The sequence below is a fragment of the Haliotis cracherodii genome, unplaced genomic scaffold (genome assembly GCF_022045235.1).
Source record: "Haliotis cracherodii isolate W230 unplaced genomic scaffold, xgHalCrac1.p SCAF_15, whole genome shotgun sequence".
In the NCBI taxonomy this organism is placed as follows: Eukaryota; Metazoa; Mollusca; class Gastropoda; order Lepetellida; family Haliotidae; genus Haliotis; species Haliotis cracherodii.
The window spans coordinates 25,406,899-25,467,846 of record NW_027266270.1 but is presented as its reverse complement, the minus strand read 5'-3'; the positions used below and the strand labels follow the sequence as shown (position 1 = coordinate 25,467,846).

The 60,948-nt window shown below is 40.9% G+C and overlaps 3 protein-coding genes across 3 annotated transcripts in view; all 3 read right to left on the bottom strand.

Moving 5' to 3' along the window:
* Positions 1–4,188: 4,188 nt before the first annotated feature.
* Positions 4,189–26,380, bottom strand: LOC139461986 (uncharacterized). The gene is made up of 10 exons (XM_071243480.1): positions 26,325–26,380; positions 17,200–17,460; positions 16,767–16,781; positions 11,990–12,225; positions 10,005–10,188; positions 9,253–9,360; positions 7,803–7,938; positions 7,287–7,417; positions 6,092–6,353; positions 4,189–4,668 (listed from the first exon to the last, which is right to left on the bottom strand). Exons 1-10 carry the CDS (start codon positions 26,371–26,373, stop codon positions 4,401–4,403), a joined length of 1,650 nt encoding a protein of 549 aa, XP_071099581.1. The 5' UTR covers positions 26,374–26,380; the 3' UTR covers positions 4,189–4,400.
* Positions 26,381–33,253: 6,873 nt separating this feature from the next.
* On the bottom strand, positions 33,254–48,083 carry LOC139462120 (uncharacterized). Its single transcript, XM_071243627.1, has 10 exons — positions 48,038–48,083; positions 43,805–44,071; positions 42,587–42,601; positions 41,559–41,794; positions 40,401–40,584; positions 39,704–39,808; positions 38,175–38,310; positions 36,988–37,112; positions 34,223–34,484; positions 33,254–33,512 (listed from the first exon to the last, which is right to left on the bottom strand). Exons 1-10 carry the CDS (start codon positions 48,081–48,083, stop codon positions 33,254–33,256), a joined length of 1,635 nt encoding a protein of 544 aa, XP_071099728.1.
* A 4,636-nt stretch (positions 48,084–52,719) lies between these two features.
* The window catches only part of LOC139462414 (uncharacterized), a 10,688-nt gene continuing 2,459 nt past the window's right edge, over positions 52,720–60,948 (bottom strand). The window contains exons 2-9 of the mRNA XM_071244113.1: positions 60,628–60,897; positions 59,985–60,217; positions 58,500–58,680; positions 57,745–57,849; positions 56,740–56,875; positions 56,381–56,505; positions 55,730–55,988; positions 52,720–54,600 (exon numbers count right to left, since the gene is read on the bottom strand). Coding sequence (XP_071100214.1) covers positions 54,342–54,600; positions 55,730–55,988; positions 56,381–56,505; positions 56,740–56,875; positions 57,745–57,849; positions 58,500–58,680; positions 59,985–60,217; positions 60,628–60,897 — 1,568 coding nt within the window. The 3' untranslated portion in view covers positions 52,720–54,341. The remainder of the gene's footprint in view (positions 54,601–55,729; positions 55,989–56,380; positions 56,506–56,739; positions 56,876–57,744; positions 57,850–58,499; positions 58,681–59,984; positions 60,218–60,627; positions 60,898–60,948) is intronic.

Here is a 60,948-nt window from a genome sequence, read left to right as displayed (position 1 = left end):
CCTAAATAATAATAATTCAGACTGGTTGTCAAACAGCCGCGCTCCGAGAGAACTCGTGTAAGGTATTCTCACACTAGCAACACTCTAAACACCTGACAGAGACTCCGTGCAGGGAAGCAAAGTCCACTTGCGCAATACACATGCTCACACGTGAAAATGCTAACTCATATATGTTTATATAACAACTAAGACTGGTGTCAATTTACAGCGTGAACAAATAGGCGCCGTCCCTATTTGGCCAGCAAAGACAGAACCCCCTCGCGTGGAGAGTATTCGCAGGACGTCGACCCGTTGGCCCAAATTATTGTCACTTAATCTCAGTGGGTATAATTATTTTCACTTAATCTCAGTGGGTATCCTTTAGTAATTAATCCACTGAACGTTTTTTTTAAAGTCAAATTGTCATATAGACGTCTGGTTTAGACCTCTAATGTGCTTGTGTCATATGGTACTTCTACAATAATTAAACTGTAGCGACTACGACAACATACTACTACTACTACTACTACTACTACTACTAACGGGATCGGTCAGGCTCGCTGACTTGGTTGATCCATGTCATTGCATATCCCAATTACGTAGCTCGATGCGCATGATGTCAATCACTGGATTGTCTGGACCAGACTGGAATATGTACAGACCGTCGTCATATAGCTGGAATATTGCTGAGTACGATGTTAAACAACAAACAAATAAACACAAAGATGCGAGTTGACACAACCTCACTGATTGAAATACTGACACTCACTGATTTCTATCTGACAGTGATATTCTTTCAGCAGCATCGCTACTTAACGTATTCCCATTTTCTAGATTATTCTGTATATTATGAAAATTTATTTTCTATTCTATATAAGAGATTGTGTTTTAAACATGCTTGGTAGCATGGGGGTAAGACATTTAGTGAGTGAGTATGGTTTTACACCGCTTTTAGCAATATTCAAGCAATATCACGTCGGGGGACACCAGAGATGGGCTCCACACATTGTTCCCACATTGTCGGGAATCGAACCCGCGTCTTCGGCGTGAGGACCGAACGCTATCCGACCGCCCATTAAGACATATAGGTAAGAAGTAGGCATCCCCATGGGCACCAATTGCGCTCCCCTTCTTTCTGATCCTTTTCTTTATGCATATGAAGCATAATTACTGCTCGGCTTGGAGTGAGTGAGTGAGTTGGGTTTAACACCGCTTTTCACACTATTCCAGTTATATCACGGCGTGTCAGCTTAATGTGGGAGGAAAGCCCGAAGTGATGCAGGTCTCGGACGTTTATAACTTCGATGAAACCCACGAGCACGGGTATGGTGCTGACAAACCTAGAAACATAATCGGGACGAACAGGGATTCGAACCCACAATCATAGGTTTCTGGCGTGCCCAAGGGACGCAACTCTGCACAGCGAATTGCGGCGCCTTAGACGACTGGGCCACCCGTGCTCCCGCTCGGCTTGGAAAAGTCGAAACAAGATAATTTGGCCAAGAAGTTTAACAAAAGTTACAGGTATATCGATGATCTGATACCGTTTAAAAACCACCAAATAGCCAATTCCTTTCCACTGATTTACCCATCTGAGCTAGAAATAAAGGAGACCAGTGAGACCACTTCATCTGTTTCATATTTAGATCTCTGCATAAATATTCATTGACAAAACACTCTTCACAAGAGGGATGACTTCAACTTCAAAATAATCACATTTCCCTTCATGTCAAGCTACAGTCCTGCAGCTCCAGTCCTGGGTGTCTACATTTCACAACTTTTGAGTTACAATTTAACATACTCCTTCTACCAAGATTTCAAAGAGCGTCATACAACTCTTGCCCAGAAGGTGTTTGATCAAGGTTACACCAGCAAAGCTTTCAAAAATTGATATGTTAGACATGTGGAGTACATTTCTAAATTTGACGCATCTGTGACAAAAAGGATGTCCGCTGCAATTCCCTATTATGACTTGTACCACGTTTTACCGTGTTTTTTTTTTTTTGCCTTTGCATGTGTTTGTGACGGTTGCACCTGTGGGGCACATTTTGACCAACTTGTGTTATTCCGGGACAAGCCGAATAGCGACTCGTGCCCCTCTCATGGCCATTTTGCGACCGGGTTCAACTCGTTGCGTAATGGTTCACATATACATTCCCCATATATTATATATATATTTCAGATGCAATTTAAAGCACATCTGGACACGCGGAATTATACAGTATGATTGATCACATTTAACTGTGTCTTGGGTATATTTTTAAATGCAAGGCATATGTAAAATCAAAATTGTTTCTGAGGAATTCTTTGACGAAGAACTTGAAATCATATGCGCATTCTGATTGGTTTGGCGTATTTTCGCACATAACATTCATCGATAGGGGGACGAGACTTCTTGCAGGGTACTGAAAGGGGCGAGTGGTGACGAATGCTGTGCGGCAGACTACGCTCACCTTTTCGCGAACCCCTGATCTCGTCACTACTTGATGGTGATTTATAATCGCATGATCACGATATTGTCAGAATCGCACAGGATTTGGTAACCTTATATTGAGTTATTTACTCTTTGCTTTAGAGACGACCCCACTCTTAACCCGTATTAAACAAGACACCTGCGTGACTGATTTCCAGAAACATTTGCACGACGTCTCAGTAGGGGATTAATGAAAAATCAGTTGGTTACTTTCCTGCGAATGATCCGTAAAGAATATGTAAAGTTATACACAAGCTTACTAATCCACTTAATTATTCATTATGTCCTTTAGACATTAGGCAGTTATAGCTTTCATAATACTGGCAAATAAACATTTACATCGCACAGTACTTTAATCGGTGTACGATTAAAAGTGGCCAAATTTGCAGTTTTTCAGGCATAACAATAGTTCAGACAACACTCTGCGGCATGTTTTTCATCCAATGTGAGACTTCCAATTAGTTTTACACCCTCAAATATGTGTGGTAGTGAAATGGGGTTTAACGTCGTGTCCAAGATTATTGCACATATAAAGCGACGTGCATGCACTTGTGTGTGTGTGGCACACCGATTTATAGTGCTAGCCCACTGAGATACCCCATGTTTAACATGAATACCCCACTCAGATACAGTATACTGACTCCGAGCCGTTTGAGCCCCTTAATGCCGAGCGCCAGACAGGGTAACAACAAGTACCATCTTTTAACGTCTTTTGGTATGAGGCGGCCGGGGATCAAACCCCGGACCTTCCGCTCTCCGGGTGGACGCTCTACCATTAGACCACGGAGGCGGTCTCCCTCAAATATGAACTTTAACATTCATCTCTATGTAATTGTATATAGTCAGAGGTAGACCCAATGCTGCGCGACAGCAATTCTCACAACGTACATTTTTCAGTACTTATAAAATGTGCGTTAGAGTTATAACTCTGCATTCAGGCGGTAATACGTCTGAGTAGGGGAGGAGTGAGTGAGTGAGTGAGTTGGGTTTTAACGCCGCTTTTAACAGTATTCCAGTTATATCACGGCGTGTCAGCTTAATGTGGGAGGAAAGCCCGAAGTGATGCAGGTCTAAGACGTTTACCACTTCGGTGAAACCCACGAGCACGGGTATGGTGCTGACAAACCTAGAAACATAACTGGGGCGAACCGGGATTCGAACCCACAATCATAGGTTTCTGGCGTGCGCAAGGGACGCAACTCTCCACAGCGAATCGCGGCGCCTTAGACGACTGGGCCAACCGTGCCCCCGAGTAGGGGAGGACTTGACCATTACTGCGTTCAGTGCAAAGAACGCGGGCTGGTTCGATCATCAGGACAACTGTAGTGTATACCTTCTTTGTGATGAGATTCGGGGGCACGGGTGACACAGTCGTCTGAAGGGATGCAATTCGCCTTGCAGAGTTGCGTCCCTTTGGCTCGCCAGAAACCTTTGATTGTGGGTTCGAATCCCGATTCGACCCGATTATGTTTCTAGGTTTTTGTGAGCACAATACCACGTGGTAAACATCCGAGGCCCGCATCACTTCGGGATTTCCTCCCACATTAAGCAGACACGCCGTGCCATAACTGGAATACTGTTAAAAGCGGCGTTAAACCAATTCACTCACTCATGATTGGCACCAGTCTCTCAATAGCTGAAGCTGCCGATGCGACGTTAAATTGAAATTCGCTCGCGCCTCCTGTCCACAAAGACAACATGGTTAAATGATTTATCAAAAACGATTTAATGGGGAAATCAAATTAAAGGCACAATATCAGATTATCGAGAGTAACATGACAATTTACGTTCCTTGAAGGCGAGAGGAATAATCAAAAGATAAGAAGACGGATTATGTACATTTAGCTGAAGGGGTCACAAAAAGTATTGTTGTGGAAGTGTGTCTTTTATGTCATTAATCAATAATTGATTACCATCGTATTCAAGTATTCGGTACCATACACTATTATTAGTTTATCAAGGAGGTCAAGTACGTTGCCAATACAGTCAGAAATGATATAATGATGCCTATTGGGTTTGTCTGCTTCATTCCGGAACTGACTGGACATTGTGGACGTTCGCTGGCCTGTCCCCAACAGGCTTCCCCCTTGGTTTGGAACTTGGCCACGGTGTACGCCATGTACTGGCGGTAGGTGTCGGGGATCACCCTGAAGTATCTCAAACCGACGAGGGAGAGGCTGTTGTAGCGGATGAAGTCGCCAGCCCTGAACTTACATCTGCAATAAATTGAAGTCGGTCATTGACCTGTAAATAGGTACTAAGTGAATTTGAGTACTTACACACAGTGAATGGAATGTATTTTGAGGATCCAGTGAGCGTTTCCGGGACAAGTAGACAGTCATTTTTGGGTTACAACTTCAGGCACAATAATTTTCCAGCATTATCTTGGACAAATTATGTTCAATCGTGCGTCCCTTAACGGAGTATACGAGCACAGAGGAATTGTCTTAATGTGTAATTTAGGTAATTACATGGCCGGGCAAAACAAAGTATACACCTATGTTTGAAGCAGGCTAAAATGCAACAAACAAGTATTGTGTATTCGATGGTGAAGTATTTGAAACGGGTATCATAGTTGTGCTTTGTGCCTTTATTTATCAGTGTTTCGGCCTAATTACCTCTTAATGTTTGGGCCAAATCCATTTTCCCAGTGTATACTTTCTTTTGCCCGGCAGTGTAATTATTTTAATAAGAAAATGAGTCCTTTAAGGGTATTAACTGCTAGATTACTAGGTAACTAAAATGTGAGAAAGCATACAAGTAACTCTCCGCAGTAACATAACTATAAAGTAGTAATTCTTGATGCTGGTTTTCAACTTGACGAACATATTTATACTTGCAAAATGACACCCTTGTGTCCATAGCGGTTTCCGAGAAAATGTCTCCTATTTAAAAGTAAAAAGCAAAGGGACATAACTGTGAAATATATTTAAACGAAGACTTGATTTACATACGTATTCCTTGATGTTGTACACCCGTAATACCCACTGAAGTTAAGAGTGACGAGGCTTTATTGTAGCCTAATAACAAGGATCCTAGGAGGTTAGTTGAAATGGGGTTAAGCTTCGCGTTCAACACTATTGCACATATGTACATTGGGACTTATGTGTGTGCGTGCGTACGTGCGGGCTTGTATTATAATGAATTATGCCGGTGTTATACTGCCAGCAAGATATGCGGCAGTTGAACAGTATACCGCCTCCCAACCAACCAGTCGTTGTTCTGGCCCCTTAACGCTGAGCTCCAGGCAGAGTAACAACAAGTATCATATTTCGATGTATTTAGGTATAACTCGGCCGATTATCATACCACTGATCTTCCGCCCTACCAACAGACGGTCTATCAACTTGGCCACGGGGGCGAGCAAAAAGGTATTGTAATATATAAAAGTTATTGCAGCTAAACCTCTTTTTTAAGAGGTATTTTCAAATACTTCATCAGCCTCAAATAACATCTTTTTGCTGGAAATGTCCAAGACAACAATCCCAAGTATTCTTCTGTATACGTTGCATAAATGTCATGTGAAATTCATACCTTGAAATGTCAGTGTAGTGTGTATTTAAACGTTTTCTTTCCTTCAATCAATTCGGCCACTGAGGCGGTCAGCAAGTACATGAAATGTAATGGGATGATTTGTACCTCCTGGGTATAAATGGGAGACAATCTGTTGCCCCGTAGGATCCAGCTGTTGTGGTGCTGATAGATGTCGTCTGCTCGAACAAGGCAAACAGGTAGAGCTGATTCAATACTGGTGTCATGGGCAGTAGCCATTCATACACCACGTCACCGGAAGTGATGTCAGTACCCCGGATGTTGACCACCATCCAGTGGACGTAGGCGTCCTGTTCAGTTTTCCCCAGCTCCGGGGTGGGGTCGTACATCAACAGCGTGTACTGCTTATCTGAAAACAGAAGCAGATCTAAGAACGTGTGTATACTGAGGTAAGTAAGTAAGCCTTGGCTGCCTCACTGCATAATCATCCTAAGCGTTTGATAAATAGCAACCTCTAAGAAAAAATGTGACATATTCATAATTATCAGTTTGGGCGCATTAAGGCCTTGATACATTTATTATAAGATTTTCAGCCCCGTTCGCCCATATGTTCTGTTCAAAAGTGTCCACAGACTGAGAAAAGCGCTTGTGTTCCCTTCTCTTCTTCACTTCATGAAATAACCCCACTCATACCGACCATCCATGCTTCCTGTGAATCAAATTCGTCGATAGATCAGTTTGATACACTGCCGCACAAAAGAAAGTATACACCCATGTTTTATGGTGGCTAAAAATGAAACAAACAAGAAATTGTTATTCTATGGTTTGTTTGTTGTTTAACGCCGCACTCAGCAATATACCAAAATAATCGAGTCTGGACCAGATTGACAACATGAGCATCGACTCACGCAATAGGGATACGATGACATGCATGAACCATGTCAGCGAGCCTGACCACCCGATCCAATTAGTCGCCTCTTACGACAAGCATAGTCGCCTCTTACGGCAAGCATGGGTTGCTGATGACCTATTCTACCTCGGATCTTCACGGGTATTGGATGGTGATGTATTTGATACAAGTATCACAGTTGTGTTTTAGACCTTAAGTCTGCAGTGTTTCGGTGAGTGTTTGCAGCCAAATAACGTTTTTATAACGTTTGTTTGCTCAAATCCAATTTGAGGTGTATACTTTCTTTTGCCCGTTAGTATATATCCACTAATTGTTTTCGGTCACATGTGTGTGTGTGTGTGCAAAAGCTGAGGTTTAATTAACTTTCTTTCTGATACAATTAATATCATCCGAAACTTCCCTGTCCACCCCCAAATGGGTGAGTTCACTAACCTCTCAGTGTGAGTGCCGGGGGTTGACCTGAGAGCTGCTCGGGAACCAGACTGACTTCGGGGGACATCCGAGCCTCCACGGCGCCTAATAATAGATTCCTGCTCCGATAATCTACAGTGACGTTGACGGGGCTGGAACAGAGAAATTCGTCTTCTTCACCTCAAGGCAGAAAACCTTCCTTCACGCTATTTGGACTAGCATTGCAAACAGACAGGAACGTGAATGTGAACCTTATATAGCAGGGTCACTGCTTACACGCAGTTAAATCATTCATCAACGGAAAGATCGGAGTAGTACCTATCTCCTGTACCTAAATGCATGACCACACAAAAATACAAATGAGACGTAATGCGTCTTAAATTCCGCGATTTTGACATTGAATATAAATAATAATTTCACTGAGTTAAATTCACCTTCTATGACACACTATACCACAAAGCGAGGATATCAGTACCCATCTTCTTTGATACACGATTCCGCATAATATGCGTTATAACGGGACATGACAGTACCCACCTTCTCTGATACACAATGTCGCACGATGTGTACGTTATAGCGGGGGCCGTGAAGGTGACGTCAATGGATACAGTGAGATCAAAACGCGCCGGAAGTGACGGGAGCCCACCTCTTTTCTGAATGTAGCTGCTTAACCCTACGTAGTAAACATATTGTCATAATTTAATCATTTTATTTGTCAGTGAATTTATAATTTGTTTAAAAATGTGTGTCCATGTTTGATATTACAACCCGGGAGGATGATTGGATGGGATGGTGAGTGACTGTTAACCTTTTTGTACCGTAAAGGGAGCCTGAGTTATATGCAAATCTGGGAGCTGAGAATGAAATTCCAGTGCAATCTGATAACATGGCTGGGGTAGATATAATGTGGCGCCAAGAGAAATCAGTAAAATCCACCTCACAAAAGTCCCCCCTGTTGGGCTTGTTGTCTATCCCTCTGTCCGGTTATTAAACAATAGACAATTCTTGTTGCATTATGAAACTGACTCAACAGGCAAGATAAAATACAAAAACAAACACGAATTCCAATGATAATTCTAAAAGATTTTCCGTACTTGAAATAAAATCTGCAAATATGTAGATATATACAATCATACATAGCTTAAACGCTTAAACGTTGGAACACTATTCAGAACTTCAAACCGTCTTCAGAGATTGTTTAAACTTTGTTTTGGATAAATGATGAAGGAATTTCCCAACTGAGAACGTTACATAATCATTAAAAGCATGAAAATATAATCTTTAAATACTTATTGTTATCAAAAAGACTTGGACACTACTGTTGTAGAGCTACTGTCCCGTTATGGTGGGTTGCAGATTTCAGATATGTCATACATTGCTTATTGTTGGTTTGTTTGTCTGTTTGTTTAAGCCGCACTCAGCATTATTCCAGCTATATGACGGCGTACTGTAAATAATCGAGCGAATGAACCTAATCAGTGAGTCTGACAACCCGATCCCGTTAGTCGCCTCTTACGACAAGCATGGGTTGCAAATACCAATTCGAAACTGGGTGAGTGAGTTGGTATTTTAACAGTATTCCAGTTATATCACGGCGTGTCTGCTTAATGTGGGAGGAAAGCCCGAAGTGATGCAGGTCTCAGACGTTTACCACTGTGGTGAAACCCACGAGCACGGGTATGGTGCTGACAAACCTAGAAACATAATCGGTGTGAACCGGGATTCGAACCCACAATCATAGGTTTCTGGCGTGCCCAAGGGACGCAACTCTGCACAGCGAATCGTGGCGCCTTAGACGATTGGGCCACCCGTGTCCTCCAATTCCAACCTGGATCGTAAGGGTTACACTGTATGTAGTGTTCTATAATGAATCAACGTCTTTATTACAATTTATAAACATAAATATATAACATTAACATTTTACTATCTCGTGCAAATATGACCGTAATGCTAAATTAAACTAAGGAAAGATTGTTGTGCAACTTACACTGCCCATAAAAGGCTGGACACCTGTTAACAGATCCGATTGACCGGATGATTGCAGCGGCATACTCGTCCGTTCTGACCATGGCCACGTTGATGCCATACGACTGCGCTATAAGCAGGAACACAGAGTACTAACCTTTACAAAGTCAGGGTTGGTGCAACAATAGAGAGTTTATGTTTTCTGTATATTGTACACAAACAACTGAAAATCAGTTGGGTTATTGTGATTTATCGTGGATATTTTATGCAAACACAGTTCACCTGGAGCTCTGTATTGGTTATTTTCTTACTTGAGAACATTTCCAAATTTGACGCATCGGTGATAAAAATGATGTCCGATGCATTTCCCTATTTTGACCATGTGTTCTCGTGTTTTTTCTGATGTACAATTGACTTGCCTTTGCGTCTGTTTATGACGGGTGCAACCGGTGTGGCAGGGTATTAACACCTGGTATTTTTGACAGAGATTTCTTATGAATATAGGGTTTTGTCGCTTTTGTTTTCACTTCTCCTTTGAAGACAAAGAAAAATATAATGTCATTGAATCCAAATCAATGAAGATAATAATGGCTTTGGATCTTAAATTATTTCCTTATAACCATTTTCGCAATATTCGATAAGTGTAAAATCACCCACCTTCGTGTATCGACTAAAGACATGTGACTGTGACTCATGTTGACAGTTCAGCATGGTTCGTGATGTTAAAATGATATTTTATAAATAGTAAACAATCTTCCTAAATGTAATTCTTACTTGAGAGCCCCAGTGGCGATATGAAGTCATCCACGAAGACAACGAATTGGTTGCGGGAGCTCAGTGTCGTGTAAAGATTGTTGACAGTTGCGACGTCCAGTGATCTCTGTTGCTTAAACACGAGCCAGACGTAAGGGTTGACCCGGTCCACGGGGTTGCCAGGCCCAAAGTGGGGAACTATAGTCTGCAACAAAAGATGTCTACTTACGCAAAAGGAAGTCATCGAGCGATATCCAAGGCTAAAGACCTAAAATAACACGTGACCAAATGTCACAGTGTAAATCCTTTTTTGTGCACAGGACATTCTGACGGATTTAGGTTTTTCTAAGTAGCAGGATTCTCTTTGAGGGATTAAACAACGTTTGAAATGAACGCTTGATGACTACCTTTAGTCCCAATTATGTATTTTGTGATGACCTGATCATCGCGAAAAAGTCTTTAGAAATGTTTGGAGTTGTATTGTGACGCATACAGTCAGCTTTACCCAGTGGTTGAAGGTATGAAGAAAGATGAACGCGTTGGGGCACGATGAAACATCTCGACAGGTCACACATTGTTATGCCCCTGTACTCATTTGTAGGTACTAAAGACAAGCAAAGGATGACATATTCTGCCCCGAATTCCCACCATGATGTCTGAAACGGTACTCTAATTTTCACCACTTTGTAACACGAGGCTAATGATCTCTTTCTATTCTTACGCTACAACACTATCCGTTGTGGGTTAGAATAGGTGCCAGCAACCTGTATATGCTTCTAAAAGGCGATTTAAAGGTGGTTCGACTCGAGGACTGGTTGATTGTGTGTCATCGTACCCCCACCACTGACTTGGCTGGCCCAGACTCGACTACGTACAGGATACCGTGACATAGCAGGAACAAACACATTTCTACCGAAAAAGTAGACTAAATATGCTTTTTTTATCGGGCGTTCCCCGCGACAGGGATTAGATAGACATAGGACGTAGACATTTACAACTTTTGTGAAACCCACGGACATGGTGCAGACAAACCATGCGACATAATCGGGTCGAATATAGGATTCGAACCATGGATCAGCGGAGACTGGCACGACCAAGTGACGCAAGATGACTGGGCCATCCTCATCGATCAGAGAATGGATCTTTTTATTTACAAAAAATGAAGAAGAAATCATTTTAACGTCTTAAAACCCAAATGCATGTCATGGTTGGGCGATATCTCATCATTGGGGCTTTATTTTTAAAAAAAGAAGAAGAAATCATTATTACCGTTAAGATCGCCTGCGTGGTCTAGTGGTAGAGCTTCCGCCGGGAGAGTAGAAGGTCTGGGGTTCGATCTATAATCATCTTATATTTTGGCGATGTCTCATGACGTATTCTGGGTTTTTCAGTTAAATATATTGTTTGTTTGTTTGTTGTTTAACGCCGCACTCAGCAATACTCCAGCTATATGACGGCGGTCTGTAAATAATCGAGTCTGGACCAGAGAGTCCAGTGAATGATATTATGAGCATCGATCCACGCAATTGGGATACGATGACATACATCAACCAAGTCAGCGAGCCTGACCAACCGATCCCGTTATTCGCCTCTTGCGACAAGCATAGTCGCCTTTTACGACAAGCATAGTCGCCTTTTACGGCAAGCACAGTCGCCTTTTACGGCAAGCACATTCGCCTTTTACGGCAAGCATAGTCACCTTTTAGGGCAAGCATAGTAGCCTTTTACGGCAAGCATAGTCGCCTTTTACGACAAGCATAGTCGCCTCTTACGACAAGCATGTGTTTCTAAATATATTAACTGTCGGGCAAAAGGAAGTAGACACCCTTGTTTGATGGTGGTTAAATATGAAAACAAACAAATGGTTGTCCCATCATTGTGTTTCTGTGTTTCGGCGACTGTTTTCAGCCTAGCAACGTTTTAGTAACGTTGATATTCTTTTTGTCAAAACCAATTCACTTTCTTTTGCCCGGCAGCTTATCTTGTACGGAGGAAATGTCACCCACGTCTCCACCCTGCAGCCTGCCGCCGGCGACGTTGACGTACAACGCATGCATGTAGCACAGGCCGGCGTCATACATCATAACAGTGTAGAGGGCGTTATCCCCCGCAGGCCACGTCACTTCCGGCTGCTCGCGCACGTCGAAAGGGGGATATTCAGTGCTGCCGAGGGGGTCGATCAAGAAATTCTGGGGTCTTGTCAAGGGTACGTCCACTATCCTCCCACATCCGGGGTATGTTCCTGGTGATTATACAATAATTATATAAATATGACCGGATGATTTGTCAATTTAAGAAATGTTAAAGCCCAAATGTGAAATTCATCTTAGAGCTATAACTGAACGAGACTAAGCTCTATGTCACCATGACTTGCCCCATTTATAAAATTGTAATCATTTTCAGTATCTTCATATTTATAAGGTGCGATAGAGTAACCTCGTCACTTCGAAAACTGGCGTAAAACCATAATCACTCACATATCTCAAATTCGTTATCTAATGATATCACAAAACCAGTTCTAACATAACATTAAATTAATTATTGACATAACTCATTCGTATTTTTATATGACAAATTTGAGTTTTTATGTATTATATCACAATTTAATATTTGAATATCTCAAAATACATATTTCAGATATCATATTCATTCATTTACTGATATATTAAATGGAATTTGTGGCAGCAATAAATAGTTTATATAATAAAATTATATAAGTAATTTAATTTGTATAGTAAAACGTCGCCTCGCATATCACTGAATGAGTGTATATTTGAGTACCACATTCGTCACCACTCGCCCCTTTCCGTCCCGGAATACCACCAGTTGGTTAGGAATGGGAGTTCCCCGTCAGCATGAAGACATGGGGGCCTCGCTTTGGGGTTAGAGAGGGTCAGGTGAAGCAAACTGGTCAAGGGTTTCAGCAGCTGGGTTCCACATGGGTCTCAACCCCATGATTTATCGAGGTTGTCACGAGAAGGTGTATCATGTATAATTTAATAAACATAACTATATATATTGTATATATTGTACTTTGTATATTCCTTATACATATATTCCATACATATATTTATCATCTAACACACACAAATGGACAGGGCTTTTATCCAAAAAAGAATAAATTGTCCCCGAAAATTCTTGTAAACATTAAGTATGTTTCAGACTGTTGAAAAAAGGAAATTGTCTGTTTGTCTTTGACAAAATATCAGGCTTATAGTTTTCAAATAAAAAAAATCTGTTTTTTTGAGATATATAATATCAAATGGTCGGCCCCTTTTTGTCCAACTGAAACTTATTTTTAGGCAGTGTCGTATCGACCATTTAGGCAGAAATTAGGACTTATTACGTAATAATCCATCTACATCTTTATGGACACCCGATTCGGGCGATAATATTCAACTTGACGATCAGGAAGATTCGTTTCTTGGCCGGTACCGACCTGAGCTATAACCAGGAAGACAACATGTACAGCGGATCCTGCGTCAGAGGAACTACTAGTATCGAAAATCCTAGACAATATATTTGCCACGAAATTAAGTTTTAATTAAGAATGCAAATAACTTAATGAAATGTACAACAGGCTATCCTTAAAATTTGGAAGAAAGTGGAAAATATGAATGAAAGGAGAGAACTCCGATTTTGCAACATTCAGAGATCGGTAATTAAGGCTGGTATTTGTGTGACAAAATGTGCAGACGCTGCACTGAAAGCCAGAATTGACGGTACGACACCCAACCTGAAGTCGCTTAAGACTAAACTGGTTCCACTGCTGGTACGCGACGCAAGCTTGGCGCGATTTAACAAACTCGTGTCTGAGTGAAGTGGATATAAATAACAGTTTCATATGTCATGATCTCAACATGCCTTTCACTGATGACGAAGTTCTTATGAGTCTTCACATAAAACACAATTCATCTCCAGGACCTTAAGGTATTTTAAGTGAATTTATGAAATCAGAAGACATTATATTGCACCTATTTAAAAAAAAAACCCACACTGTTCAACAGAATCCTTCACACTGCCTTTTTCCCCGAGGAGTGGGGAAAGAGCGTAATATGTTCCATATTCAAGGGAGGTAATAAGGATGAGCCAGATAGTCTCTTTAATTTGTGTAAGGTATTGACTCTGGACCAACGCCTCCAGTCCTGGTGTGACACTAATAATATCCTAAGTGAAACACAAGCAGATTTCAAGCAACTGCACAGAAATACATCTCAAAGACCAAGGGTAGATTGTACTGCATCGTTATTGGCTTTTCGAAAATTTTCGACAGAGTAAATCACAACATTCTTTTTAAAAGTCGAGCTGGAATAAATGGGAACTTCTCATCATGTGTGCGAATGAAGGGTAATCTTTCTGATTATGTCACCTGTAATGTCGGCATCCGTCAGGGATGTGTTTTGAGCCCAAAATATTATCTTTTTTAATGAAGTCATAGTGATGTTTGAACAAAATGGTGGTCAAGGCATATCCATTTACGTTGTTTTGAGTGGACGATGTATTGTTGCGGACAGTGCCTACAGCTGCGAAAGAAAATACATGTTCTTGAAAATGTCTGTATCCACTGGTGTGGAAGCGAAGCTAAACAAACCTAATATTATTGTGCTAAAAGCTACGAAAAATGGTATTTCAAAGGAGAAAAAAATGAAGTTGTGAATTTTTATAAATATTTAGGAAAGGTTTTCACCCCCAAGCTATCGTGGAGTAAGACCTTCAGTAGCCTAACAGCTCAAGCAAACAAATCAAAATGGATACCTATCATTTCAAAATGCCTTTATAATATTTGAGTGTTACCGTTCCGTGTTATGATACGGAGCTGAAGTTTTGGGAACCAGGGGTGCAATTAGGAGGATTTTAAGTGTAAACAAAACCAATGTTTTAGGGGCATGGAATATTGCTAAAAGCGGCGTAAAACCACACTCACTCACTTCAAGACTTCGGAGAAGTACAATCATTCTTCAACTTCCAAGTTCGTTTACTTTAACAATTCCGTTACGAAATGTAGTCAGACGCTCCACACACAGACACTTTGACAAAAAGCAAGGTATGAATGCAGTCGAATAATTTGTAATCATCCTTGGTTTCATTGATTAGATGAAAATATGATAGAAAAGCCAAAAAGTCGAAATATGCATGACTGCTGTTTATGAAGGAACTCAAAAAACAAACAACCAAATCTGTTGTCTGTTCTTTATGCTAGTGTTAACTGTGGTCATGAATGGATTTTTTTTATATCAGAGTGGAAAACGGGGTGTTTATTTATCATTATTTTGATCAATATATATTCATAAATTCATAATAAATCATCTCATTTGTAACATACGGTGAAGTGTGATCATCTTGTTCACGTGCACAACTACTGGATAACCAGGATAAAGTTGCGTTGTGACCTGACAATAAACCCCGTACAATATGCATGGCGCGTGGCGCGTACCATTGTGAAGAAAGGGGTAGCGGGCGGTCTGCGGCAAGTGGTAGGATGGATACGCGTGTCCAGTCTCGGTTTTTGACAATGCTTGAAATTTATTTTTACATTCTTTCTCCATGCAATTTATGACATTATTGGCCATGCTTACCTATAACTATAACTTCTATCAAACTTTTAAGAGAATTCTGGTATCGACTTGTCATAGCGACCTCTTAATAGTCTTATGAGCAAAACATCTGTCTGATAGTCAATTTCATCGTCATGACCTGCTCGTGTACAACATGCGTACTGCCTGTAACAAATAAATATGTTTGCCTAAATTCTGTTCACGCCTACCCGTCTACTTGTCTCACACGTGAGACACTTGTCTTGTTTTGTGAATTCGGTTATCAATCCAGGATTACCTGTATATTGTTCATCTTAAAGATGGTATAAATGAGGCCGTTTTATTAGACAAGAGGATTGTATTGTATTGAATCAGTATTGTAATGTTGAATTTGAATCATAACAAGAGTTACTTATAAATAATTATTTTACTAACCCACGCAGTAATTACAGAATGTATTCAATCATGACAAGTACTCTTTTAATTCTTAGCATTCTTTAAGTATTATTTTTCGGGAAAATGCAATACGTATATCAATTAGTTGTGGAATATATACCTAACCAAAATATAAACATGTGAATATATGAGGTAGTGATACCCCAAAAGCATTCGTGACCAACTCGTGTTATTCCGGGAAAAGCCGAATAGCGACTCATGCCCCTCTCATGGCCATTTTTGCGACCGGGTTCCGTCTTAGCGCAGACGGGCATACCTAAAACAACTGTCAACTCGTTGCGTAATGGTTCACATATATTTCCCCTTATATTATATATATTTCAGATGCAATTAAAAGAACATCTGGACATGCGGAATTATACAGTATGATTGAACACATTTAACTGTGTCTTGGGTATATTTTTAAATGCAAGACATGTGTAAAATCAAAAATTATTTCTGAGGGATTCTTTGACGAAGAACTTGAAATCATACGCGCATTCTGATTAGTTTGTCGTATTTCCGCACATAACATTAATCGATAGGGGGACGAGTCTTCTTGCAGGTTACGGGGCGAGTGGTGACGAATGACCCCAAAAGGATTCCATTTAGAGCAAAAACACATAAACAGCTTCGCAGGCACAGTCCATCTGGGTCCCTTGTGGGCTAAAGATGTATGCATGCCTGGCCACGCAAGACCCAGTTAGAGCCTGTGGTCATATCCGAAAGGGCTACCCATTTAGGACCCATTTCCCAGCCCACGTGAACCCAAAACTGTTTCATTGCCTTGGTAAGGGAGGATGGATGTACTCACGGTTAGATCCATCAGCTGAAAATAAATCACATGATTTTTTTAATGAAGTTTAGTTGGTATATTGCGTGAAGCGTATTGAATATAAACTCCAATAAGCCTGCGCCACCTGTGTTAGGATGTGCCACTATATAAAAGAATACAGTCTTACTCTGCCTACAAGTTTTAGCGTTTATATGCAACCATCATAAGAGTTGCCTCCCTTTATCTAAGGTCAAGTAAAAGTTGGAATCAAACGGAATCGGATTCGCAAAGTCATAACGTAGCCGTATTGTCCCAATACGTGTCATAAAATATAATTATAAACAAATTATGAATTACCTTTACTTTTCTCAAAATATGCGATTAAAATCTGTATAAATAATTTTATATTTCTTCTTGAAATCGACAAATGAAAGGGAACAACGCCGTCACTGTTACTGAACATGTTGCTCACCCGGAAGAGTAATGGGGTAAGTGACGTTGATGACGAAGGTTAGACCGTTGGGGTCGTTGGCGTTGTCCCCCAGCAGTCGAGTGATGAGGGAGGTTCCTGTTGGTCTAGGATTTCTACACAAGACTCCCCCTCTGCCCGGTGGGCAGTCCGTCGCGAACCTCGTCCCAAACCAGTAGGCCGAGGTGTTGGTGTAGAGGGATCTCATCTCCGCCACACACGCCGCGTCATGCCGGACGCTGCAGGCAGTCTGGGCGTGAACGTCTGTAGGGCGTTGAAAAAGAAGAATGAGTTTTTTTTCAGTTCAGCAAACGAAATGAATAACAGCATCAACAACTCCAACACCACCGTTCTCTTACGTAGGTATCTGAATACAATAACAGTTTAAAATCAACGTTACCTTTTATGATATGACACAAAAACGCATGCCTTAATTTCTTGTGTATACGCGTATTATTACTATGTAGTTGAACATTGGAAGAACTTTTGTTAAAATTGATTGTCATTTTAACCATCACTCATTCCTGCAACAATTTGTAAAAAGTAATCTGTGGGCGGGTAATTTTGCGTAAAAATAAATTTGTTCAATGAAGACTGGGGTAAGAAATGAATTTGTCATTGCATGACCCCTGTTTGAAATGTTGTAAATTTGGGCCGAAAACATAAACATAAGATAAAAAATCAGATGTCTAAAGAACCTGTCACTAGTTGTGTATTGTGTTGTGTTGAATTGTTAAAAGCTTGAAATCAAATTATATGTAATCAATAAAACCATGTAAAAGTATTCTTTGAATGCTGACTAAGCACCGGTACAGTTAATGATTTTGAAAATAATATCGCTAACTTAATATATTTCAATTGAAGATCCAACATACTGATAAAATAAACAGACACATTAACGCACACTATTGGCTCATCTTCTAGTTTAATATTAGACTTATGCATTTTTATGTTCATATAATCCCTCCGGTTGCTTGAACGAACATGCGCCACTCTCATTTTGGCCAGCAAATACAAAACCTCTCACAAAGTACATGTATATAACGTGTTGCTATTACACATACGTATAACGTATTACTAGTACATACACGTATAACGTATTATCATATAATGGGTAGGTTTCTCGGCAGGATAAAGCCAACGGATAAGAACGATATCCGTTTGGGTCAAATCATGATAGAGATGCAAATATCAAACTCCAAGGTCAAGTAGGGACTACTTTCAGTGTTTATAAACAAACATGGCGTCGCCATTGTCATTCGGCCTCAGAATAAACCATCGGGAATCTGGATAAACTACAGACATAATTGCTATCATTATCAAAAGAACAGTCTAATATACTTAAAATCAGTGTCTAACTGTGACGTCGCTAAAGCATTTTGTAAGTTTTGGCAACTTTGGAGATATAAAGGGCGCTAGGCTAGGCCTAGCCAAACGGGATCAGTACCCATATCTGTGCTTTTAGACCTTTCCGGCTTGAAACCTTTTCCACAAATTAAAATAGTTGGATTTGGCCGAAATATGTTTGAATTGTTACCTTGTCGCTGTGTGTACATCTGACTACACTTCTTAACGTTATAACAGGACAGGCCGACTATCAACAACGTCTGAACGTGGCCGTTATGTCTCATAGACTAGGTTGAGAGTAGCTTCCCTTTGACAAAGGGCAGTTACACTAGCGGACAGACCAATAGATTGCCGCGAAATGCAAGTAAAAACAATTGTTGCATATATGTTGCTTCGCCACTGTATAAGAAACAGATTTCAGTTGGAACTATATTTGCTACTGTCACTGTCCGATTGACACATCACTTACCCTGTGACGTAATAAATATTAATGCGCGCATTCCAGGAAAACTCGCAATGTTTAGGTAATGTTTGTGAGAGAGGGAAAGCGATTTCCAAGCACAGAATTAAAGAATGACATTAAATGATAAAGAGGTTATCACGCTTGTGTGTTTGGGGATGGTAAATATCCTGTATGAGGAATAAACATTGTTCGCGTGATACATACATGTATGACGTATTGCTAGTACAAACACGTACAAGTAGAGATTGCTGCAGAGCATCAATAGCTCCCTGCAATATAATGTTATGTGCAGAGGAAGGAAGTGTAAGCTATGGGAGGAGAGAATTTGTGTTAAGTACAAATTGGTTGTCATTAATGTACTTACCTTTGGAAAGCACAATAAAAGAAACAGTGTCTTTAATTGGTCAGCACAAGGAAACCCAGGCAAGAAAACTGGGCCTGTCAGGCAAAACTTGATGTATACCCACTATTAGTACCAATAAAAAAAATCCTATATAGATAACACAAAAAAATGTCATTCTAAAGCATGCATGCAGCAAATATCAATATTTCTGGTCAAAATGTTGGTTGGGTTAAATAAAGCAAACTTTTAAAATGGTAAACACAAAAAATGTAATGAATCCACTCTAAATATAATTCAGTTCAAATGTAAAAATTCACGCAATCATTACAGTTGTTTCCGGGGCATGGTTGACCCAGTCGCCGAAGGCGCTGCAATTCGCTATGCAGAGTTGTGTCCCTTGGGCACGCCAGAAACCTATGACAGTGTGTTTGAATCTTGGTTCGCCCCGATTTTGTTGTCAGCACAAAACCCTTGCTCGTTGGTTTCACCAAAGTGGTGAACGTCTAAGACCTGCATCACTTCAGACTTTCCTCCCAAATCAAGCTGACACGGAATACTATTCCAGACGGCGTTAAACCCAACTACCTCACTCACTCTTGTGTATGGTTCCGTTTGGTTAGTTTGTGTTGTGATTGCTGTCGGCTTAGATTTGAAATTTGTATAGAAGAATGTTATCAACCCAAACATCGTGAAGATATCATGCAATTAACCGTATTATCTTTTTGATACAGACCAACCGGTTGATTTACTATGCATCCAGAAGCAAAGAACATATACGGGTGTATGATCTCTGCTGGAAGTTATTTTATTTTTTGTGTCTAAGCAATAAACCATGCAGAAACGTAAACCGCCGCATGAAACGGTATGTACCATACATTACATACAGTGAAGTATTTAAAACAATGCTGTGCTCAACTATGCACAGCAAGCGCCATACATGTGATTATGAAGACAACTAATAAAAAAAATTCTCATATCAAATCCGTTGTTTTACATGTGTTGTTTATTGAAGAAAGTCATACTTTATAGAAGCCTGTTATTTAATCGTGTTGAACAATATGTTGCAAAAGCAGTGTGAAAATTGAGTGCGCGTGACAGAGTTGGCCTAAATTCCTTCCCGGAACGTTTCTCGATGGCTGCCTGAATAACACACGATACATTGCAAAGGTAGTGCGCAATTGAGCTGTTCGGGTAAGGGAGATAATCACTCACTCTCAGTGATACAGCTTGAATAAGATACCATGTACAGCAACGCAAAGTGAGTGCATGATTTATCACTTCTATACTACGCCTATAGCTAAAGGAGATAATCGCTCAATGCGCAATAGTTTATTCTTACAAATTATAGACCGGTTAACTTTAGCGAAATGGGATCATTTTTAGCTCTTTTAAAAACAAAATGAACAAATTTCATGGGTTATCAGCATTACGAAAAGTGACTAAGTATCTGAATACCAAGACGATTTTTAAGTATCTCTTATTGCTGGAAAAGATAAACATCAACATTTCAAGCAGATTTCACATGATTTGTATGTTTCGTTTCGGTAACTGTGTGGCTTGAAATTTCAAAGAAACCAACATGTCGACTTACATGCTATAAAATTAACCTCTCCCGTATACTTCCCCGCCATAAGTATAACGTATTGCTAGTACATACACGTATAACGTATTGCCAGTACATACATGTGTAACGTATTGCTAGTACATACATGTATCATGTATTGCTAGTACATACACGTATAACGTATTGCTAGTACATACACTTATAACGTATTGCTAGTACATACACGTATAACGTATTGCTAGTACATACATGTATAACGTATTGCTAGTACACACACGTATACCGTATTGCTATTACATACACGTTTAAGGTATTGATAGTACAGACACGTTTAAGGTATTGCTATTACGTACACGTTTAAGGTATTGCTATTACATACACGTTTAAAGTATTGCTATTATATACACGTATAAGGTATTGCTATTACATACACGTTTAAGGTATTGCTATTACATACACGTTTAAGTTATTGCTAGTACATACACGTTTAAGGTATTGCTATTACATACACGTTTAAGGTACTGCTATTATATACACGTATAAGGTATTGCTATTACATACACGTTTAAGGTATTGCTAGTACATACACGTTTAAGGTATTGCTATTATATACACGTATAAGGTATTGCTATTACATACACGTTTAAGGTATTGCTAGTACATACACGTTTAAGGTATTGCTATTATATACACGTATAAGGTATTGCTATTACATACACGTTTAAGGTACTGCTATTACGTACACGTTTAAGGTATTGCTATTATATACACGTTTAAGGTATTGCTATTACATACACGTTTAAGGTATTGCTAGTACATACACGTGTAAGGTATTGCTATTACGTACACGTTGAAGGTATTGCTAGTACATAGTATTACACGTTTAAGGTATTGCTAGTACAAACACGTTTAAGGTATTGCTATTACGGGCACGTTTAAAGTATCCAATGAATCATCTGTGGTTAATCAACCAGTTATAGACTATAGTTTTGCTCTAAATCGAGAATGCATCGAGTTGATGAACTGATGAGCTTTTAATTACCTTTTTCATAATTGTTTCAAATTGCTGGTTAGTGATCAAACTGAAAATATACATAGAGTCAAGTGATGCACGACTTTTGTGTATAGTAATGAGAGTGAAGTCTTTAAAGTACGTCCGGCCATAGGAACCGAACTCTTGACAACAAACGTAAAACGTTCGTCACGATGAATTCGCACTTGTTTCGGAAGCGTGCAGATTTTGTGTACTGTTATATAAGAAAATTTACCGAATGGTGTTGCTCTAAACTCATTCACCCAAGTGACTGCACAAAGGTTTACGAGACCCTTTGCAGGTGCCTTTCATACGTAATTCTGCAGTCCCCGGTTCAAAGGAAATGTCGACAAAGTCTACAGGCTCTGTCTATTGAAAATCGCATGCAAAACATACCGTACCAATCCCGCTGGGTATTAGAAGAAAAGAAAACGTTTACATACATACAACACAGACATCTCAAGAGATAAGTTCATATGACATTTCTAAAACGTATTCAGAAGAATACGGCTCACTCGGGAGTATGTAATTTGAAGCTGTTTAATGTGTTTGTGTGTGTGTGTGTGTGTGTGTGTGTGTGTGTGTGTGTGTGTGTGTGTGTGTGTGTGTGTGTGTGTGTGTGTGTTTATGTTTGTTCCTTGAAAATGTGATACTAGTATATTACACATGTACAACATTACACATGTATATAATACTATATATCCTGGACCGTCTACGTAGTCTAGTGGATACAGCGTCTGCCCTTAGACGGAAGGTTTGGGGTTTGATCCCGGGCCGCGTCATACCAAAAGACGTTAAAAGATGGTACTTGTTAATGCCCTCCCTGGCGTTCGGCATAAAGGTGATAAAACAAGGACTGATCGGCTCCGAATCGGTGTACTGTGCCTGAGTGGGGTACCTGAGTGAGCCTGCGATATGGTATCTCAGTGGGCTAGCACTATAAAACCTATAATAAATCTGGACTACTACAAGCAGTCACAGTACTCCTCTGTGGTCTAGTGGATAGAGCGTCTGAGCGGGGAGCGAAAGGTCATGGGTTCGATCCCCGGCCGCTTCATACCAAGAGACGTCAACAGATGGTACTTGTTATTCTGCCTGGCGCTCGGCATAAAGGGGCTAAAACAAAGACTGGTCGGCTTGGAGTCAGTATACTGCTTCCGAATGGGGTATTCATGTTAAGCTGCGGCATGGTATCTCAGTGGGCTAGCACTATACAATCGGACTAGTACTTCTACGAAGTGGTTACCCGTGAAGATCCGGGTTAGTATTGGTCTTCAGTAACCCATGCTTGTCATAAGAGGCGACTAAGGGGATCGGGTGGTCAGGCTCGCTGACTTGATTGATGCATGTCGTCGAAACATGATTTACGTAGATAGATGCTCATGATGTCAATCTTGTCCAGACTTGATTATTTACATATATTTACGGCGGAGTGCGGCGTTAATCGGCAAAATTATGTGGTAAAGGACCGTCAGAAGTCTGGACGGCATCGTGTGATGTCACCACGCGAAGATCGTGATCTCATCTGGTTGGTAAGGCGATAAACCTTTGCCACAAACACATGTCTGAAGGAGAACTGGATGCCTCGCGGACATTGAGGAATCGGCTCAAATCAGCTGGTTTACGGTCAAGGAGGGTATTCAAGCGTCCGGTGCTGTCAGACCAACCTCACAGGGACCATTTGTCCTGGTGCTTCATGTGGCTGGAACATGGAGGAAGATCCACGGGATGAGAGCAGGTTCCTGTGTGTCTCGGACGAGCGTATTCAGTCGGGTCTGGCGGCGAGTCACACGACACACATGCGGACCGTCTATATACACGATATCGTGCAAATAGTGGACCAATGCCGTGCTATATACACGACTGGAAAACTCCCTTCTCCGCCGTGAGACGCGAACGCTGATTGGTCTATTAATTTCCTACACACAAACCTGGATCCCGGTCTCAGTTGCGCTACGCTACATTGTACATTACTCCCCAAAATGTTAACTCTACACTATAGTGCGGGTATCGTTTCTAAAGAAATATATCAAAGATAATAAAAATTCCATGAACCGCCGTCCCACAGTTTATTTTGGTGGATGATCTGTCATGATGGTTGCCTGTCCCATGACTGAAAGCTGGGCGTGGTCACTGGGGGGCACGGGGGGTCAAGGGGGTCCAGTAGGCTAAGGCGCTAGAATGGGCTGTGCAGGGTTGCGCCCCTTGGACACGCCTGAAACCTATGATTGTGGGTTAGAATCCCGATTCACCCCGATATGTTTCTAGGTTTGTTAGCAACATATCCGTGCTCGTGGGTTTCACCAACGTCGTAAACGTCTTCCTCCAACATCAAGCCGTCACGCCGTGATATAACTGGAATACTGTTCAAAGAGGCGATAAACCCAACTCACTCACATTCATGGATTGCAGGGCACAGAGGCCAATCTACAGAATGTGCGACAACCATTGCAGCGAGAGTGGCACAACCTACCAGCAGACATCTCACTGGAGGCCTGTGGAGGAATGAAAGGTCCACTTATATTGTGAATACCACTACTTGAATGTCATGATTGTTGTCCTTTTTTATCCGACAGATATAATGCTGACAGTAGTGAGTGAGTGAGTTAAAGCTTTACGTCACATCGGCAATAATTCAGCCATATCGGCTGACAGTAGTTGTAGTAGTAGTAGCAGCAGCAACAGCAGCAGCAGCAGCAGCAGTAGTAGTAGTAGTAGTAATAATAATAATAATGATAATAATAATAATAATAATGATAATAATAATAATAAAACAATAACGACAATAAATGGTTTCGTAACAATGGTTGTACTTTATAACTGATTATTTATTTATTATTATCATTTATTATTATTTACTACTACTACTACTGCCACCCTGGCGATACTAATAAGTGTCGTTTTCAATTGTATCGCATTGCAATTTGAAAAAAAAATAAATTAAGAAATCCTGCGATATTGTACTTTTACCTTCATTAAAGAGAAATAGTGTAATTCATATCAACCATAACATTGTTTAAGTGATTTCTCATGATTTCTCCATTGCATCCTTTAAATCAACGAACCATTATCACCCTAGTACCTTTTCCGTTTGGTTAATATCAAATATGCAAGATTAAAATGTCTCTTTGAATACAATATGTTTTCCTGAAATGAATATTTATTAACACGATACCAAAACACACTCAGCTAATATTCTCTATGGCCCTGCATTTAGAAGTTTAATTTATAACTTGATGTTACAAGGACTAGAACAGGTTGTACCAGCTGGAGGCAGGCGGCTCGTGACAGATGGGTGTATGTGGCTAAGTATGTATTTCGCTCTTCTCCGTCAATCATGACATTGCGGGTTTTTACAACCTATTCAGCCATCTCGTGACAGCCGCCTGAGTTGATAGATTGTGATTGATGACATTGGTCTGTATTTCGTTTTTTCATCGGATCTTATATTGTTCGTAATTTCGTATGGATGAAGGCATGTTGTAAACACTATCTTAACCACAATTATATTGCTGATACTACTACTATTACTACTACTACTACTACTACTACTAGTAGTAGTAGTTGTAGTAGTAGTAGTAGTAGTAGTAGTAGTAGTAAAACAACAACGACAATAATCGGTTTCGTAACAACAACAATATTTCCCTAACGATACTGATAGTTGAAGTGTCGTTTTGAATTGTATCTATAGGGCAATTTGCAAAAGGGAAAAAATATATAAGAAATCCTGCAATATTATACTTAGATTTTAGCAAACAAGCAAACCATATTTTTCAACGGTTACCTTTACTTAAAGAGAGATAAAATACGCAGTGAATATAAACAAATACATCCTATTTGGGTAAATATGATGTTTATAGCATCTTTTAACAAAGAAGTGGATATACGCTCGTACATCACGAAATTGAATAATATTTCTGTTGTCGTGGATACCACAATGGTGCAAGAGTTTTCCCGATATAGTAAACTACGGTTACAACGAACAAGCTTATAACGAACTAACGGATATAACGAACTAACTTTTTAGTCCCGACTATATGCTGTTGTTATGCTGTATATATGCTTATAACGAATTACGGTTATAACGAACTAAAATTAGTAGTCCCTTTGAGTTCGTTATAACCGTAGTTTATTGTATATAGCTGTAATAGTAGGTTTATTGTGACTGGTTTCGAATCCCAGATCCTCCCAGACAATGAATGACCCTTGGTTGGTAAAAACCATAACAGTGGTTACGGTTTTAAACGGAGTGGAAAATCTGCAATCTCACCTAATCATCTGCCCCTGTTATTATTGCAAAACAATTACATTCAACCCAATCATCCAATTAAGAAACAGCTGTGAATACATATAAATACATCACACTGAAAACACTTACAGGGTGTGGCCGTCAACAGCAGAGCCAGCAGGGTGAGTACGTGCGCCATGATCGTTTCTCGGTGTGAGTCAGATTTGATAATGTCAACTGTCTATAGTTGTAAATATGACCTACATATACCCCATTGAGTTAATGATGCTCCCCAGGATACCCTGACAAGTACTACAACAGTGAAATCCACGCCAAAGACGGTCGCTTCGAAAAGTACTGTTTGTTTCGCACACTGTCTGGCTGTCTAGCTGGCTGATTGATTGTGTATATAGGCTATTAACCTTTAGCCTGCTGAATTGTTGTCACACTTAATTCTTAGATCTGCCTGCTGGGTTAATTTTAGCATGAGGCACTGTAAAGAAGGTGGGGGATTTAAAAAACAGTCGAGGCTCCATTAAACAAGGAACAATTGAACCAATATTTTGCACATTCATTCATTCCTGAGAGAAAAAGGGGGCACGGGTGGCCCAGGCGTTTAAGGCGCCACGATTCGCTGTGCAGAGTTGCGTCCCTTGGGCACGCCAGAAACCTATGATTGTGGGTTCGAATCCCGGTTCACACCCATTATGTTTCTAGGTTTGTCAGCACCATACCCGTGCTCGTGGGTTTCACCGAAGTGGTAAACGTCTGAGACCTGCATCACTTCGGGCTTTCCTCCCACATCAAGCTGACACGCCGTGATATAACTGGAATAATGTCACTGGATAACAGGTATCTATGTTGTGATAAGCAGCAGGTTAACATTGACAACAGCAGGTAATAGATAACAAGTAGCATACAGATTTGGTTGAAGCCAATTGTACAGTAAGAATAACAAAGAGCACGCAGGTAATGAAGCACACGGGTCATGAAGCCAGATGGTGCCGGCCCGGGAGCGCCATATTTGATATTTAGGAGGACAACTCCTCTTGGTGTTCCTGGGACCTTTTGGGACCACACGGTTCATTAACAGGAGATTTGGGTCCCTCCCGGTACCAGGCAAAATAAAACGAGAACATGTTAAGTTATAATGTTTATCATGTTAAAATTTACATTTCCATTACTATGTTCAGTCTTGTTTTCATCTTCTTAAGCGCTTTATCTGTAAACACATCCGCATCATGAGCAGACTCATTGCCTGTAGTTGATAATCCTGTGATCTGTTTAAATTAATTGTACTTTTGTTTTATGCATTTTATGTATTTGTACTCTTTCTGAATAACACGGTTATATGATAAAGCGTACTGCGACTTCTGTATTTCGGTAAGCTCTTTTATATCATAAATCGGTATGCATTCACGGCTAATCGATCGATAGGGCGTTCGCGGTACCAACAGCAGAATCAGTGTCGGCTTTCCCGGGACTATTTGATGTTCTAATTTGGCGTGCCCGGCCTATAACCAGCCAGGTATAGGTGATATCCTACTTGTCCGACAGCCGGCAAACAGTTAATCCCCACCATGTGTGTTTAAGACGAGGGGTCGTTACAAATATAAGTCTGTCAGTGATGGTCCCCAGTAGTCCGGCCTCAGGAGAAAGTGTTTTTGCTCAACATTTTATTTCCATTGATATTGTTTTAAAAATAAAGATTCAAGTATATCCATATACAAATTGTGGAATATCACATACATACACATTTGCAAACTACATTTGTATATATTTCAAATTATAATTTTATTAGATAAAAATGCACAAAAATACAATAGTATCACCAGTAATGTTTTTCCCATTGTATTACAAAAAGTTTCTTTATTTATTCAATATAAGATATGATTTCTGTACTTGACAATTCCTCTTTGTACAGTCTGGGAATAGGCTTTGATTCTGTGCGCACTGTATTCTTCAAATTTGCGAGAAATTTGTCAACAGTAATCTTATCTTCATCAGGTAAATGATTGAGAAATTTGTCAACAGTAATCTTATCTTCATCAGGTAAATGATTGAGAAATTTGTCAACAGTAATCTTATCTTCATCAGGTAAATGATTGAGAAATTTGTCAACAGTAATCTTATCTTCATCAGGTAAATGATTGTGAACATTACTGTATTTGGTCACGAGATCATCTTTGGTGTTGATGGTAGCTGGCCATCCTCTTTTCGCACATTTCCAGTGTATTGATGTCTGTCGCCGTGACTTTATCATGAACTTGTGTCCAGCAAATACCAAATGCCGTCCACCTTTAGAATTCTGAATAAATCGTACAACTACTTGAACGTTCGCCATGGTTATGCCTTCTTCTGCTTGCTTGCTTGCCTACTTACTTACTTACTTACTTACTTTGGAGATTTAACGTGCGCTTTCCGACTGATGCGTATTTCGCACACGGGCCCGGCCAGGCCATTTAATGTGTTTCCGAAAGGGGAGAAAGTGGTGTGTGCAACCCAAGAGGGGGCTTTAGAGGTTGCTTATATAGAATTTGGGAATTTAGAGATTTGGAATAGATGCCGATGGGGTTGGGGAGGAGAACTAAGGGAGCTGGGTATGGTGGATGTTTGTTTGTTTATGTGATTTTGATTTGGTAGCTTATTTTGTTTTTAGATGCGTTTTATTAGTTCAGTTTTGATTAAGAATACGCGTAAGGCCTTGAAGTTTTCTAGTTTATTTTGTGGGTTTAGTATTGCTTCTAGAGTGAGTGCCTTGTTTAGATTGAGGGTGGTTTGTAATGCGGTTCGAAATGTGTTCACCCCCAAATTCATTACAGTGTGAAATTTGTTCACCCCTAGCATAAAATCTTGAGATGCCCCCCAAATCCCCCTATTGTTTGACCAATTAGTGCGCCTGGGCGATTTTACTACTAAGACAAAAGGTGCCGGACAAGTAAGATGCCCCCCAGATATACAGTAAGGATAACGAGTACAGTGTCTAGCCGGTTGAGCCACATTTCAAAAATGACTATTGCCGAATGCGCCACATTTTCAGCTGTGTGCATTTCACCGACTCTAGCCGGTAATTAATTAATCAGATTACCGATACCTTTAAATGAGTGTCCCACATTTAAATTGAGTAAACGTTCCTCATTGACATTGAGTTAATCCTGTTATTCATAACATATTTAAGTGACGTTCACTACATGTCACCGTGTGCGACATACGCTTGCAGTCGGAAAGCGCACGTTAAATCTCCAACATGAGTCAGAAACCATGGCAAATGCACACGTTCAAATAAAGTGCATTGAAAGTGGCAGAGGAGGCGTCATTTTTGGGGTACTATGATGGCAGGGATTAAACAGTTGTGACAAGCTGAAGGGATCTTAACTAAAATAGTCTATGGCTTGATTAGATCTTCATAGGCAGCCATCAAATTCAGTTTGACAAAGTTCAAATCCTCTTAACCAAACATCAGGACTTCACAAAAATAGAACTCTCAGAATCTGTACAAATCCGCCGTCACATGCCTTCGATCAACAGAGATCAAGGATATTACATCTCGTCAAACATTTCCAACTATTAGTAGTGTTTGTTCAACTAAATAAATCACGAGTTAGGGCACGCCCTCACGTGTCATCTACTCATGTCAATAGCATGTTGATGTCCGAACCATCAAACGAAAACATTGACAAACTCGATAAAATACACATCAGATACTACCTACAAAGGTTTATACATCTATGTAAGTATTTCTGGAAATATTTAGATATAGCTAAAGAATGGTAATAGTATTATAGGATGACAATGCATATTGAGTTGTATGGTTACCGCCGTTGCCATGATCGTGTCACTTTTATCCAAACGATGATGAAACGATCAAGATTATTTGGTTTATGATTAACTAGAAAGAAAGTTGCTTCTTTTTAGAAATTTAGAATCTTGAGTGTTTTCTTTTCATCCAAGAACCCAAAAATTATCATCAAATGAAAAAAATGATAACATTTGATTACGAATTAAGGAAATATCGGACAACATGCCATTCGACGTGAAAGGCCTCAAGTCAACAATGGCCGTTTCGGATGGTTGTGTGTCTAAACTTTTAACTACGTAACTACTGATATTTAGGAAGCTGAACATTTATACATACCATTACATAATTCAAATGATACGTAAAGCCTACTTATTGCGAGTTTTATTTGGTGGTGTCGTTGTGCTATTCGCTTGTCGAATGGGTTGGACAGTAGCGGCACGGCTAGTGACACACTCTGTCGAATGGGTTGGACAGTAGCATTGACAGCTTTCATAAGAAAATGGTGGTCCACGTGAGACACCCATCGCTGAAGCGTTCCGAAGAAAGTAAACACAAGCGACTAAGTGTGTTCCAAAATCGAAACCTCTCTTCACTAGTCCTCTGAAGTGTTGGGAATTAGGACCCTTGACAGGAAATGAATGCGCTATTCCCAAAGGGCATATGATTGTTTATTTGACAAAGCTATTCAATCATATATGTAAATCTCGTTGAAATCAGACGTCAGTTCTCGAAAAACGGAATTGACCCAGCAAATCCTTGAAAAATTATGCTTCAACCGTGGAAATAAATTGTCTGCCCAAAAGATACATTGTTGCAAGGTGTGTTATTTTTATATTAATATATATTTGAGCTCATAGTCTAATGTTTTTAAAAACGCTTAAAAAATATCTAGTCTCCATACAATATCCCAGAGCGATTTCGAATCCCTTTATTTACCTGCGTTCCAGTGTACACACATCCCTTAAGTGTTCCTATGTACACACACGCGCCTAAGTGTGTTCCCAACGCGAAACCTCTCTTCAGTTGAACTAAAAGTATTTGTCACCTGTTTGCCGGGAATTCCTTTGACAGAAAATGAGTACGTTATTCACAAAGGTCATTGGCGGTGTTTCTTCTAGGACTAGTCAATTATCTATGTATTCATCTTTTTATTACGGAATAAAACACATAGTCAGCAACATTGCAAGGCGACAAGCATAATGCGTTTACATGTGTACTTTTATTTGAAAGAAAACCGAGGTTTGTTAAAAGGCAGTCAATATTCCTTCAAATGACATCGAATCATACCAGTGATTTTATACGGGAATAACATAGCCAATCAGAGAACGCCCTATGTTACGTGTCATGCGCGTGCAGTTTCTTTTTTGGCGGTTTGTGTAATTCTCCTGCTGTGGCAAATATATCCATTCTTGTGTGTTTGTTCTGTATTGGAGTCATTCATCTCACACTGAACCAGGAAGCTCAGAAATAGTGTATTTTTCTTTGCGTAAAGCTTTTCATATACATATATTGACCAGGCAGACCACATCGACCAACCAGTATTTGTTTTTAGTATGAAGGCCAAAGGCCCATATACAAAATATGAACAATTTACAATTATGGTAGTGGCAATATACATACTTTGAAACATTGATTGCAGTTTAGATTGAGAGAACTGTCATGGCTGCCCCGCCCGTTTGTAGTCCGTTTGCTGAGTCACATTTGCGTTCCATTAGTAAATATTTTATGGTCACGGTAAAGTCGTACTGACCTGAGACAACCGAGGTAACCACCTTTCTGGCAACTTGCACAAAGCGATCTCAGCGCTAAGATGATCGTAACTCTCATATTTTAACACAGGCTTACAAGAGTCTCAGCGCTAAGATCGCTTTGTGCAAGTGGGCCCAGGGTTGACAAGACCCAACCTCAGTTAACAGCGTTAATCAAGGAGAAACCTAGGGCAACGTCCAAACTAAAGCGCAGAAAATGCAAACGCGCCAGGATAGGAGAAACACAACAGCCATTCCTGTAACACACATCTTTCGATGTTAACAATGTTTCATTGCTTGACAAGGCTGCGATTGTACCTTTTCTATTCAATGCATGTAAAACGTCAAGAAAATAACCCACAGAACATCAAAGGAGATGCAATATAATCATCAAAGTTGCATTATTGATTCTAAAGTATTTACATCAACATTCGAACCCCCAATTATAGGTTTCTGGCGTGCCCAATGGACGCAATGGACGCGGCGCCTTATACACTTCGTTCTTCATTGTTCTTTGCGATTTATAGCGTAACTATCTCATAAATATAAATATAAGGTATGATTTTCGTTCGAGAGGAGTGATTTTTGTTTTGATTGTTTTTGTTTGTTTGTTTTGTTTTGGGGGTGGGGGTCTTTTTAAATCGCATGCCATTTATCATCCTCGGTTAACCAGTGTATTATAAATCTGCTCTATTTTGAAAAATACACAGGACCTATTTGCTGCCATTGCTTCGTTTTGTGCCCGATTCCAAAAACACAGGGATACAATTAACAGTTAGAGAGAGGAAAGACGGGGGTGGTGACGTCGCCTTCGAAACATGATGTCGAAAGGCTTCGGGGTATGATAGAATGGAGATATAAAACACTGGATAATCAATCATAATCAGTTATTATAATTAATCCCGGCTTACGAATGGCGTCTGTTCAGAAGTGAACATATTTAGTAATATGTATTACTGTCAGTGTTACTCCATGTACATATATATGTATGTGTTTAGTAAACTCTTAAACTGCATGCAATTCAAGCAAATATCGACATTTTATATCACTAAGTTTTTTATTTGCTAAAAAATAACAGGTATACACAATACTGATCGCAAACGCAAATAATCAATGATGCAAACAAATCACGACTTAACGTACACGTAGGAGAATAAATGTAATACAATCGGGTAGGAAAAGAGTCAACCGTATGATTTTAATGAATTATGACAAGATTCAATCGTGGTCTGGTTAACAAGGTGTCATGACCGCAATGTATACGATTCAACCTTTTTTTTATTTAAAAATAATAATTCTAGCATCATAATCATAGAATCATTCCAGGAATACAAACGTTGATTGTTAATTATTTAAAATAAGTTATATAGACTCACTGAAAAAAACCATCTGTCATCTAACGGCTATGGGTATTCATTCAGGCAAGTTGTCCTTCACATTCCATGTATTCAATGCGCACGTTTGGACTATTCCGTCATTTTGTTTCAACTGAATTTAAGAATACAATGGGTATGGAAAGCGGCTGATTTATTTCAGTTGCGACTAGTGAAATAAGAAAAGGAAATAACAAGAAGATATAAACACCATGGCGTCGTCTGCTGGACACCCGAGTTGAGAGGGCACGGGACTCCATATCCGGGCTGACCTGCGCACTCCGCGGCTTTTGTTGTGACGTTGTACACGCTATACAGCAGGTACTTCCGGTACGGGTCCGGCGTGTATCTCAGTAGTCGGATTCCAACAGGAGTCAGGGAATTGTCTTGGATGAAATCCAGCGTCCGGAAGTGGCATCTAGAAAACAGTTAACCAACTTTTATATAACATACAGAGTGAATTACAGATAACGTGTTAATTACGGACTAGCCGTCGTCATATAACTGGAAAACTATGAGTTAAACAAGAAATAAACGTGAGTCCCTGGGGCCCTTTCTCCCTATCACTATTATGTTTGTTTGTGGTTAAACGTCGCACTAAGCAATATTCCAGCTTAATGACGGCGACTATAGTCTGTCTTACAGCCCTTGAACCATTTTATTTTCCTTCTCGACAGCCCTACCTGTAATGATATAGCCCTAAATGAAGCAAGTCTAGATTTTACACAGGTTCTGAATCTACCATCTCACTGGGGCTCTTTTTCAATTTTAGTGTAGTTGCTCGTCTCTGTGAGATATAAGCGTTAGTGTGGACAGCTGTTTGTAAATAATCGAGTCTTGGCCAGACAAACGATTGATTGATGATATGAGCAATCAGCCTTTCACACCATTAGGGTACGATGACGCGCAATCAACCCAGTCACCGAGTTTGACAACATTTCACAAGACGATCGGAGCGCGACGATTGTCGTAAGTCTACGTTAAAATATAGGAGTTGCGGGTTACGATCGATTTGTGAATGGGAGCCCTGACCATTTATAGTCGCGACACGCATATACGTCACTTGGTACCTCTTCTGACGTGGACACCCCCGGGGTTCACTGAGAGGTAAACCTATCGGTTTATTACCTGTCAGCCATGACCGATGAACAGTCGTCTGCCGTGTAGCCAGTCACTGCAGACGCGTTCACAAATGTCGTCTGCTCGAACAAAATGACCAGATACACTGCGTCCTCAGTTGGGGCAACAGGTGTAGAGTACGGGTAAACCTCTACACCGGAAGTGACGTTTGTGCCATGGATATTGACCACGCCCCAGTGAATGGAGGCGTTGTGGTTGGTGGAGTCGATGTCGCCGGTAGCGTCTAGTAGAACCAGAGAGTACATCTTGTCTGAAATAAATAAATATTTTCCTGGTTCTGTTCATTTCAAGACTTCCAATGTTATGTCTTCTGAGAAAGACTTTATTCCATCTTAAAAAACAACAACAACAACATACTTTTGTCGTGAGAGAAAAAATGTGGTCTTTTCCTGTACATACTTGGACGGCATAGCGCACCAAGACTGTTGTAAAAATGTTAAAAAAGAAATCCCTGACTACCTTTGCATAATAACGTACAGGGAGTGTGAGGACGTCAACATGTTAATGCATAGACTGGCAGGAGTATTTGTTTCTATAATATATACTAACGGGGAAAGGGTAACCGTGCTTCATACAAAGTTCAATAACAATCTATTCTGAAAATAACCAATGCATCTTTTATTCACATTAAGTCATCACCTTGACTTTAAGGTCGTGATTCATAATTTGCACGGCGCACAATTTAGATGTTTGCGGGTCTGTTGGTACCTGACACTCGCATACGTGTTTTTAAATGTGAACAGCACACAGTGATTCTTTAGCTATCAGGTGCTCATTATAACACTTTTGAAGCTGTAAATAAAGCTCAGGCAATGTCACTGTTTGCTGAAAATCAATGTCCTCGTGACGTTGGTATGCTGCAAACAGGAACGGCGCAACACGCAGTTGCCAGACATTGTTATGTTCATCGAAACACAATATCTCTAATGATTTGACACAGGCCGGTCCATAAAGACATCACGTTAAAACGTGAACCACATTCGGTTGGTGCATCTACGGAATCGATACAAAACAGCTCGGACAATTCAGAGACCAATTAATGGTCTTGCTCCAAGGGACGTGTAGGGGTCTAAAGGCGTCTACGAGAACGTTTTGCGACGCTTGAGTTACACAACTAGTCACTGTTAATAGCAATTTGAATGTTCTACCCTTTGTGCAAATGTAGGGACGTAACATCACTGCAGCAGGATAGTACCCGCCCACACGTTGCACGTGTTGTAACAGACAGCGTAACATTGATTTCCTGCTATGGCAGGCTGTTTCTCCAGACCTCCCTCCCATAACACATGTCTAGGGTTAGAAGGAACGACGCCTACGACAGGACCAGAACCGTAACGCTAGCTCAGTTGCTCCAATCTTTGGCTGACATTTTGGAACAACATCCTCCACGCAGTTTTCAGTCATCTGGTGTCTTTAGTGCGCCGCCGCTGCCTCGCCTGTGTTAAGGCAAATGGTAGTGACACATGTTCACCACTTTATATGAGTGAGTGAGTTGGGTTTAACGCCGCTTTTAACACTTTTCCAGTCGCTTTTAACACTTTTCCAGTTATATCACGGCGTGCCAGCTTAATGTGGGAGGAAAGCCAGAAGTGATGCAGGTCTCAGACGTTTACCACTTCGGTGAAACCCACGAGCACGGGTATGGTGCTGACAAACCTAGAAACATAATGGGGGCGAACCGGGATTCGAACCCACAATCATATGTTTCTGGTATGTCCAAGGGACGCAACTCTGCACAGCGAATCGCAGCGCCTTTAGACGACTTGGTTCATCCTCATATGTATGATAAGATTCAGAGGTCAGAAAACAATACCTGCTGTGTGTAAGGATTTAAATGGACATGTTATAATAAAATGTGTTACAGAGTGACGTCACGACTGAAATTGTTGAAAACGAAGTCTTTTGCTTCAACCGTTGAAGTGAACAATAAAGTGTGCATGTGCCCAGTTTCAATAATATATACATTGTCACCAAGTTGTTATACTTTAATTTTCTGTATATATGTGAATCCCATCTGTGGTGTCCCCCGTCGTAATATTGTTGAAATTGTGCTTAAAACGGCGTAAGACCGTACTCTGACACTGTATATCAAGAGACGTAAAGGTCCAGGTTAGGATAGGTCATCAGGAACCCATGATTGCATTCGTGACCAACTCGTGTTATTCCGGGACAAGCCGATTAGAGACTGGTGCCCCGCTCATGGCCATTTTTGCGACCGGGTTCCGTCTTAGCGCAAACGGGCATACCTAAAACAACATTGTCAACTCGTTGCGTAATGGTTCACTTACATTTCCCCATATATTATCTATATTTCAAATGCAATTTAATCCACATCGGGACGTGCGAAATTATACAATATGATTGAACACATTTAACTCCGTCTTTGGTATGTTTTTAGATGCAAGACATATGTAAAATCAAAAATTATTTCTGAGGGATTCTTTGTCGAAGAACTTGAAATCATGCGCGCATTCTGATTGGTTTGTCGTATTTTCGCACACAACATTCATCGATAGGGGGACGAGCCTTTTTGCAGGTTATGGAAAGGGGCGAGCGGTGACGAATGCCCATGCTTGCTGTAAAGGGCGACTATGCTTGTCGTAAGTGGCGACTAACAGGATCGGGTGGTGTATTTAGTTTTGTATCCGACATCAAACGTTTGACCTGGTTCCCAAATGAGTGAAAGGATAGCACTCTATTTCCGTTTCATAGTCGAACCAATGTCTGGTCCCACTTTTAGGTTTCCCACTTACTTGCCAAGGTCTGCGTGGTGGTGGTGGGGTTCTCCACGGTGCGGAGCGTGACGGAAGGGGTGCGGCGGTACGTGACGGAGCCATGGATACCGTAGCTGCTGTAGTCGAGGGTTGTGTTTACAGACCTACAAAGGGCAACTTTAATCCTTCAAAAAATGCCAAGTGCTAATTGGTTTACCGCGCTTCCTGTTGGGCAAGGCACGGTTGAAATTGGCGTTAGTAAGTGCGTTTAATAATTACACCTTGATTGAACTTTAGTTAACTGACTTTACCGCATTTCTGACAACCAAGGTTGATTAAAGTTAAACTCGAGTTCACCAGTGTTAAGGATGGATACCATAGGCCAGAATCCGAAGAACAATACCGTAAATGCAACAACAAAATCCCGTCAAAGGACATTAAGACCACGCGGAATATATCACAGATTTACAAGGACATAAAGTGAATGAATGAGTTTGGTTTAACGCCGCTCCTAACAGTATTCCAGTTATATCACGGCGTGTCAGCTTAATGTGGGAGGAGACTTCGAAGTGATTCAGGTCTACCACTTTGTTGAAACCCACGAGTATAGGTATCGCGCTGACAAACAACCTTGAAACGTAATCGGGGAGAACCGGGATTCGAGCCCACGATAATTGGTTTCTGTTGTGCCCAACGGACGCGACTCTACACAGCGAATTTCGTTTTATCCTATTCGTCCGTTTGTTTGAGGTGAGGTGAGGTGAAATGGGGTTTAACGTCGCGTCCAAGATTATTGCACTTACTATAGCGACGTGCATGCACGTTTATGTGTGTGTGTGGCTGCTTGTACTAGTCCAAACTGATGCCGATTTATAGTGCTAGCACACTGAGATACCATGCCGCAGTTTAACATGAATACCCCACTCAGACACAATATACTCCGAGCCGACCAGTCCTTGCTTTAGCCCCTTGATGCCGAGCGCCAGACAGGGAAACAACAAATACCATCTTTTAACGTCTTTTGGGGATCGAACCCCGGACCTTTCGCTCTCCGGGCGGGCGCTCTACCATTAGACCACGGAGGCAGTCCCGTTTGTTTGAGGCAAGGCTATATTGATATATTGTTTTGGCCGACAAGTACACTGGAGTCGCCTGGGAGGTGAAAAACATGATAAAAAGACTATCCTATAGGGGACATGCAACAAAAACGACAAGAATGCACCTACTGTTGGTGGTGTTCTGCGCAGCAGGAAGTATACGTTATAGCGGGGGCGGTAAAGTGAAGGTCCAGAGAGACTCTTAGGTGAAGTGGGAACGTCAGGTACCTCAGTCCACCTCGCTGGCCGATGTAATTGTCCAGCCCTGATGATTGTAAACATACATAAATATAAAGATTGTGCATTCTTATGTAAGGAATGGTAAAGTATCTTTTCACAGAACATCCTGTTATTATCTTTCATTCCTCTACCGGGGAGGTGAGGTAGTCTCGTGGAAACAGCGTCATCCATGGTTCAGGTTCGATTTCACACTTTGGTACAATACTGGAATATTGCTAAACGTGGCGTAAAACTATACTCATTCACTCTATTGTACCCGAACACAAAGTACAGGTATTACTGTCAGAATCTGAATCCATTTTGGGAACAATCTTTTATTCATCTTCTCACGGGCGTCCAAATAGATTAATTGATGCCAAAATAGGCCCCTCGTGTGTCTGTGCTAAAATACGGCACCCGTGAAGATCCGGGGTATTATATGCTTGCCATAAAAGGTGACTATGCTTGTCGTAAGAGGCGACGTACAGGATCGGGTTGTCAGGCTCGCTGACTTGGTTGATGCATGTCATCGTATCTCAATTGCTCGTATCGATGCGCATGATGTCAATCACTGGATTATGTGGTCCAAAATCGATTATTTACAGACTGCCTTGATATAGCGGGAATATTGCTGAGTGCGGAGTTAAACAACAAATATCCATAACCTAAAACATGGCACTGACACTACATACTCATACAGTTATTATATAAAAAACATTGATATCAAATTAATGCGTAAGGCTTCAATATTTGCCAAAATAAAACAAAACTAGTATTATAATTGTGCATTTGTTTTAGTGCCGTCAACATCTCTGCAACACCGTGGGCATTCCATACGTGGTCAGGTTCGGTGATTTGGTGGACCGGTACCGTTCCTCTTGATATCAGCCATTAGTTTGCCTCGGCCAGGGTCCATTATTTACAGCCTGTCGTCATAGAGTTGGATTACTGCTGATTCCAGCGACAAACAACTAAACAAGCACCATCCACGCATTGAGAAGATATGCCACGATGAAGACCTAGTCTACCCCGGATCTTCACGGGTCCAATTCTTTTATGTGAGTCAGTTGCAAAATAACAGAACTGGTCACATATGCTGATGTCCAGCTGTGGATGGTTTCCCCAAACAATCTTAGCGCCGTCGGTATCATATCTGTTAAAGAGGGGCGAGGCCCGGGCTAAATTGCAAACATAATTCAAGCCATTAAAACCCACCTTTTTCAATTTTACAAATATACACATCCAATTTCAATTTAACGAATACCCATAATAACACAGACACAATGTCTCATTTTTACAAATGTAACAAATGACAACCTTTAGATCCAGATTGGAAACGTGCACTGGTTAGTGAAATCAACATTGAGTCTCGCTTTAAACCTCGGGAGTTAAGATCCCTTTGTGAAACCGTGCCCTACCCTGATAATTAGTATACTCACACAGGCCGTAGTAGACGGGGCAGCGGTTGAGGAGGCCGTACGTCATGCTGGCCACGGTTGCATACTCGTCTGTCGTCACACGCATGATATTTACACCATAGGGCCCTGCAGTGCAGAAAACAGGTCAGTCTTTGTACTACCCCGAAAGAACAAGTACCCAGTATTAAGTGAGTGAGTGAGTGAGTGAGTGAGTGAGTGAGTGAGTGAGTGAGTGAGTTAAAAAGTAACGTCACATCGGCAGTATTTCAGCCATATCGTGACGAGAAGTTATACATTTATACTACTAAATAAAAGGCTGTCAACGATGGACAGCACAATAAGTTGGATATCATAGAAAAGAATGGAGATATACACCTGAAAATGGGTATCTATTCTCTGATTCCGGTTAAAATAAGTACCCAGGATTATCAGAACAGAATGTTGACATAATACCGCTGATAATGGTTGTCTCCTTTATGATTCCAGTTAAAATAAGTACCCAGATTTTAGAATAGAATGGGGATATAATACACTTGATAATGGGGATCCGCCTTCTTGATTTCAGTTAAAACTTGGTATCCAGGGGCTATTTAAACGTCAATTCCTCGGGAAAGATTGAAGAATAAGTTTTCAAATTCTTCCACATTGTAGACTCGATGGGTACGTAACGCGCAAACGGCTCGCCCCACCAGTACCTACCTACACCAAGTAACATTACCTAGAAGACTGTATCGACTCATTAGTTCATCCAGGTACACGCTTCTTGAGTTGTTCTCCATCGCAGAGTGGATGTAGTCTTTGACATCATCAACTTGAAGCACCCCCTGTTGTTCAAAGACCGCCCATACATACGGGCCCTCCCGAGAAAGTAGATTGTCGGGGCCTGCATACTCAACCACAGTCTTGGGGTATGAAAAACGATAATCAGTACTAGGCCCAGTTCACAAAGCGATCTCGGGTGATCGTTACTTCTATACAAACATAAGCTTATACGATAGTCGTATCGCTAAGATCACTTATTGGAGTGAGTGAGTGAGTTGGGTTTAACGCCGCTTTTAACAGTATTCCAGTTATATCGCGGCGTGTCAGCTTAATGTGGGAGGAAAGCTCGAAATGAAGCAGATCTCAGACGTTTACCACTTCAGTGAAACCCACGAGCACAGGTATGGTGCTGACATACCTAGAAACATAATCGCGGCGAACCGGGATTCGAACCCACAATTATAGGTTTCTGGCGTGCCGAAGGGATGCAACTGTGCAAAGCGAATAGCGGCGTCTTAGACGACTGGGCCACCCACTGGGTCGTTGCTCATATTATCAATCACTAGATTGTTAACAGGTCGTTGTCACATAGCCTGAATATTTCTGAGTGTCGGCGTTAAGCAACCAACTAACATATATTACAGTAGCGTTGAGAACACAAGTCAAATAACACTGACTTCAAAACATGACAATCTGTTGGTTGGTTGGTTGTTTTACGCCGCACTCAGCAATATTCCAGCTATATGGCGGCGGTCTGTAAATAATCGAATGTGGACCAGACAATCCAGTGATTGATTTGATGAGCATCGATCCACGCAGTTGGGATCGATGACATGCATCAGCCAAGTCAGCGAGCCTGACCACCCGATCCTGTTAGTCGCACCTTACGACAAGCATTGTCGCCTTTTACGGCAAGCATGGTTGCTGAAGACCTATTCTACCCCGAATCTTCACGGGTCCTGTTCCTTGGAGTCACGTCTGATAAGACAGCCAATATGCATTGCTTGGTAGGTGTGCACAAAACTATAATTTGCCTGGTTATCAACACTGTCTTTAGACATTTGGGTTATAAAAAAAGTGATGATGCTACATATGGTATAACAAGTGTCCTCACCTCGCCGTCGTGCACACTGCCGCCATGGACGTTGGCGTACAGCGCGTGCATAATGAACATGCTGGCGTCATATAGAATAACGGTGTATTTGATGCCATGTTCTGATGTCCACGTGACTTCCGGCTGCTCGCGCAAGTCAAAGGGTTTGTATAAGCTGGTATTCAGTGGGTCAATGGAGAATACCTGCGGTGTTGTGAGTGGGGCGTTGACCTTTACCCCACAGCCGTCATACATACCTAAAGATCAGAAATACAGGTTTAATGTCATATCCACGTCATAAGACAAAATTGAAAAAATAGTATGAACACCAGCATAATTATAACCCTTTGTTCATAGGATATTAAAACGAAGACAATGAAATACTGTCCGCCAGAAGTTAGACTCTCGCTATAGACTTCTATGACAGGCTATATTTTGACTACTATATGAAATAACTTTGTTGAGAGGCAGGTGCAGTGGGGGAGCCCAGTGGTTAAAGTCTTAGCTCGTGACGCCGAAGGCCCGGGTTCGATTCCCTATATGGGTACAATGTATGAATCCCATTTCTTAAGTCCCCCGCCGTGATATGGCTGGAACATTGCTAAACACGGCGTTAAATCATACAGAAGTTTGAGAACAAAGAAAGGATAAGATATTGGGATGAACAACTGCACATGTAATAAAGAAAATGTTCACCCATATATATCATCCTTATTCACAAGGTGACACCTAAAGTCACGTGACACATTGTGAAGCGGTACTGCACGTGTTGCGCCAAGTGCGACACGCAATACCACCACTCTCACAGCAGTGATACGTTGTTCCCCGTATCAGTGTGAGTGAGTTTGATTTTACGCCGCTTTTAGCAATATTCCAGCAATATCACGGCGGGGGACACCAGAAATGGGATTCACACATTATACGCATGTCGGGAATCGAACCCGGGTTTTCAGCGTGTCGAGCGAACGCTTTAACCACCAGGCTACCCGACCGCCCCTTGTTCCCTGTATCAGGCGTCAGTATTACACGACGACGCTACGCATACTCACGCTCCCTGCCGTCATCTGCAACAAATGAGACCAGCAAGTTAATTAGATGCACGATAAACAATAGCATGGCAGGTACTTGGACAATGCGTGACAAACCTAATGACTACATTAGTCGCCGAACACAAGATCCAGTCAAACGAGAAGGACCCCAGTCAGGTTCACAGGGTATTCTCCCAAAATAACTGCAGGCCAAAATCATTACAGCCTGAAACAACGAAGTTATTTGTCCAGTGGGCAGCTAATGCCCTGTCTGTTCCCTTTATTCTGAAGTGGACTAGTCTTTTACAAGACCAAATACATAAACACTAAACTAAACAGAATGATTTCTATTTTCACAGGATAAAATGTTACTATTAACATATCTTTCAATATTTTGCAAAATGCCTGTTATTTTGATAGTTCATTTAAAAATTATACAGTGTTAGACCAGCTATCCATTTAAATGTCTATTGAAAATGTACAAAAACAACTAGCCAAAAGCTCTTATATTTTACAAAGAAGAAGAAACATGTTTTATCACTGGTGTTACAATAGTACTTGTATATTGGTTGTATATTATCTTTTACTACAGTCTCTCATAATTCCATTAGGAATGGGGGGCGGTCGGGTAGCCTAGTTGTTAAAGCGTTCGCTCGTCACGCCGGAGACCCGGGTTCGATTCCCGACATGGGTACAATGTGTGAAGCCCATTTCTGGTATCCCCCGCCGTGATATTGCTGGAATATTGCTAAAAGCGATGTAAAACCTCACTCACTCACTCACTCATTAGGAATGGCCTATGTATTTTCACTCATTAGGAATGGCCTATGTATTTTCACTCATTAGGAATGGCCTATGTATTTTAATTCAAATATTGCTGCTGTGCGTCAAACAACATTCACGCATTTTCTCACGTGCAGGCTTCTCTGTGCAATGAAGGGGCATCGGTAGCCAAGGTGTCTGAGGCGCCGCATTTCGCTATGCAGAGTTGCGCCCCTTGGGCACGTCAGAAACCTATGACCCTGGGTTCGAATCACGGTTCGCCCCAAATATGTTTCTAGGTGTGTAAGCAATATACCATCAAAGTGGTAAACGCCTGAGACCTGCATCACTTGGGGCTTTCCTAAAACATTCAGCTGACACGCCCACAACTTGAATACTTTGTAAAGCAGCGTAAACGCCAACTCAGTCAGTCAATCTGTACAATACGTATTGGCATAAATGGCTCGTCGTACTCACCGGGCAACTGGATAGTGTAGGTGACGTTGACGATGAAGCTCATGTAGGCAGGGTCGAGAGAGTACTGTCCCGTCATCCGACTGAGAAGGGAGTCGGTGCGGTCGCTGTGGCGGTTGATGCACTCATACCGGCCGTCTTGACGTTGGGGACAGTTCGTCGTATACGACGTCCCAAACCAGAACGCTGACTGATCCAACAGAACGCTGCGCACGGCGTTCAAACACGTGACGTCATAAGATGCGCTGCACGCTTTTTCCGAGTATGTACCTGGCAGAAAGTATGACATATTACAAAACAGGAAGTATTCCCACCATAAGGTTTGATAGAGATACTGTTCTTATTTCATTATAACTGCCAGGCAAAAGAAAGGAGACATATTGTCAGTTTATTCAGTAATTTAGGCATCAACACCCATCGTGCAATGCAGGTTGGATATCAACATTTGTCACGTGATGTACATGATTAGATTTTAAATCTAGTTATACATTCCTCATTATAAAGACATGTTTTAAAAATACAGAACAGCATGGGTCATGCCAGGATTTTCAGATGTTAACAGATTTATCATTACCTGAAAATACCTTGCAACATGGGGAGACATTTATACCTTAAATGGGAATAAGTTTCACATGGTAAGACATGGTATTCATCTACTTCTCCGGATGAACAGTTTGTACAAATAGAGTTCGCAATATCACCGTCTTCGGACCTGCGACATACATTTACAGTCAACTACGGTTATAACGAACTCGCTTATAACGAACTGACGGATATAACTAACTTACTTTTTGGTCCCGACTATTTGCTGTAGTTATGTTGTATATATGCTTATAACGAACTACGGTTATAACGAACTAAAATTAGAAGTCCCTTTGAGTTCGTTATAACCGAGGTTTACTGTATATTAAAATTGTACAATGAAAATCTAAGTTTACAATAACCTCTGATTAAACTTTTATCATTAAACAAGTTAAATATCTTTCAGTTTCTAACAATGGTTTTCTTTACTGTAATTGCTAAGATAAACTGATTCAGAAATACTTTGGTGCAACTGTTGACAAAATATATCCTTTAGTCTTTACTTTAATGAATATAAAAACATATGAAAAGCCACAAACAAATAATACAAGTAAAGTATACACCAATGTTTGATAGTGGCAGAAAATGAAAAAAAACGAGGAATGTTTACTAGTATTCGATGCACTTGTAAGGATATCCTACACGTTATGTTTTTGACGTTATGTTTGAAGTGTTTCAGCGGCTGTTTTCAGACTGGGGTCGTTTTAATAACGTTTGTAATTTTGGGGTCAAATCAAATTCCATCGTATACAGTAAACTACGGTTATAACGAACACGCTTATAACGAACTGACGGATATAACGAACTTACTTTTTTGGTCCCGACTATTTGCTGTAGTTATGCTGTATATATGCTTATAACGAACTACGGTTATAACGAACTAAAATTAGTAGTCCCTTTGAGTTCGTTATAACCGTACTTTACTGTATTTTGTTATGCCCGGCAGTTTACATCGACGTGATTCCGGGAAATCACGTTACCCGGCAACTGCTGAGTGGTATATAACGGAAGGTGCGTCTATGGTATATTATAGACATCCACTTATTTCAATCTGTGTAAAGGTATGATCTTATCATGCTTTCATATCCATTATGATAAGAGCAAAACTGCCACAGCTTGACTCTCCTCCTGAATATATCGCAGTGCTACGTTGCAACGCCATCACGTAAAATTTCTAAAGCTGCACTTTCGTCAAATCTAGCAACGTATTTAAATGTGTATGGCATCTGATAAAGGCTTCAATTACAGTGACTGACGTATAATCGTTATGGATCGAAGAAGAACCAGCAAACATTTTTATCTTCGTCTTGCGAGTTCATACATTGAATATTCAAAGTTGAACAGTGACGTAAATTGCAGCAGGGCGTCTGTATAACTCCATCTTCTACGGACTGCCTGACTTCAGATTGTGGTCCTGTTAATGTGAAACCCCGTTAGCACGAGCGGCGCCTTTCCTGGTAACACCGCCCGAATTAAAGTAGTATGGTAGACGGGATAACGACCTTGGTATACTTGTAGACGTCCCCAGCGTTTGCTGGTTTCAACAACAACGACAGCGACAGCATCGTTAATGATCATGATAAATTGCATTATTCTTAGAAATCTTTAATTTTATTCATGATTTCCTATACATTCATTATTCCAATAAAAGGGGTTTCAGAAGATCATCTAGAATTCCTCCTCCAATAAAGGGGGTGACAAAAGTTCATCTAGATTTCCTCCCTCAATAAAGAGGTTTCAGAAGATCATTTAGAATTCCTCCTCCAATAAAGGGGTTTCAGAAGATCATCTAGTTTCCTCCTCCAATGAAGGGGATTGCAAAAGACCATCTAGATTTCCTTCTTCAATAAAGGGGGTTCCAGAAGATCATCTAGATTTTCTCCTCCAATGAAGGGGGTTGCAAAAGACCATCTAGATTTCCTCCTTCAATAATGACCCCTTTTATGGCCGCTGCACAAATGCGATAAATTTGACACATTCTTCATAAGGTGAGCAAAGATTTATGTTGTAAATCGCAGACGACGTAATTGCTTTATGAGCCAATCAACAAGCCCCTGTCAATAATTAACAGACAGTAAACTGCCAGTCGGGGGTCGCGGGGGAATCTTTGAGTGGGTTATACACGCCTTTCATGTATATATCACTATGTAATCCACGGAATGAAGGTACGTATTTCATTAGAGGATAACGTACATCTGGAGTGGAGTACAAGTGGAATATTGACAAATTAAAGAATTTATGTTTTTTTCATAAACTCCCATGCAAAATACAAAAATTGGATTTGACCACCAAAACGAAACTAGGCTGAACACAGTCGCCAAAATACTGAAAACCTTAGGTCTAAAACACAACTATGACAGCCGTATTGAATGCAAAAAAACATTTTCTATGTTTATACTTTCTTTTATCCCACATTTTTTCTTAAAAAAACCTTGATTTCACCTTTACTTAGATCATGTCAGTGTCTGTTATTTAGGTTATGTTAATTATTGTCTTCTATTTCAACAAAACAAGTGACCTTTTATTTGAAAAAATGATGTAGGTTACATGTTCATACCTAGCCTAAGTGAAATTTATTTGCATACCAATATCCGTTTTAAGCACAGGGGTTTGTAGCTCTCCCATATTATAATACTGATAATAAAGTGCATATTTATACTGCGCCAACCGCACACTAAAGCGTACTCAAAGTGTTACATTATTGTCCCGGTCAAGGGATCAGTGTGCACTCGATTTTTCTTTCTTCCCTCCCTGAGGAGTATTCGATTTAAATAGTAATTTCGAGCGACATTAAGACTGAATTAAGTAAGTATCATGAGTGAGTGAGTATGGTTTAGCAATATTCCAGCAATATCACGGCGGGGGACACCAGAAATTGGCTTCACACATTGTACCCATGCCGGGAATCGAACCCGGGTCTTCAGCGTGTCGAGCGAACGCTTTAACCACCAGGCTACCCGACCGCAACCCAGAGGTAAGTATAAGAAAAGCCACAAGAACAGCATAGATGTTGAACTAAAAACATGACGCATATACGTAATATATTTGCAAACGTAGATGTTTATTGATGAAGGTGAACATTAAGGACGAGGTAGGATGAGGGCTTATTTGGCCCACTGGATGCCTCAAGTTATATACAGTCGCAGACTTTGAAAGCCTGGTATGAAACTTATCAGACATATTTAAATCGATTACATCAACCCTTTTTTCGTTCTTGCACTTGCAAGTTTTAGACTTTTTTTATATGATGAAATACATACGTATGGCTAGAGTGATTTTTTTCTAACTTCAAAAGAACACCAAACAGTGATCAGGTCTGTGACCTAACATGATGTTTACTATTTATAAATATGAACTTGCTTCAAAGGCCTTCCCTTGTTCAAGGATTACCATTAGCGTTTGCCGAAGGTCTTTAAAATCAGCCTCTTGAGCACAGTTTAGCTTACATAGCATGCATTTCGTGTTATTATAAGTCCAAAAGTTTCATTGTTGAACTGTACAAAACCTACTTCTCATTCATATGAACACATCTGAAAACTTTAACAACACGTTTTGCTCAGTTATTAAATTATCCAGATCTTGTGGGTCTTTTCTTGCCTCGTCCACAAACGAAGATATTTTTCTTGCAAAAAAATTCAATGAATGACCACTCACCTGAAACTAGAAGAGATACGAGGGATATTTTCATCAGGGCTGCCATGTTCCTCACTCCTTCACTTCTGGGGCAGTACAACACATGCAGACAGGGTATCGACCTTATATATCCCGGGGTGCACTGGGGCGTTGTCAGGCGAGCTCTCGTGCAACCATCACCACTCGCCTCTTTCCGTAACTTGATTCGGAGCAACACGAGTTATAATGAGGCTATGTCGTGATGAAGCAATACGGGTGTATTCTCATGCAATCATCAGGTTGCTGCCTTTGTTTTATCATTACCTAAACTGATGGTCAGTGACCCCATCTCGCTGGTGGGTGCACGATATGGGATTTCATTGTATCAGTCTGTCATCGGAATATATGTCTTGTCAAATGCCTGGTTAAAGTTAATGAATTCCTTAGTCCTTAAGTTATGGTTGCGACTACATAAGTACACACTGTATATACTACGGTAGCCCATAAGGGACATGGAGTCTGTTTACTGCAATCGTAACCTTTTGCAAATTAACACGATTTGTCATACAAATATGTGATAAATCATGTATAAAGTAGATATTGAATCGCTGAAAAGTGAAGCAAAAATGCCAAAAACTAAAATGAAAATGTCAAAAGCTAAAATGAAAATACAGAAAAGTATTTTCACCGAGGTGATAATGTTCCCACTTAAATACTTTTCACGACGGTGTAAATAGTTATCCCCGCGGTGGAAATACTTTTCTGTATTTTCATTTTAGTTTTTGACCTTTTCGTTTTTGTTTCGGACATTTCCATTTTAGTTTTTGACATTTTCGCTTGACATTTCAGAGTTTCAATAGCTACTTGAAAGTACATTTTCCATGTTTTCGGTTGTTTTTATACATGATTTATCACATATTTGTATGATAGATTGTGTTAATTTGCGAAAGGTTACGATGAAAGTAAGTGAAATATCAAAATATTGAAAAACAGACTCAATGTCCCTTATGGGCCACCGTATTTTCGCTTTTGTTTTTGACATTTTCGCTTCACTTTTCAGGGATTCAATATCTTCTTTATGCATGATTTATCACATATTTGTATCACAAATCGTGTTAATTTGCAAAAGCTTACGATAACAGTAAGTGAAATATCAACATATTGAAAAACAGACTCCATATCCCTTATGGGCCACCGTATTTTCGCTTTTGTTTTTGACATTTTCGCTTCACTTTTCAGGGATTCAGTATCTTCTTTATACATGATTTATCACATATTTGTATCAGAAATCGTGTTAATTTGCAAAAGCTTACGATAACAGTAAGTGAAATATCAACATATTGAAAAACAGACTCTATGTCCCTTATGGGCCACCGTATTTTCGCTTTTGTTTTTGACATTTCCATTTTAGTTTTCGACATTTTCGCTTCACATTTCAAGTACATTTTCCAAGTTTTCGGTTGTTTTTATACATGATTTATCACATATTTGTATGATAAATTGTGTTAATTTGCAAAAGGTCACGATAAAAGTTAATAATATCAAAATATTGAAAACAGACTCCATGTCCCTCATTGCCAACCGTAATATCCCCTTTTTGTGTTTGTTGTTAACGCCGCAATGTTCCAACTGTATGGCCCCCGCCTGTTATTAATCATGTCTGAAGTAGACAATCCAGTGATCGATATTATGAACAACGATCCACGCCGCGGGGTGCAGTCTGTTCTGAAGGCATGTCTTAATTTTACTTATAAAACTGTTCGCCAAAACGCACCCTCTTACGACCAGCACAGGAAGATGAATCCTCTTGCTGTTCGTCTAATTAAATAAAGATCTGAATCTATGTTTACATTTGTTTGGATCCACTAATGCATACATTTGAATTCGAGACCGTCTTAATAAAGTGTAAAATGTTAACGAGCTTGAATGTATACGGTTACAGAATGTAGCTTTAAATACTATTCACTAAATACCATACATAGTTCCTATCTATACTGGCCGGGGTGCCATTGTACAAAGCGATCTTAGCGTTGAGGCTTTCGTAACTCCCATACCTTAACATAGACTTAAGACTCATAGTGCTAAGGTTGTTTTATACGGCATAATCCGAAATTTGAAATTTCTGGGTCAGCCCTTTTGTCTCGGAACTGTACAAGAGTGGGTTTGTGAGTTTGGGTTGAACGCCGGTTGGAACAGTTTATTTTAATTATATCACGGCGTGTCAGATTTATGTGGGAGAAAACAAGACGGTGTTTAGATGTGAACCACTTGGTGAAACACGATCAGTGGTACATAACTAAACAAGACGATAGAGAACCCAAACAGCGAAACAAATGTCCTCGCGATGTGCAGTCACGTGTCATTACGTCACCAAAGGTCAACACGCATGCCGTGTAGGACCCAAGGGGTCAAGACTCTGTCGTGGGGGAATACCATGGCCAGGTGACAAAGGGGTCCGTGAAAGGTAATATGTGTGGGATGTGGAGATTGCGAAACATTTTAATATCCCAGACCGCATTACCATCTACAAGAAACAATGGACATTAAAACGGGGCTGTGGTAAGGTCAACATAACAACGGGGTATTCCAACAAGTGGATGTTTGATTATTAGGGAGTTGTTTGCTTTAAAGATTAACTCATGTGCAGCAATGAAATGTGATTTCGTTATCCGTACGGCGTGTGATATTACCTGTGGAACTCCAGAACTCCCGAGTGAGGGGTCAGGCCCTAAGTTTGTCATAAGGGGCGATACAAATAGCTCACTTAATGTTTCTGGAATATGATATTTCATCAGACACAGATATTTGGTAAATAATGATACGCAAACAAAAGGAAACGTCAATTATACACAACAGACATCGCTGTATGGGCATCTGATCTCATGTTTACAAGGTAGCGGGGCATTGGTACATATTCAACAAAATTCAAATTTTGAAATACACAGCAAAACGGAGTGCATCATATTTCTCATACGAGTACAACATGCATACATTGCTTCTGTAACGGACGTTCAGATAAGGCGATAAAAACTGAGGAGCAAAGGAAATTATACCTCTCAGTTGACTGTATCATATGTTTGATTTTCAAGTATCCCCTCGTTATCCCGGACAACTCAGTTCTGTACATTATACCCTCGTTATCCCGGACAACTCAGTTCTGTACATTATACCCTCGTTATCCCGGACAACTCAGTTCTGTACATTATACCCTCGTTATCCCGGACAACTCTGTTCTGTACATTATACCCTCGTTATCCCGGACAACTCAGTTCTGTACATTATAACCTCGTTATCCCGGACAACTCAGTTCTGTACGTTATACCCTCGTTATACCGGACAACTCAGTTCTGTACATTATACCCTCTTTATCCCGGACAGCTCAGTTCTGTACAATATACCCTCGTTATCCCGGACAACTTAGTTCTGTACACTATACCCTCGTTATCCCGGACAACTCAGTTCCTGTACATTATATCCTCGTTATCCCGGACAACTCAGTTCTGTACACTATACCCTCGTTATCCCGGACAACTCAGTTCTGTACATTATACCCTGGTTATCCCGGACAACTCAGTTCTGTACATTATACCCTCTTTATCCCGGACAACTCAGTTCTGTACATTATACCCTCGTTATACCGGACAACTAAGTTCTGTACATTTTACCATCTTTATCCCGGACAACTCAGTTCTGTACATTATACCCTCGTTATACCGGACAACTCAGTTCTGTACATTTTACCCTCTTTATCCCGGACAACTCAGTTCTGTACATTATACCCTCTTTATCACGGACAACTCAGTTCTGTACATTATACCCTCTTTATCCCGGACAACTCAGTTCTGTACATTATACCCTCGTTATACCGGACAACTCAGTTCTGTACATTATACCCTCGTTATACCGGACAACTCAGTTCTGTACATTTTACCCTCTTTATCCCGGACAACTCAGTTCTGTACATTATACCCTCTTTATCACGGACAACTCAGTTCTGTACATTATACCCTCTTTATCCCGGACAACTCAGTTCTGTACATTATACCCTCGTTATACCGGACAACTCAGTTCTGTACATTTTACCCTCGTTATCCCGGACAACTCAGTTCTGTACATTATACCCTCGTTATCCGGGACAACTCAGTTCTGTACATTATACCCTCTTTATCCGGGACAACTCAGTTCTGTACACTATACCCTCGTTATCCCGGACAATTCAGTTCTGTACAATATACCCTCGTTATCCCGGACAACTCAGTTCTGTACACTATACCCTCGTTATCCCGGACAACTCAGTTCTGTACATTATACCCTCTTTATCCCGGACAACTCAGTTCTGTACATTATACCCTCTTTATCCCGGTCAACTCAGTTCTGTACACTATACCCTCTTTATCCCGGACAACTCAGTTCCGTACATTATACCCTCGATTTCCCGGACAGTTCAGTTCTGTACATTATACCCTCGTTATCCCGGAAAACTCAGTTCTGTACATTATACCCTCGTCATCCCGGACAACTCAATTCCGTACATTATACCCTCGTTTTCCCGGACAGCTCAGAGAATTTGTCTTAGATCATGTTTTTGCCGACGTCCCCTTCATTTTAGCTAACGTTTTTTTCCATGCTACTAACCCACCCCTAATAGACATAAGGAAATACAGCTGTTTTGTTAAATTTTATTACAAAAATCAATATTTGAAATACGAAATGACAAATACAGCATCATGATCAACTGACCTTACTGAAATTAGAATAACAATGAAACAAGTAGCTCCTCTTCAAACACAGTCATGGAATACCTATTTCAAGATATATTTTGAATAAATAAATTCTAAACACCAAAACATTTTATTGGAAGAAATGTCTTATGAAAAAAAGACGCCCCTTTCTGATTTTTAACCTTCTGTCATTTTATCCATCAAAACAAAAATACTAAATAAACATAGAACTGTGAGGTTTAGTATTAAAAAAGTGATACTTGAATATAATGTTCTGGTGTACCGGAGTATGTGTGTATTAGAGTGGGTGAGTGTTTTTCCGCCGCTTTTAGCAATATTCCAGAAATATCTGGCCGAATGACTTCATTGTTAAATATTCACCCATCTGTCATCCTTGGCCGACATGCATCATTATGTATTACCGGTTATAATAATCAAACATACAATGTAAAAACCCTGTCATCCTTGGCCGACATGCATCATTATTTATTCCCGGTAATAACAGTCAAACATACAATGTAAAAACCCTGTCATCCTTGGCCGACATGCATCATTATTTATTCCCGGTAATAACAGTCAAACATACAATGTAAAAACCCTGTCATCCTTGGCCGACATGCATCATTATTTATTCCCGGTAATAACAGTCAAACATACAATGTAAAAACCCTGTCATCCTTGGCCGACATGCATCATTATTTATTCCCGGTTATAACAGTCAAACATACAATGTAAGAACTCTGTCATCCTTGGCCGACATGCATCATTATTTATTCCCGGTTATAACAGTCAAACATAGAATGTAAGAACTCTGTCATCCTTGGCCGACATGCATCATTATTTATTCCCGGTTATAACAGTCAAACATACAATGTAAAAACCCTGTCATCCTTGGCCGACATGCATCATTATTTATTCCCGGTTATAACAGTCAAACATACAATGGAAGAACCCTGTCATCCTTGGCCGACATGCATCATTATTTATTCCCGGTTATAACAGTCAAACATACAATGGAAGAACCCTGTCATCCTTGGCCGACATGCATCATTATTTATTCCCGGTAATAACAGTCAAACATACAATGTAAAACCTCTGTCATCCTTGGTAAACAGAAAAAAAATGACACTTCCGGAAACATTTGAAAATAAGAAATTCACCCTCATCAAAGCGAGCACTGTAACTATACGATTACGTAATAGCGAAACGTTGTCTTTAGCCTGGCGGAGTGCTACGGTCAATTTGTGGATTTGTGAATGACTCTTGATCTACTGACGATACCTTTAAAATATGTCCAGGCACGCTATATAGGCTTGTGATAACGTGATAATATGGATTCTGATTAACACAAAGCATCTTGTCAGTTGTTATTAGCAGTGTAAAAGGAAGAATAGGATCAGGCCAGTAGGAAGTCATATCAAGTTTGATACAAATCATTTCCAACCAAGGGCTAACTCAAATTTATGGTGAATTGCCATCAAGTAGGTACTAAGTACACAGAGACAAGGTATCATAATTTTATTCCGCACGAATTTCAACGTTTAGAAATAGGCCAGGGAGCCTGGTCTCTCCTTTAAATGCAAGCAGTCTTGTTAGTTAAAAGACGAATATAAAATCGCAGAATTTCAAAAAGCCTTTTGACAGACAACAGCCAGCAACGCCATGGCATAGATGGCGACCATGGAGGATGTCAGAGGAAGCCCAGTTCCTGTTGGGCACGGATTTCTGTAACCAGCCATGCCTTCACATGCTTCTTTCTCGGGTCTCATCCCGTTCTTCACTTCCTGGTGTTTGCTGTAGTGGTCGGGTTTAACGTCCATCTGGCGGAGTCCACTCAGAACGAGGCTGTTCTTCATGACATAGTTTTTCACCTGGAACTTGCACCTAAACAGAAGAGGGTTTGATAATGTGTTTGGAATTTTCACAACAATGCTTCTGGGTCTTAAATTCATCAAAGAAAGGCAGGTACTGAAGTTCTACATATGGAAACAGAGCGGATATATCAAACAGAGCGGGGATATGAAACAAAGTGGAGATATGAAACAGATCGGGGATATGAAACAGAGAGGATACATGAAACAGATCGGGGAAATGAAACAGATCGGGGATATGAAGTAGAGCGGAGATATGAAACAAATTGGAGATATGAAACAGAGCGGGGATATCTACCAAAGTGGAGATATGAAACAGATCGGGGATATGAAGTAGAGTGGAGATATGAAACAAATTGGAGATATGAAACAGAGCGGGGATATCTAACAAAGTGGAGATATGAAACTGAGTGGAGATATTTAACAAGGTAGAGATATGAAACAGAGTGGAGATATGAAACAAAGTGGAGATATGAAACAGAGCGGGGATATGAAACAGAGCAGAGATATGAAACAGAACGGGTATATCAAACAGTAGAGATATGAAAATTAGTTGAGATTATGTGGCCTGAATAGGCTACAGCGCTCACTTACTGTAGGCACACTGTATTTATCAAATTCATTATGTAAGGGAGGTAATCGCATAGTAGTCAAAACATGATACAAGATGAAAATCAGGGAAAGAATTGTAGCCATTATTGTTCATTTTGTTTTAAACATCCCTCTGTTGATGAATATTTTGTGAAAATTATTTTATTGCAAATTTAATTTGTTTAAGATTTTAATATTGACATCATAATTTGTTGCCGCGGTATTGATGACTGGTGACGTTTTCTTGTGGGGTATTATATTCATCATGTACAAGGTATTATAATGAAATGGAGACAGCTCCTGTCTAGGTGTCTAGCATGTCAATATGTCCGATATATATCGGGTACCTTATTTCGTAAATATAGAATTGAATGCAAGGCTATGAACGAAAAAATACGATCTTCAGATGAATATTTATAAATTCATTGTAATCGAACAATACGTTCTTCATAAAAAGGCAAACACAACTATCTCGACAATTTAAAAGAGAACGTCAAATCGGCGTTATTCTAGCCAAATAACGGCGAAATCTCCACAGTAGCGTCTCGTACTTAGTGTTCCGAGGGCATCCAGAACCGAGCAGGCCTGTGATGTTCTTCACTTGGTCAGTTCTGTTCGCTTGCTTGTACAGAAGGGCCAGATACATCCGCTTTGTTGCACTTGGCATCGGAGGCATGTATTCGACGACGACGTCACCGTTAGCGACGTCATCGGCGTTGATGTTGACAACGAGCCAATGTACGTCAGTGTTGGGGGTTGATGTATTCAACTCCTTTGTCGGGTTGACCAGCATCAAGGTGAAGAACTGACCTGTTGGGCGAGAATAGCAAATATGAAATCAACTCCAGCTACATGACTGCGGTCTGTAAATAGCCGTCTGTAAATAAACAGTGATTGAAATTATGAGCAACGATCCACGCCCTCTCGGTATGCTGACCACCCAATCCATTAAGTCGACTATTACGAACAGCATAGGTTGGCGAGGGCCTATTCGATCCCGGAATCCTAAATGGTGTGCTGTCTTAGAAACGTTGGATTTAAATTACCTTACTTAAATTACTTTAAGTACGAGAATCTGAACTTTACTAAGAAAGTGTTATCCCAAACATACAAGTATATAATCCACGTGGGATCTAGCAATGGCTGAGTGTCATTGCACCCATACACATGTTGGTTGGGAAGCCAGACAGGACATTTACTACCTTGCAGGGTGGTACTGGCAGGGGCGAAGAGGTTTCTTGACACAAAGTGAACCATGGGCTTTGCTCTCACTTTGGCGGCCATGATCTCCCCAGTGGACTTATAATTGACATGAACGTTGGCGGCGCTGAATGAGACAATATTTATCAGTGATTAAGAAGATGATGATGACATATAAATAAATAATGAATATATAACAACAACAACAACATAATAATAATAATAATAATAATAATAATAATAATAATAATAAGAAGAAGAAGAAGAAGAAGAAGACTTAATTTATCAATAATTTATGTCAAAGAAAACAAAAGAAACGGATTGTTACAAGTTTGTATAGTTAACTGTAAATCAATCTCACCCAGTCTTCACTGCAGAACAGCAGAAGGGGAAAGACATGTCCGGGGTCATAAAGTGCAGGTCAATAGAGATCCCGGCCTCAGCAGACGACAGGTTGAAGGTCAGACCGCCATGGCTGTCCACGAGGTCTTGGAGTCCTGGAAGAAGAAGAAAATATTTCAGAACGGAATTCTTCCCACGCTTGTTATGATATGAGGCGTGCGAAGTACCTTTCTGTAAAGGCGTGAGTGTGTGAGCTGTGTTTTACCATTCTTTTAGCAGTGTTCCAACCGTAGCCATCGTGGAATCTAAGAATGAGCTGCACTCAGGGGGCTGCATAAAGGTGAGTGACAGTATGTCACATATCATGACCTGTCAACTAGATGTGTGAGATCTTAGATGTTTACAGCTTTGGTGAAACCAGTGAGCGCGGTTATGGTGCTAGCAAACCCAGAAACATAATCAGGACGTTTCTGGGATTCGATCACACGAACATAGGTTTCTGGCAGCCATCGAATCGCGGCACCTTAGACGACCGGCCCACCAATGCCCTTTGGGTCACAAAACCGTGCATAAACTGCCGGGCAACAGAAATTATACACTTGAAAATTGGATTTGACCCACAAATTATAAACAAAACGTTACCAGACTGACAACAGCTGCCCCGACACTGCAATGATACCCGTATCAATTACTTCACCATCGAATAACCAATTCTGGTCTGTTTCACGTTTTGCCACTATCAAACACGGGTGTATACTTCCTCCCCTGCCATGAGATCGGTGCATGGGTAAATTGTAAATAATAAAGCTTGCAAATGTCAACTTTCAACTTTCATTCCAGCCGCGTTAGAGAAAACCGAGGTGTCAAAACAACAGAGATATCCCCTAATTAAACTAGTGGTTAGAGTGAGTGAGTGAGTGAGTGAGTATGGTTTTACGCCGCCTTTGGCAATATTCCAGCAATATCACGGCGGGGGACACACTAGTGGTTAGAGGTTTTCTGGCATGTGATGTAGATAGCTCACGTTTTTGGTGGTAGTAGGGGCACCTGTTTGTAACACGCCTGTCTCTCATCGTCACTGCGGAGTAGTCGTCGCCATAGGAGCGCACGATGTCGAAGCTGACGGGACCTGAAAAGTAACATGAAGCTGATAGAAATAGGGGGTTTGGAGAGTTGGTAATGATACAGAGGGGGAAGCAGTGGGGTGGGGGTGGGGGTGGGGGTGGAGAGAGGTCGGTTGCAGGGAAGTATTATTGGAGGGGGCGTGGTAGGTGGGGGGTTGCAGGGAAGCAGTATTGGATTAGGGCGTGGTGGGTGTGGGGTGGTGGTGCAGGTCAGCATTATTGGAGGGGGCGTGGTGGGTGGGGGCTGGTGGTGCAGTTCAGCATTATTGGAGGGGGCGTGGTGGGTGGGGGGTGCAGGTCAGCATTATTGGAGGGGGCGTGGTGGGTGGGGGGGGTTGCAGGGAAGCATTATTGATTGGTAAGCATGAGAAGAGGATAAGGGCAGGGTATATGGTCTCTGGGTAGTGTAAGGAAAGCAATCATCCACACACGTGAATACGTTAACAAATTGAGGGGATCTATACAATATGGATCTTCGCGGCCTTTGAGAAAGTCCTAGTTACGCATTATATATCTTCTTTTATAGAGTCAATGTCTACAGTTTAGTTGATTGATTTAAACCATTTTGAAAACAACCTCATGTCCACGTTGTCATTTGGACTGTTTGTAGAAGACACATGTGAGTAGTGCAACGGTATTCAAACATTGAGTTTACCTTGAAGACCATATGTCTGTATGAACTCGTGCATAAACAGGGGATTCATAAACGAATTGGTTTCGTTGATGTATTGTTTCATTTCTTCGACTTGGATGTCGTTTGTTTGCTCGAAGACCACCCAGACATAGATGTTTGGCCGATTCAGGGTGTTCAGGGGACCGCTGTGGGGTTTGACAGCCTGGTTCAACAGAGATGACGATGGAGCAATTAAAGCATTTATTTACAGGATATGTAATATTAGAGTCTTCGAACAATACTCAGATCAAGGCCATCGTCTGCATCCATTCTCATACCAAAACCAGCATCTTCACAATGCTAACACCACGGCCAACGACCTTACCCATGCCCACAGCACGGCCAACGATTTTCCCCATGTTCACATCATGGACAACAGCTTTACCCGTGCTCACACCCCGACCAACGACTTTATCCATGCTCACACCCCGACCAACGACTTAACCATGCTCAAACCACGATCAGCGACTTAATCCATGCTTACACACCACGATCTGCGATTTTAAACATGCTCACACCACGACCAACTACTTTACCCATGCTCACACCCCGACCAACGACTTTATCCATGCTCACGCCACGACCAACGACTTTATCCATGCTCACGCCACGACCACCGACTTTATCCATGCTCACGCCACGATCAGCGACTTAATCCATGCTCACACCACGACCAACGACTTTATCCATGCTCACACCACGACCAACTACTTTACCCATGCTTACACACCACGATCAGCGACTTTACCCATGGTCACACCACGACCAACCACTTTAATCATTCTCACATAACGACCAGCGACTTTACCCATGGTCACAGCACGGACAAAGACTTTACCAATGGTCACACCACGGACAACGACTTTCCCCATGCTCACGCCATGAACAACGACTTTCCCCATTCTCACGCCATGGACAACAGCTCGCCCCATACTCAAGCCATGGACAACGACCCATGCTCACACCAGAGACAACGACTTTACCAATGCTCACGCCAGAGACAACGACTTTTTCCATTCCCACACCACGGACAACGACTATACCCATGCTCACACCACGGACAACGACTTTACCCATGCTCACGCCAGAGACAACGACTTTACCCATGCTCACACCAAGGACAACGACTTTACCCATGCTCACGCCATGGACAAAGACTTTACCCATGCTCACACCAGAGACAACGACTTTAGCCATGCTCACACCACGGACAACGACTTTACCCATGCTCACACCAGAGACAACGACTTTACCCATGCTCACACAACGGACAACGACTTTACCCATGCTCACGCTATGGACAAAGACTTTACCCATGCTCACACCAGAGACAACGACTTTAGCCATGCTCACACCACGGACAACGACTTTATTGTTGAGTGGGTGGGTTAAGTTTAACACAGCATTGAACAGTATTTCATGTATATGACGGCGTGATCAATGAACCCAAAGTACGTATCTTCTTACCTCGCCCATGGTTATGTTTCCACCGTCGGCGTTGACGTAGATGCCGTGGATAATGTAATTGCCAGTGTCGTAGTACACTACGGTGTACTTGACGCCGGCCTTCGCTGGCCACGAGACGTCCGGCATGTCCCTGAACTCAACTGACGTCCTTATGTGAGGGTTGAGAGGGTCAATTTTGAAGGAAGTGTACCTGGAAGTCTGTTTAATCTCTGCCCCGCATCCTTTGTATATGCCTAGGACGACAGAAGGGTGGGTGTGATAATGACATGTGTCGTAAACATGATTTGACGACGATTTTAGCAACATTTTCTTTGTTTGCTTGTTTGTTGTTTAACGCCACACTCAGCAATATTTCAGCTTTTTGACGGCGGTCTGTAAATAATCGAGTTTGGAAAATCCAGTGATAGATTTCATGAGAATCGATCCAAGCAATTGGGAGCCTGACCACTGTATCCCAACTGAACAGATCGATGTTGATGGCCATTATTTACAGACCGCCGTCAAAAAGGTGAAATATTGCTGAGTGCGGTGTTAAACAATAAACAATCAAACATTACTGAATTAATGAAAATATATGTTTGGAACTCTTAAGGTGTTAGAACCCAAACTGCCAAGGTGAAGGTTGTGTCAGGTGTCTACTTACGTTCCAGCGGTAGGTAGTAGGTGATGTTCATGATTGAGGTTATCGAGTCCGTCGTGACGTTACTTCCGGTGAACATTCGGCTCATAATTGAGTCACTCACGTTTGGTCGAAGATTGGTACATTTTTGGGTAAAATCTGGACCATTTGGACACATCTCCATATACTTAGTGCCAAACCAAAACAAGGTTTTATCATTCAGGGCGGCCTTGGCAGCGGTCATACATGTCTGATTGTTGAAGTTGTCCTTGCAAAGAGTCCCGTGACAGCTCACTAGAGTCAGGGTTGAAATTGAGAAATTAAATAGTATTATAGGAAAACAAT

Excerpts from the sequence above, each read along its gene's own strand:
- LOC139461986 (XM_071243480.1), bottom strand. The coding sequence starts at position 26,373 with ATGGCGCACGTACTCACCCTGCTGGCTCTGCTGTTGACGGCCACACCC. Across the intron at positions 7,418-7,802 it reads GACATTGTGTATCAGAGAAG|CCCCGTCAACGTCACTGTAG; the intron begins GTGGGTACTGTC and ends TCTCTGTTCCAG. Across the intron at positions 4,669-6,091 it reads CTCCCATTTATACCCAGGAG|ATGTAAGTTCAGGGCTGGCG; the intron begins GTACAAATCATC and ends AATTTATTGCAG.
- LOC139462120 (XM_071243627.1), bottom strand. The coding sequence starts at position 48,083 with ATGGCAGCCCTGATGAAAATATCCCTCGTATCTCTTCTAGTTTCAG. Across the intron at positions 37,113-38,174 it reads TGCGCAGAACACCACCAACA|GTCTGTAAACACAACCCTCG; the intron begins GTAGGTGCATTC and ends TGCCCTTTGTAG. Across the intron at positions 34,485-36,987 it reads CACCACGCAGACCTTGGCAA|ACAAGATGTACTCTCTGGTT; the intron begins GTAAGTGGGAAA and ends TATTTATTTCAG.